This window comes from Sus scrofa, chromosome X, assembly GCF_000003025.6.
Source record: "Sus scrofa isolate TJ Tabasco breed Duroc chromosome X, Sscrofa11.1, whole genome shotgun sequence".
NCBI classification, from domain to species: domain Eukaryota; kingdom Metazoa; phylum Chordata; class Mammalia; order Artiodactyla; family Suidae; genus Sus; species Sus scrofa.
The window spans coordinates 52,964,650-53,036,738 of NC_010461.5; positions in this window are offsets into that span (position 1 = coordinate 52,964,650).

Consider the following 72,089-nt stretch of genomic DNA (forward strand, 5'->3'; position numbering starts at 1 on the left):
AAGTTTGCTTATTGTATTACAATAGGCAATCCTCCTCAATCTTTTCCACATCATGAATTCATAGAAAATAAGATATGTAGATGGAACATTGAGTTAAATAACTTGTTTAAGCTAGAGGCAATAAGCCCAGGAGGATTTTTTTTGCATAGAACTCTCTAGGCCTTCCCAAAGGCTAAATATCCTTAGCCATGCAGATTAATATCCTAATGTACCTGAAACTTATTTGTGACACACAGATTAGAAAGCTTTAGTGTAGGGATTAAGCTTTTGTGTTCCACAGTAGAGAAATACTTGGACTTGAAGCCTTTTGCCAAGTTACTTGAATTCCATAACATCCAGTTTTCTCACCTAAAATTGTGATAATTCTTAGTTCATAGTGTTTGAGACATTGTACACATTTATGAATTTATGCAAAATAATTACTAAAAGACAATCACTGAAATAGGCATTGGGAATAAAGTGGTAACAAGATAGACAGGGTCTATGGCTTAATAGAACCTACAGCTATTGGTAAAAGTTGATATTGAACAACTAATTACAAATGTACTGAACACTAAAAATAAGTGCAGAGTTAGTATGGGTTGGGGCTGGGTGGAAATATAGGAGACTTCCTGAAGAAATAATATGATTACTCATTCTCAGAATTCGAAAGCTCTTTTAGTTTTGGACAATTTTTTTTCTATAAACCCAGCTCATGGAGGCTCTTGTATATCATATTGAAAACCTTGTCACTTATCGGAAGAATAATAGGAAACAACTTTTGAAGTTTAACCAGGGGAGTGATAGAACCTAAACTGAATTTAGAAATAGAAAACCATCACATGAACACATGTGAAAGATGAACTAAAGTGTTCCAAACAAGGAGGCAGTTTCAGTCGTCATGGTGATAGATAGTGAGGTATGAGGGCTTTAAACAGGGAGAACAATGACATCTTGGAGTGAATAGGAAAAGAAATATTTGAGGAAGATGAACATTATAATAATGATGAACACAAGGAAGAATGTATTGTTTCTAAGTGTCATATTATCTGACAAATAATATTCTTAATTCAAAACAGTAGTTTTCTAACTTCACTTCCAATACACACCAGTTGGGGTAGGTTTACTCATCACTTTTTTGTAACATTTAATGTACTTGTAATTATGCCCTCAGTGATTCTCTTCCTTGATTTAGCAAAGCTATCAGGATGATATAATCCTTCTCTATGCTTGAGATAGATTTTCACAGATTTTCAATTAGTAGATGTTGGATGAGGTCAGGACATGTGAATTTTTAAAAATAATTTAAATTTAGGTGATTTTAATATGTTACTAGTCTGTCTATATAAATATATGTATATATTTCTTAAAACATTTATTCTGCAATTCAGAAAATAAATTGAGAAACATCTAATTATAACCTGAAATAGAGCTATAAGTAGCATTATTAAAATCACATGAATAGATACCAACTTGATAGAAACTTTCCAACATTATATTTCAATTCCAAGAGGCTAAATTCAGTGTTATTTTACATGAATTCTGTTATTTTTAATTAAAATGTATTTTATTTACAATGATTCTTCAATTTATATTGTACAGTAAAGTGACAAAAGCACACGGAGTTCACTGTGCTGCACAGTAGGGCCCAATTGCCCATCCTTTCCAAATATAGCAATTTGAATAAAAAAACCCTGAACTGCCCATCTATCCCACTCCCTCCCCTCTCCCCCTGGGAACCAAAAGTCAGCTCTCCTTGGCTGTGGTATTTTTCTGTTTTGTAGATAGGATCATCTATGCCATATTTTAGATTCCACAAATAAGTGATACCATACAGCATTTGTCTTTTTATTTCTGGGTTACATCACTTAGTATGAGACTCTCTGGTTCCATCCATGTTGCTGCAAATGGCATTAGTTTATCCTTTATATACTGAGTAGTATTCCATACTATATTTGTACCACATCTTCTTAATCCATTCATCTGTTTATGGACATTTAGATTGTTTTCATGTCTTGGATATTGTGAATAGCAGTGATGTAATGAGCATAGGCATTCATGTATTTTTTGAATTAATAGTTTTGTCTGGATATATGCTCAGGAGTGTGATTTCTGGATCATATGATAGTTCTATAATTAGTTTTCTGAGGTACTTCCATAATTTTTTACTTAATGGTTATACCAAATTACATTCCCACCAACAGTGAAGGAGGGTACCCTTTCTCCACACCCCCTCCAGCATTTGTTATTTGTTGACTTGTCAATGATGGCCATGCTAACAGGTGTGAGGTGGTACCTCCTGGTAGTTTTGATTTGCATTTATCTAATAATTAGTGATTTTGAGAATTTTTTCATGTGCCCATTGGCCATCCATATGTCTTCTTCAGAGAAATATCTATTTAGGAGTTCTGCCCATTTTTCAATTGGGTTGTTTGTTTTTTGTTGTAGTTGTTGTCATTGAGGTTGTATGAGTTGTATATTTTGGAGATTATGCCTTTGTTGCTTCATTTGCAAAGATTTCCTCCCAACAAAGGGAGTAACTACAGAATGGCGCCTGCCCCCACAGCCACGGAGAGCATTCCTGAGAGCCTCCCCAACAATGGGAGGGACTTTAGGAGCAGATGCTGATGTTGGCAACTACAGAAAATCATCTTGAGAGCTACCTGGGATCAGGAGGGGTTGCAGAAGCCAGTGCTGCTCTCCCCTACCACAAAAGCAATCCTGTGAAACATGAACCACTGTCAACTCTCTCACAGGCTCCATTCATCACAGCCACTTAGCTCCAGGAGAGGTTGAATAATCCCACTTCTTCCATCCAATGCTTTGGGTTCATGTGATATGCTACCACCCCTGAGAACACCATATGTGTATGTGCTGCTACATCTACATATCTGCTGTCAGGGAAACAATAAATAAAAAGGTAGACAATAGGAGATGACAAAGAAATAGCTATCAGGCAAAGATACAAGAAAAAAACACAAAAACAACTAAATTATGAGGAAATAAGCAAGCTACTTGAAAAATAATTCAGATTTATGATAATAAGGATGATCCAAGATGTTGGAAAAAGAACAGAGACACGGATCAAGGAGTTATAAGTAATGCTTAACAATGAGCTAGAATATTTAAAGGGAAAGCAACTAAGATGAATTCCAAAATATCATACACTAGAAAAATACACTAAAAGAAATCAATAGCAGGATAAAGGAGACAAAAGAACAAATATGTGAGGTGGAAGAAGAGAGTGGTGAAAATCACTGTCATGGGAAAAAAACAAGAATGAAAAGAACTGAGGAGAGTCTAAGAGATCTCTGGGCAAACGTTACACACACCAATATTCACATCATAATGTTCACAGACCAAGAAGAGAGGGAGAAAATGACAGAGAATATATTTGAAGAGATCATAGCTGTAAACATCCCTAATATGGGAAAGGAAATACTCACTCAAGTTGAGAAAGCACAGAGAATCCCATGCAAGATAAACCTTAAGAGAAACACAGTGAGAGGAAGCAGAGCAAGATGGCAGAGGTGTAAGATGTCTTGCTTACCTTCTCCTACAAACACATCAAAAAAACACATCTGCATGTAAAATGACTGACACAGAACATCAACCAAATGCTGGCAGAAGAACTTAAACCTCCAAAAATTGCAAGAAACTTTTGACATAACTGGGTAGAACAAAACAAATAGAGAGAGTGAAATGGAATCAGAATGAGACTAACATGCCCAAGAGGGAGCTGCAAAAGAGAAAAGGAACTCACATCCTGGGAAGCCACCTAACTGATGGAAAGATCAGCAGAGTTGGCAGGACATCAAAGTCGCTGAGAAAAGCATAGCAGCTGGACTGAAAACCATAAAGCAGAGTGAGAGCCGCACAGATCATCTGAACCACCAGCCCAGACACCAGAGCCTGAAACGCTCAGGCAGGGGCTAGGCACTGAGACTCAGGCTCTGGAGTTCAGTCCCAGGGAGAGGACTGGGGATGTCATGAGGAGCTAAGGAGCAGCACACCACAGGCTGAGGAGGAGAACACCATGGCAGGGGGAACCCAGGAGAAGGTCTGGACCCACAGGAAAGGCAAGGTGCCATTGTTTCAGAGGGGAGAGGAGGAGGGGTGGATGCCATAGGAAACTCCCTGCACTGCCAGAATGTGTTCTCTTCAGGCTCTCAGAAGGCAGGGTGGCTCTGGTGCAGGCTATGGGTGGTGAGAAGTCTCTTGCCCAATTAGGGGAAATAGGGCACTTCTTGTGCAGGCTATCAGTGGCCAGGCACCTCTTGTGTGGGCTAAGGACATCAGGGGGCTAAGTGCAACATGGTGCCTCTTGCACAATCTACAGGTGGCAGGGACAGACTGTGGCACTCATCTCAGAGGCCAGAGGGAGGCACAGCTTGCCATGACTGGGGGTCAGTGAGTGGGCTCTACCTGTGACCCCAGTCAATTCAGGGGTTGGCAAAAAAAGAAAAAATGAGGGCACTGCAACCAAGCACCATATACCGTTGCTCTCACTCCCCTAGGAACATACCTGCCCTGCAGCTGCAACTGCCAAATGTTCTGGGTGGCACCCAGATACTTGGTCATGGTCCCTTCCCAAGACCCTACCACTAGGAGAAGCTGGTGCAGCATCTCCAGCATGGCCTAAGTGGGACAGGGTGCTTCTTGCCTGCTCTACAGGAGGTGGGGGAAAACCACCACAGTTATCCCTGATTCCAGAGGTGGACATGGCCCACTGCCACTGGGGCCACCTGAACAAAAATCACTTTCAGCCCCATTCACTAAAAGGGCACCACAGAGGAGGCCATTGTGACCGAACATCACCTGTTGGTGATCTGGCACCCATGGGAACACACCTGCTCTGGTGCTGCCACTGCCAAACTTTCCAGGCAGTACCCACACACCTGACCTCTGTCACTTCCCAGGATCCTGCACTAGGAGCAGCCTGTATAGCACCTTCTATGTGGGCTAAGTGAGATGGGTTGCTTCATGCATGGTCTACAGGTGGTAGGGGAAAATCACCAGAGACATCACTGACTCTAGAAATGGTCATGGCTCACTCCCAATAGGAGTCCCTGAACAAGCACCACCTGCAGTTTCAACCACCTCAGAGGAGGGCATTGCAATGAAACACAAGCTGTGGTTGCTCTCGCTCCCCTGGGAACTCATGGACCCTGCTGCTGCTTCTGCCAAAAAGCCCTGGTAACCTTGAAAAAATGCCTAGAGATTATTACCACTTCCCAGGGCACTGCAACTAGGAGTAGCCTGTGCTGCCTTCCTGTAGGTCCTTGCTGCTATTGAGAGCCCAATGACCAGGCACTGACTGCTAACCCTACCTATGGCCTCCTTCTCCCTGAACACACTGAGCATCCTGGGGGGGAATAGCCTGATCACACCAAAGAAAGAGACAGCAAATATTCAAACACCCACACCAAAAATAAATTGTAAGCCTCCAAAAAATACAAAGGGTATTATTTCATAGAAGTAGCCTTATAAGACTGGAGTTTGTCAACCCCAAACTCACAGAAAAAGAAAAACACAGCAAGATGAAAAAGCTGAGAAACCATTCCCAGTTAAAGGAACAGGACAATTCACCTGAAGCAGTTAAAAATGAAACAGAGTTCTGCAGTCTGACAAACATTGGGTTCAAAAGGGGCATAGTGAAAATACTGACATAATTAAAAGAGGATATGAACAGTAATGCAGATACATTTAGAAAGGAAATAGAAAATATAAGAAGGAACCCATAAAAACTAGAAAATTCATTTTCAGAGATACAAACTGGGCTAAAGGCAATAAAGACCAGAATGAATAATGCAGAGGAATGAATTAGTGATGTGGGAGATAGAATAATGGAAATCACCCAATCAGGACAGCAGACAGAAAACCAAATGAAAAACATGAAAGCAATATAAGAGACCTATAGGATAATATAAAGCAGGCTAATCTATGCATAATAGGGATTCCAGAAGGAGAAGGAAAAGAAAAGGGGATTGAAAATATATTTGAAGAAATTATGTCTGAAAACTTTCCAAATCTAAAGGATACTGATATCAAGATACAGGAAGCACAGAGGGCCCCAAACAAGCAGAACCCAAACAGGCCCACCCTAAGACATATTATAATAAAAACTGGTAAAAGTTAAAGATAAAGAGATGATTCTAAAGGCAGCAAGAGAAAGCCAAAGTGTTAATTATAAGGGAACCCCCATAATGCTATCAGCTGATTTCTCTACAGAAACACTACAGGCCAGAAGGGAGTGGCAAGATATATTTAAAGTGCTGAAAGGAAAAAAGAAAAAAAAAGAAAAAAACGTGCAACCTAGAATACTCTATCCAGCAAGAATATCATTTAAAATGGAAGGGGAAATAAAGAAAATCTCCAATAAACAAAAGCTAAAAGAGTGCAGCAATACTAAACTCATTCTTAGGGAACTACTGAAAGGGCTTCACTAAATTAAACAAAAAAATAGAGAGAGAAAAAAGAAAAAAAAGAAGAAAAGAATGGAGGAAACCAGAATTGGAAAGAAGACACATAAATAAGCCAAAATAGAGATCTAAATAAGATGATGTTAAAAAAAAGACATCAAAATCATAGAATGTGGGGAAGTAAACTAAGAAAATATACATACTTTTTAAATTTTAATGATGTGTTTGAGCCTATATGACACTCAGGCAAAAGCAAGTAGATATATGAATGGGTTAACATACTTAAAAAACAGGGCAAAAAGAAATCGAAACCAAACCTTACATTCAAAAAAACTTCAAAGAAAAGTATTTGGGCATAAAATAAATGGAAACCATCCACCCAACAACCAAAGAAAAAGAAAGACAAAAATAAGAACAAAGAATAAGTGCAATAGATAGAAAAACAGTAGCAATTATTTTAGATGTTATTCCAGTTATATCAATAATTGCTTTAAGGAGTTCCCACTGTGGTGCAGTGAGTTAGATTCCAACTAGAGAGTCTCAGGTTGCTGTGGAGGCATGTGTTTCATCTCCCAACCCTGAGCAGTGGGTTAAAGGATCCATCCAACGTTTTGAAAAAGTTTAAGAAGGATAAGACCTTCTTTGTATGTTTGGAAGAATTTGCCTGGGAATTTTATTACATACTCAATTTCATTTCTAGTGATCATTGACATTTCTCCTTTTTCATCTCTTTTTTTCTTTGAGTTCTTATTTCCTCTTCTCATTGAATCTGGCCAGAGGTTTGTCAATTTTGTTTATGCTTTTAAAGAACCAAATCATGGTTTCATTGATTTTTTTTCTACTGTTTTATTTAATCTCTATGTATTCATCTCCTCTCTGATCATTATTATTTTATTCCTGCTGCTGACTTGAGGTTTTGGTCTTTATTTTGTAATTCTTTAGGTGGCAGGTTAAATTGTTGATTTGAAAATTTTTCATCTTCTTTTTAGAAAAGCCTGTATTGCTATGAGCCTCCTTCTAAACTCTGCTTTTGCAGCACCCCATAGATTTTGAAGGGTTATATTTTCATTATCATATGTCTTGAGGTATTTCCTTATTTCCATTTTGATTTCTTGTTGACCAATTATTTTGGTAGTAGCATGATGTTTAGACTCTACATAGTCCGTTTTTTCTCATTTTTTTTTCCTGTGGTTAATTTCTAGTTTCATACTATTAGGGACATAGAAGATACTTGAAATAATTTTTTTATTTTTTAATTGTTATTTCCCCTATAAAATCTTTTCTACTGTACAACGTGGTGACCCAGTTGCACATATATGTACACATTCTATATTCTCATGTTATCATGCTCCATTAAAGTGACTGGACTTAGTTCCCAGTGCTACACAGAAGGATCCCATTGCTAATCTATTCTAAAAGCAATAATTTGCATCTATTAACCCTAAACTCCCAACCCATCTCACTCGCTCCCCCTCCTGCTCTGCAAGCACAAGTCTATTCTCCAAGTCCATGATTTTCTTTTCTGTGGAAATGTTCATTTGTGCCATATATTAGATTCCAGATATAAGTAATATCATATGGAGTTTGTCTTTCTCTTTCTGACTTACTTCGCTCAGTAGAGAGTATCCAGTTCCATCCATGTTGCTGCAAATGGCAATATTTTGTTCTTCTTAATGGCTGAGTACTATTCCATTGCATATATATACCACATCTTCCTAATCCAATCGTCTACCAATGGACATTTTGGTTGTTTCCATGTCTTGGCTATTTTGAATAAAGCTGCTATGAACATTGGATTCATGTGTCTTTTTTAAGGAAACTTTTGTCCAGATATATGCCCAAGAATGGGGTTGCTGGGTCATATGGTAGTTTGACGTATAGTTTTCTAAAATACCTCCATACTGTCTCCATAGTTGTTATTCCAGCTTACATTCTTACCAAAAGTGCAGGAGGGTTCCCTTTCCTCCACACCTCCTCCAGCATTGGTTATTTGTGGACTTATTCATGATGGCCATTCTGACTGGTGTGAGGTGGTATCTCATTGTAGTTTTGATTTGCATTTCTCTAATAATCAAGTGTGTTGAGCATTTTTTCAAGTGATTGTTGGCCATCTGTATATCTTCCTTGGAGAAGTGTCTATTTAGGTCTTTTGCCTATTTATCAATTGAATTGTTGGTTGTTGGCTGTTGAGTTGTATAAGTTGCTTGGATATTTTAGAGATTAAGCCCTTGTCAGTTGTACCATTTGAAACTATTGGGTTGAGTCCTTAGGGTTTTCTATATGTAGTATCATGTCATCTGCATACAGTGACAGTTTTATCTCTTCTCTTCCTATTCAGATGCCTTTTATTTCTTTTGTTTGTTTGATTGCTGTGGCTTGGATTTCCAGTAATATGTTGAATAACAGTGGTGATAGTTGGCATCCTTGTCTTGTTCTAGATTTTAGTGGAAAGGCTTTCAGCTTTTCTCCATTGAGTATTATATTTGCTGTGGGTTTGTTGTAAATGGCTTTAATTATGTTAAGTTATATTCCCTCTATACCCACTTTGGTCAGAGTTTTTGTCATGAATGGATGTTAAACCTTGTCAAATGCTTTTTCTGCATAAATTGAGACAATCATGTGGTTTTTGACATTTCTTTTGTTAATGTGGTCTATGCTCTTGATTGATTTGCATATGTTAAACCATCCTTGTGCACCTGGGATAAGTCCCACCTGGCCATGTTGCATGATCATTTTTATATGTTTTTCTGTAAGGTTGGATAAAATTTTGTTGAGAATTTTTGTGTCTACATTCATCAAAGATATTGGCCTATATTTTTCCTTCTTGGTGGTATCTTTGGTTTTGGAATTTGGCTGATGGTGGCCTCATATAATGTCTTTGAGAGTGTTCCTCCTTCTTTTAACCTTTTGAAAATGTTTAATGAGGATGGGTATAAGTTTCTTTTTGTATGTTTGGTTGAATGCACCTAGGAAGCCATCTGGTCCGGGACTTTTATTTTTAGGGAGTGTTTTTATGACATATTCAATTTCATTTCTAGTGATTGGTCTGTACTCTTGGTCTATTTCCTCTTGATTCAGTTTTGGAAGACTGTAAGTCTCTAGAAAGTTGTCCATTCCTTCTAGGTTGTCAAATTCGTTGGCATACAATTTTTCATAGTATTCTCTCATTTTTTTTTTTTTTTGTATTTCTCTAGTATCCATTGACTTCTCCCTTTTCATTTCTTATTTTGTTTATTTGGGTTTTTTCTCTCCTTTTCTTGGTGAATCTAGCCAGATTCGTTGAGGTTAGTTTTGTACCTGAGTATATGGTTAAATCCTTGAGAATGTGCCATGTGCACTTGAAAAGAGTGGGTGTTTAAATTTTTTTGGATGTAATGTCCTGAAATGGCAACTATGTCTAAGTTTTGTGTTGTATTATTTAGGATCTCTGTTGCTTTATTGATTTTCTTTCTAGAGGATCTGTCCATTGATGTGCGTGTGGTGTTAAATTTTCCTACTTTTATTGTGTTACCTTCAATTTCATTTATTTCTGTATTTATTGTATGTATTTGGGTGCTGCAGTGTTAGTAGCATATATATTGACAAATGTAATATCCTCTTCTTCAATTGATCTTTTCATCATTAAATACTCCCCTTCTTTGTCTTTCTTTATGGTCTTTGTTTTATAGTATGTTATTTCCGATATGAATTTTTCAAATCTTAATTTCCTGTGTTTTCCATTCTCATGAAATATCTTTTTCCATGCTCTCATTTTTTTTCTTTTTAGAGCTGCACCCATGGCATATGGAAGTTCCCAGGCTAAGAGTCGAATCAGAGGTACAGTTGCCAGCCTACACTAGATCCACAGCAGTGTAGGTTCTGAGTTGTTTTGGTGACATGCACCACTGCTCAATGTAACACCCACTGAGATAGGCCAGAAATTGAACCTGCATCCTCATGGAAACTAGTTAGATTCATTTCTCTGCCCATAATGGGAACTCCTCCCCTCACTTTCTATTTATATATATATATTTATATATATCCATTGAATATGTTGAGTCTTTTGCAGGCCGAATATTGCAGGCTCATTAATTTATCTAGTCTGCCACTCAGTGTCTTTTGATTGGAGCATTCAGTCCATTGATATTTAAGGTAATTATTAATAAATATGTATTTATTTCCATTTTAAAACTTCTTTTTCATTAGAGTCTCTGTTTCTCCTTTGCTCCTGTCTTTTTTTGGGAGGGTTGGATGATTTCCTTTTATTTTATGCTTGTGTCCTCTTTTTATTTCTTGTGAATGTATTGGTTGGTTTTGATTTATGGTTGCACTGTTTTTCAAGTATGTTTGGTCCTTGTTATATCTGCTTACTTTAGCCTGATAGTCATATAATCTCAAACATATTCTATATGTATGGATTTTCTTACTTTCCTTCTCCATATTTTATTGTTTTGTCATTTTTTAAACAACTTCATATGTATCATTTTGCTGTTACTTTGAGTTTATTGTCACTTTTACAATAGTTTTTTTTCTTCCTTTTAGATCTGTGTATTGGCTTATTTAAGTGTTTACTTTCAAATTTTGATGTCCTCCATCCTATTTCTTCCTGCTTATTTTTAAATTGCTCTTTCAGTATTTCTTTTAGAATCGGTTTAATATGACTGTACTGTTTCAGTTTTTGTTGTATACATGCTTTATTCCTCCTATTTTAAATAATATTACTGCATGTTTGTGTATTTTAGGCTCCTATTTTTCTCTTTTACAACTTTGAATATATTTTGCAACTCTCTTCTGGCCTGCAGTGTTTCTGTAGAGAAATTAGCTGATAGCCTTATGTTAGTTCCCTTATAATTCTTTGTTTTTCTCTTTCTGCTTTTAGAATCTTCTCTTTAACCTTAACTTTTGCCATTTTTATAATGTCTTTTTGTGGCCCTGTTTGGGTTCAACTTGTTTGGGCCCTTCTGTGCTTACTGTATGTTGATATCTCTTTCCTGTAGATCTGGAAAAATTTCAGCCATAATTTCTTCAAATATATTTTCAATCCCCTTTTATTTTCTTCTCCTTCTGGAATCCCTAATGCACATAGATTGACCCACGTTATATTATCCCATAGATCTCTTATATTTCTTTCAGATTTTTTTAAATTTGGTTTTCTGTCTGCTGTCCTGATTACATGATTTCCATTATTCTATCTTCCAAGTCACTAATTAGTTCCTCTGTGTTATTATCCTACTTTTCAGTGCCTCTAACTCAGCTTACACCTCTTCAAATAAATTATTTAATTTTTCTTGGCTCTTCATTATATTTTCTAGTTTCTTACTAAAGTCATCTGCATTACTGTTCATATCTGCTCTTAATTCATTCATATTCATTGTTAATTCTCTTAGCATTTTCACTTTCTTATTTTTGAAACTCAGTGGCTCTTATACAGCAGAAATCTATCTAATTATTTTCTTCACGAGGGGAATTCTTCTGTTCTTTTAACTGGGAATGGATCCTGAGCTTCTTCATTTTGTTTATATGTTTTTTATTCTGTGAACTACTGTGGTCTTGGAGGGCTATTTTTATATGAGAATGCACCTGGGTATTATTTTTTTTGAGAGCTAAATATTTATTATTGCTGTGAGTGATGATTTTTATTTGGGCCCTTGCTGTCTCTTTCCTCAATGTGTACAGGCTGTTATCCCCTTCATACTGTGCCATGTATGCTTCCAGGGAGATGGAGGTAATAGGCAGGACTAGTAGCCAGTGCCTGGTTGCTGGGACCTCGACAGTGGCAAGGATCTGCTGGAATGTGGCACATGCTGATCCTAGTTGCATGGCCCTGGAAAGTGGCTGTGACACTCAGACATGTGCAGGTGGTGTCTGGAGCATTTGGCAGTGGCAGTGACAGGGCATGTGCCTTCCCAGGTGAGTGAGAGCAACAATCTTTGGTGCTCAATTTCCATGACCTCCTCTGTGCTGAACTCAGAACTGGCATCACAGGTGGTACCTGTTCAGAGACTCCTTATGGCAACAGGCCATGCCCACCTCTGCAGTCTGACATGACAGTGTGGGTTTGCCCCCACCACCTGTAAGCCACACAACAGGGGTCTTGCTGCCCATAGCCCAACATTCCATGACTCTGCATGTGCACAGAGAAAGATATTCCTATGGCAGTCTTCTCCTCCTCTTCTTGCCTTCTCTAACAATGGTGCTTTGCTTCTCTTGTGGGCACAGACCTCTAGGAGGAGGGCTCTGGTGCTCTGATCCCTAGCCCTTGGCACAGCCCTCCCTATCTCTTCAATCTGTTTCCACCCAGCCAACACTAGTCCTCTCCCCAGAACTGACCTCTGGAGGCTGAGTATCAGTGCCCAACACCATTCTGAGCATCTCAGGCTGTAGTGTCCCAGGAGGTGGTACCAATATTCTGCATGGCTCTGTCTCTCCTTTGCCCTCCCCAGTCCAGATGTTGTGATTTTCTCTAAGGCTTTGTTGCCTCTCAGTCTCAGTTGATCTCCCCATTTGTTAGGTGGCTTCCCAGGATGTGGGTTCTTTTCTTCTTTTACAATCCCCACTCAGAAGTGCTAGCCCTATCCTGACTCATTTCTCTTTCTCTCTCTCTCCTATCTCTTTTTCCTTTGTTTTTACCCAGTTATGCAGAGGTTTTCTTGCCCTTTTTGGAGGTTTAAATTTTTGTGCTACCTTTCAGTAGATGTTCTGTGCAAATCATTCTACACTTAGATTTTCTTTTTTTAAAAATATTTGTGGGAGAAGGTGAGCACAACTTCTTACTTTCCCCCATCTTTATTCTAATGCAAAAATCTTACAAATACATGAATTTCCTGGTATCAAAGGACACAATTTAATAATCTATTGTATTTGGCAAATACTGAATGAGACATAGAGTGTTATGAAACAAAGAGATGTGTTCAAGATCCAGGGTATATTGAGTCTTGTTGTTCACAATAAAAGCTGTTGGAGTATGAGATGGTATTCAAAGATTTAATTATTTGAAACATCACTAGCCAAAAACCTAGTATGTCTGGAAGTTAGAGGAGAAAGCCAAAGGTGATATGCTCATACTTTTATTTCTTTATGAAGAGCATAAATGCTCTGATAAGAAGAAACATTTTTTTTGCTTGGCCCAATGGTATGTCCAGGAAAGGTGTGATGGCATAGAGGCATCCTGAAAGGGCTGGTGGAATTGTTATGAAAAAAATATGACACTGGGTAGAATAAATTCCAAAAACTTTGATGTATGCATATTTTCAAACTACAATAAGTAAAATAAATAATCCTTAAAAGGCAGAGGAAAATAAATAACTTACCTACATAGAAACAAAAATGAGCATTACACCATATTGAATTATTATATTCTATGCACTAAAGTCATATAGTGTTATATATCAATAAAACTGGAAAAAATTACATCTGACTTCTTCTCAGAAGCCAGTCAAGTAGGAAGATAGCAGAAGGTATTCAGAGAAAATGCTACCAATATAAAATTCTGTATTCTGTAAAATTATCTTTCAAAAGTCAAGAAAAATTTTTAAATTTCAGACAAAAAATTGTGGGAATTTTCTGCCAATAAATCTTCATTGAAAAAAATTTAAAGGAGAAGTTCCTGCTGTGGTGCAGTGGGTTAATGATCCCATGTTGTCTCTGCAGTGGCTTGGATCACTGATGAGGTTCAGGCCCCATTCCTGGTCCAGCATAGTGGGTTAAGGATTCAGAATTGCCAATTACGTGTCATAGGTCACAGCTACAGCTTAGATTTGATCTCTGGCCTGTGAGCTTCCATATGCCATTGGTGTGGCCAAAAACAAACAAAACAAAACAAAAAACAAAATATGTTAAAAGAAGTTCTGGAAAGAAAGAAAATGATATAGATTTAAAAATAAATATACATAAAGAAAGGAAGGGCATCAAAGAAATAATAAGTAAAAGTAAAATATTTTTTTCTTATTAATTGATATAAAAGATAACACTTTGTTGAAAATAATAGCTACAATATGTTTGATAATATATGCTTATGTAATATACATTAGTATGTGCATATATATGTGTATGTGTATATGCATTTGTATGTGTTTTATATATCTCTATAATCTATCTATCTGTATGAATGACAATATGATGCAAGTGATGGGAAAGAAAATAATTACAGTTATTTTGCTATTATAAGGTACTCACAGTACACATGATGTGGCAGAGTGTTATTTGAAGGTGGCCTTGGATTAGTTTAAATATATATTGCTAAGTCTAGGGTAACCACTGAAAAATGTAAAAATCATATAGTAGAAATTGAGAGAAAATGGAATCATATAAAATGATTAATTAAAGCCACAAAAGTAGAAAAGAAAAAGAAAGACAAAAATAAGAACAAAGAATAAGTGCAATAGATAGAAAAACAGTAGCAATTATTTTAGATGTTATTCCAGTTATATCAATAATTGCTTTAAGGAGTTCCCACTGTGGTGCAGTGAGTTAGATTCCAACTAGAGAGTCTCAGGTTGCTGTGGAGGCATGTGTTTCATCTCCCAACCCTGAGCAGTGGGTTAAAGGATCCATCATGGCCACATCTGCAGCATAGGTCACAGCTGCAGCTTGGATTCAATCCCTAGCCAGGAACTTCCATATTTTGTGGGGGCAGCCGTTATAAAGAAATAATAATCACATTAAATATTATTAATGTAATTACATGAAATAAAAGACAGAGATTGCCAGAATAAATTTTAAAAAGTCTAAACTACATGTTGTGGTAGTTCCCATTGTGGCTGAGGGGTTAAAGAACCCAACTAGTTTCCATGAGGATGTGGTTAAGATCCCTGGCCTCGCTCAAAGGGTTAAGGACCCAGAGTTGCCCTGAGCTGTGGTGTAGGTCACAGATGGGGCTTGGGCCCAGCATTGCTGTGGCTGAGGTGTAAGCTGGAAGCTGTAGCTTCTATATGACCACTAGCCTGGGAACTTCCATATGCCACAGGTGTGGCCCTAAAAAGACAAAAAGAAAAAAAAAACCTACATGTACATAAGAAACTGACATTAAATATAAAGATATATGTAGATTTTAAAAATGTATGGAGAAAATATACTATGCTAATACTAATCAAAATGGAACAGCATGAATGGACCTGAAGGGTAATATGCTTAGTGAAATAAGTTATATAGAAAAAGAAAAATAATGTATGTATCACTAAAATGTGGAATCTAAAAAATAAAACAAATTAATGACTATAGCAAAATAGAATTAGACTCGCCTATGTAGAGAATAAACTATTGGTTACCAGTAGAAAAGGAGGTGGAGAGGGGCAAGACAGGAGTGAGGGATTAAAAGGCACAAACCTCTCTGTATAAAATAGATAAGATATAAGAATATATAGTACATCATAGGAAATATAGGCAATATTTTATAATAACTTTAAACTACTATGTACAGCATAGCAATTCCTATACTGTACACTTGAAAGTAATAAAACATTGTAAATTGACTGTACGGCAATTTAAAAAAAAAAAGGATACAGGAGAAACTTTATTAATTTCTGATAGAGTGGTTTTCAAAGCAATGGACGTTACCAGGGATAAACAAGGGTATTACATAATCATAAAAGGAATAAAGTGGTCAATTCTTTGAGAAGATGTTCTTAATGTTTAGTGACTAAAAAAAAACAGCAACTACATTAGGACAAAACTGATAGATTTACAAGAAAAAATAGATAAAGCCGCTCTCATTGTTGGAGAACTCTATATCCCTCTGTCAGAAATGGACAGATTCAGCAGCAAGGACATAGTTGAACTCTATGACACCAACAATCAACTGTATATAACTGACATCTCTAGGCTATTTCATCCAACAGCAGAATACACATGTTATAGTCGCCAAGGTAGACCACATTCTGGCCTTAAAACCCATCTACACACATATAAAATAATATAAAGCATACAATATCTACTCATTCTCACAGTGGAATTACACAAGAAATCAAAAACAGAAAGATAACTGAAATTTTTCAAAATATTTTAAACACGCAGTTATAAATAACATATAGATCAAAGAATAGATCTCAACAGAAATTTATGTATATTTTAAACTACATGAGAATGATTATACAACTCAACAAAATTTGTAGACTCCTACAAAAGCAGTGCTTATAGGGAAATTTACAGTATTAAATGCATATATTAGAAAGGAAGAAATACATACAATCAATAACCTAAGTTTCCACCTCAGTACACTAGGAAAAAAGAGCAAATTATTTGCAAAGTAAGCAGAAAAATATAACAAGAAATGAGAGCATAAATCAATCGAATTGAAAACAAGAACTCAATAAAAATTACTATTTGTACAGTAGAAATCAACACAACACTGTAAATCAACTATACTCTAATAAAAATTTTAATAAAATTGAAACATAATATTTTCAAAACATTGATAAAATCAATGTGTCTAGCCAGGCTAACCATGAGAAAAATAGAATGGACACAAATTCTTAATATCAGAAATTTTAAGAGAGCACATTACAACTCTGTGACCACCAATTAGGTAACCTAGCTGAAACCAATCAATTTCCTTGAAAGAAAATTTCTTGATATTTACAAAAGAATAAATAGAGAATCTGAGTAGGGCCTATATTTCTTAAAGAAATTGACAAAACTAATACAAGTAATCAAAAGATAAATAAATAAATGGATAGTTATTTCATGTTTGTGGCTAGAAAGACTGAATATTGTCAAGATGTCTTTACCAAATTGATCTATAGATTCAACCCAATTCCTATCAAAATCTAAGCAACTTATTTTTTGGGATATGAAAAAAATGATTCTAAAGTTTACATGGAGAGGGAAAAACTCAGAAGAGCCTACACTATGTCGAAGAAGAATAAAGTTGTATGACTGACACTACCCAACTTTGAGATTTATTTTAAAGTTACAGTAAATATATTGATGAAAGAATAGACATAGATAAGTGGAAAAAAGTAGAGAGACTAGAAATAGACTCATATAATTTTCATCAACTGAGTTTTGACAACTGGGCAAATGCAAGATAATGGAGTAAAGATAGTCTTTTCAACAAATGGCACTGGAACATATAATGGACCTTACATCTAAATGTAAAATGCAGAATTATGAAACTTCTAGAATATAACAAAAATTCTATGTAATCTTAGTTCTGTCAAAGACTTTTTAAGACATAACACTTAAAGGCAAAATCCATGAAAAAATAATTGATAAACCGGACTTCATCAAAACCAACTTTTATTATCTGCAAAAAAAATGACACTGTAAAGAGAATGAGAAGACAAGTCACAGACTTGTAGAAAGTTTTGCAAAAGATACATCTGATAAAGGACGATTATCCAAAATATGCCAAAAATACTTGAAACTCATCTAAAGAAAACAAATGACCCAATTGAAAAATGAGACAAGGGCTGGCAAGATGGTGGAAGAGTAAGAGGACATGCTCAGCCTCTCCCACAAACACATCAAAAAAACACATCTACATGTAAAATGATTCACACAGAACAGCAATTGAATGCTGGCAGAAGAACTCAAACCTCCAAAAAGGGCAAGAAACTCTTGATGGAACTGCACAGAACACAAGAAAAAATAGAAAAAGAGAGAAAAGGAATCAGGATGGGTCTAACACTACCATGAAGGCATTGTGAAGGAGAAAGGGAACCTACACCTGGGAAGCCACCTAACCAATGGAAAGATCAGCCAAGTCGGAGGGAACTCCAAGAAGCTGAGAAAAGTACAGCAGCAGGTCTGAGATCCAAAAAGCAGAGTGAGAGATTCAGAGACCATCTGAACCACTGGCACAGACACCACAGACTGAGATGCTCAGTAGGGGCTGGGTGCTGAGACTTTGGCTCTGGAGGTCAGTCCCAGGGAGTGGGCTGGGGTTGGCAGTGTGTAGACAGCCTAAGGGACTAGGAAGTGGTGCACTGCTGGTGGTGGGAGTGGTACACTAAGGGCTGGGGAGTGGAAAGCCAGGGAAGAGGGAACCCAGGAGAAGGTCCAGAACTGCAGGGGAGGCAAGGCACCAGTGTTGGGAAGGGGAGAGGTGGATGGACAGGCTGCCATAGAAAACTACTTGGGCCCAAGTGTGCACACTTGCACACTGGATCACAGAGAGCTGAGCCATCCTTCCCTGTGTCTGAGCCCCGCCTGTGTGGATCTGGCTCTGCTGGCACCCTCATGTTCTCCCAGTGTTCATGCCCAGCCCATGTGGATCTGGCCCAATGGCACCTTCATACACTCCCAGCACCCACACCACACCTTCATGAAGCTGGCCCCACCAGACCACCCTGAATTTTTCAAAACTACAGTTTGGCTTCCCCAAAATCACAGAAAAGGAATAACACAAGCACTATGAAGAAGCTCAGAAACCATTCCCAGTTAAAGCAACAGGAGAATTCACCTAAAGCTATAGACAATGAAACAGACCTCTGCAGTCTGACAGACTTTGAGTTCACAAGGGAGATGGTGAAAGTACTGAAGGAATTAAGAGAGGGTATGAACAGTAATGCAGATTCCCTCAGACAGGAGCTAGAAAATATAAGGAGGAGCCAAGATAAACTAGAAAATTCATTTGCAGAGATACAAACCCAGCAAAAGGCACTAAAGAGCAGAATGAATAATGCAGAGGAACGAATTAGTGATGTGGGAGATAGAATAATGGAAATCACCCAATCAGGACAGCAGACAGAAAACCAAATGAAAAACATGAAAGCAATATAAGAGACCTATAGGATAATATAAAGCAGGCTAATCTATGCATAATAGGGATTCCAGAAGGAGAAGGAAAAGAAAAGGGGATTGAAAATATATTTGAAGAAATTATGTCTGAAAACTTTCCAAATCTAAAGGATACTGATATCAAGATACAGGAAGCACAGAGGGCCCCAAACAAGCAGAACCCAAACAGGCCCACCCTAAGACATATTATAATAAAAACTGGTAAAAGTTAAAGATAAAGAGATGATTCTAAAGGCAGCAAGAGAAAGCCAAAGTGTTAATTATAAGGGAACCCCCATAATGCTATCAGCTGATTTCTCTACAGAAACACTACAGGCCAGAAGGGAGTGGCAAGATATATTTAAAGTGCTGGAAGGAAAAAGAAAAAAAAAGAAAAAAACGTGCAACCTAGAATACTCTATCCAGCAAGAATATCATTTAAAATGGAAGGGGAAATAAAGAAATTCTCCAATAAACAAAAGCTAAAAGAGTACAGCAAGATGAAACCCATTCTAAAAGAAACACTGAAAGGGTTCTCTAAATTAAAAAAAAAAAAAAGGAAGAACTAGGGTGGAGGAAACCACAATTGGAAAGCAGTCTCTTAAATTAGCCAGCATACAGATCCAAACATGAAGATGTTTATTTAAAAAAAGACATCAAAATCATGTAACGTGGGTAAGGGAAGTAAGAAAAAATAGATTATTTTATCTTAATGATGTGTTTGAGCCTATATGATTATCAGACTAAAGTAAGCAGATATAGGATGGTGTTAATATACAAACATCACTTAACAAAAACTGAAAAGAAAAATACTCAAGTATAAAATAAATGGAAACCATCCAACCCAAAAAAGAAAAGAAGAAAAGAGAAACATAGAGTCAACTGGAAAACAAGGCTTAAATGGCAATAAATAAATATCTATCAATAATCACCTTAAATGCCAAAGGACTAAATGCTCCAATCAAAAGACACAGAGTGGCACATTGGATAAAAAAGCAAAAACCTTCAATCCGCTGCCTACCAGAAACTCACCTCAGGGCAAAGGACACATAAATTGAAAGTGAGGGGATGGGAACAGATATTTCATGTCAATGGACAAGACAGGAAAGCAGGAGTTGCAATGCTCATATCAGACAAAATAGACTTTAAAACGAAGGCCATAAAGAAAGACAAAAGAAGAACACCTTTTAAAGATTAAAGGATCCATTCAAGAAGAAGACATTACAAACTTCAATATATATGCCCCAGATATAGGAGCACCCAGATAGCTCCAACAAATACTAGTAGACATAAAAGGAGAAAGTGACGGGAATACAATCACTCACATCAATGGACAGATCCTCTAGACAGAAAATCAATAAGGCAACAGAGATCCTAAAGGAAACAATAGAAAAGTTAGACTGAATTGACATTTTCTGGACATTACATGCAAAGAAATCAGCGCACACATTCTTCTCAAGTGCACATGGAACATTCTCAAGAATTGATGACATATTGGGTCACAAAGCTAACCTCAACCAATTTAAGAGTGTAGAAATTATTTCAAGTATCTTCTCTGACCACAATGGCATGAAGCAATCACAGGAGAAGAAATGAGAAAAAAGCTACTACATGGAGACTAAACAACATGCTACTAAATAACCAATGGGTCAATGAGGAAATCAAGAAGGAAATTTAAAAATACGTCTAGAAAAATGATAATGAAGGCACAACCACTAAAAATCTATGGGATGCCACAATTTCCCTCAGAGGGAAATTCATAGCAACACATCCTTCCTCAAAACAGAAGAAAAAAAATCTCAAATTGACAACTTAACCCAACGCCTAAATTATCCTCAAAGTCCAAAGTCCAACATTCACTCATGATCTCTATACCAAAGTGGGTATAGAGCGAATATGCCGTAGCATAGCTAAAGCCATTTATGACAAACCCACAGCAAATATAATACTCAACTGAGAAAAGCTGAAAGCCTTCCCACTAAAATATGGAACAAGGCAAGAATGCCCACTCTCACCAATGATATTCAACATAGTATTAGAAGTCCTAGCCACAGCAATCAGACACACAAAAGAAATAAAAGGCATCCAAATAGGAAGAGATGAAGTAAAACTGTCACTGTATGCAGATGACATGATACTATACATAGAGAAAACCCTAAGGACACAACCCAAAAACTACTTAAACTGAAGAACAAATTCAGCAAAGTAGCAGGATGTAAGATTAACATTCAGAATCAGGTCGTGTTTCTGTATACTAAAAATGAAATATTAGAAAAGGAATGCAAAAATACAATATCTTACACCCGACCAAGGAGTTAAAGGACTTATATGCCTAGAACTATAAAACATTAACCAAGGAAATTAAAGAAGATGTAAAGAAATGGAAAGATATCCCATGTTCCTGGGTTGGAAAAATTAATATTGTAAAAATGGCCATACTACCCAAAGCAATCTACAGATTCAATGCAATCCCTGTCAAATTACCCATGACATTTCTCACAGAGCTACACCAAAGAATCCAAGCATTTATAGGGAACTATGAAGGACCCAGAATTGCCAAAGCAATTCTGAGGCGCAAAAACCAAGCAGGAGGCATCACTCTCTCAGACTTCAGGCAGTATTACAAAGCCACAGTCATCATTACCCTAATTAAAAAGAAAAGAAAAATGAGACAAAGGTCTTAAGAGACACCTCACCAAAGAAGATATACTGACAGCAAGTAAGCTTATGAAAATATGCTCCACCCCATATGGAACAAGGGAAATGTAAATTAAAAGAATAACGACAATACTACACATTTATTACAATGCGTGAAATCCAGAACACTGAAAACAAATGTTGGCAAGGATGTGGAGCAACAGGAACACTCATTTATTCGTAATGGCAATGCAAATTAGTACAACTAATTTGGAAGACAGTTTATTTCTATAAATTTATGCTTACTCAAGAAAGATGGCAACATAGGTAATTTCTAACTTCATCTTCCCCACAGGAACAACTGAAAACTATTCATGAACAAGGCACTACTGAAAAATTTCAAGAACACAAAGCTGAGACTGAAGTACTCCCCTGTCCCACAGAGACCAATATATAACTTTAGAAGAGTAAGAGGAGTGATTATATGCTGACTGTACTGCCCATCTCCAAGGTCACTGTGGCACCACATTGAGAGGTCTCCCCTGAGCCTATAGTTTCTCCAGTGGGAAAAGGAAGCCCAGGATGAGATATCCAGCTCTCCCAGTATTGTGGATCATAGAAGTCTAGAATTCAGTCTCAGGCCATGGGAATTATGAAAGAATCTATAGAGCTCATCCTCTAGGTATCTGATTGTGAGAGAGAAGAGAAGTGCTTGCAAAAACCAGCCCTCAGATCTTAGCAGACTAAACTCTTACCTGCAATGTCCAAGTAAGAGTCCCAAAGAGCATCTTTGCTTATCTGCAGAGTCAAAACAGTGGCACAGCATGACCATGGAATTTGGTGTGGTATAGGTACTCAAGTCCTTAAACTAAGATATTTTCTGACCCTGAAGCCCAGTCTTCCATTGCAAGAATAAGGGAGCTGAGTTGTAGCCCTGTCCAAAGCTGAGTTCAGTCCCTGGCACTGTCTGGTCAGAAAGCCTGGACAGAACAGATAGAAGATGTGTAGCTCACAGAAACTCAAACAGAGAAAACAGCAGGTAGAGCTCATCATTTGCAGAGAAAATCCAGTGGCATCATTTGTCTAGGAAACTTGGGGAGTGAGTTAAAATTCATAGAGGGAAACATACACAGAATACTCTTTGATATAAATCATAGCAATATTATTTGAAGTGTTTCTAAAACAAAAGGGAAAAAAGCAAAAATAAAAAAATGGCATCTAATTAAACTTAAAATCTTTGCACAGTGAAAGCAACCGTCAGCAAAGTGAAAATACAACCTGCTGAATGGGAAAAAAATATTTGCAAATGATATGACTGTCAGAAGTTAATATCCAAAATATGTAAGTAACTTATACAACTCAATATAAAAAAAAACAATTAAAAATGGGTAGAAAACCAGAGTATTTTTCAAAAGAGGTCATGCAGATGGCCAAGAGGCACATATAAAAGATGCTTTATATCACTAAACATCAAGGAAATGCAAATCAAATCACATGAGAAATCACCTCACACATGTCAGAATGGCTACCTTCAAAAAGAATACAAACAGTAAATGTTGGTGAGGAGAAAAGGGAACATTCATACACTGTTAGGGGAATGTACATTGATGCAGGCACTGTGGAAAACAATATGGAGGTTTCTCAAGAACCTAAAAATATAACTACCATATGACCCAGGAATTCCACTCCTGGTTATTTATTTGACGAAAATGAAAACAGTAATTAAAAAAGAAACATGCACCCCAATTAATAGCAGAATTATTTAAAATAACCAAGATATGCAATCAACCTAGGTGTCCATCAAGAGATGAATGGCTATAGAAGATACACACACACACACACACACACACACACACACACACACACACACACACATACACACACTGGAATACTATTCGGGTATAAAAAAAGAACACAAAATTTTCATTTGCAACAAAAATGGGTGGATTTGGAGGGTTTTATGTTAAGTGAAAGTAAGTCAGACCGAGAAAGACAGATACTATACGATATCACTTATATGTGCATTCTCTGGAGAAACGTCTATTTAGGTCTTCTGCCCATTTTTCTAATGGGTTGTTTTATTGTTAAGTTGTGTAAGTTGTTTGTATATTTTGGATATTAGGGCCTTGTTGGTTGCATCTGTTTCAAAGAATTTTTCCCATTCTCTGTGTTGTCTTTTCATTTTTTGAACAGTTTCCTTTGTTGCGTAAATTTTTTGAGTTTATTATGTATCATTGATTTTTTAATTGTCATTATTCTAGGAAATGAATCAAACAAAATTATGCTGTGATTTATGTCACAGAGTGTTCTGCCTAGGTTTGTCTCTAGTAGTTTTATACTATCTACCCTTATGTTTAGGGCTTCACTCCATTTTGAGTTTACTTTTGTGTATGGTGTTAGAGAATGTGCTAATTCCATTCTTTTAGATGAAGCTTTCCAGTTCTCCCAGAACCACTTATTGAAGAGACTAACTTTCTTCCACTGTATGTTCTTGCTTCCTTGGTCATACACTAGTGGACCATAGGTACTTGGGTTTATTTCTGAGCTTTCTATCCAGTTCCATTGATCTATATTCCTGTTTTTGTGCCAGTACCATACTGTTTTGATGACTAGCTTTGTAGTATAGTCTGAAGTCATGGAGCCTGATTACTCCAGGAGCAATTTTCTTTTTCAACATTGCTTTGGCTACTCAGGGTCTTTTGTGTTTCCATACAAATTTTACAATATTTTGTTCTAGTTCTGTGAAGAATGTCATTAATAATTTCATAGGGATTGCATTGAATCTGTATTGAAAATATTGATTCTTCAAATTCAAAAGTACGGTATATCTTTCCATCTGTTTGTGTGCAATCTAAAAAATACAACAAATGAGAGTTCCCATTATGGCTTAGCAGTAATGATCCCAACTAGTATCCATTATGATGTGGGTTCAATCCCTGGACTCACTCAGTGGGTTAAAGGATCTGGCATTGCTGTGAGCTGTGGTGGTTGTAGGTTGCAGACATGGCTAGGATCCCACGTGGCTGTGGCTGTGGTGTAGACCAGCAGCTCTGGTTCCAATTGGACCCCTAGCCTAGGAACTTCCATATGACATGGTTGTGGCCCTAAAAAGATGATGAAAAAACATACAATAAGCTAGTGAATATAACAAAACAGAAACAGACTCACAGATATAGAGAAAAAAAAACTAGCAGTAACTGGTGTGGAGGGGAAGAGGTGGGGCAACATAAGGGTAGGGAATTAAGAGGTACCAACTATTATGTATAGGAGTTCCCATAGTGGCTCAGTGGTTAATGAACCTGACTATTATCCATGAGGACATGGGTTCAGTCCCTGGCCTTGCTCATTGAGTTCAGGATCTGGCGTTACTTTGAGCTGTGGTGTAGGTCACAGATGCAGCTTGGATCCTGCATTGGTATGGCTATGGTATAGGCTGGGAGATCCAGCTCAACTCCTAGCCTGGGAACCTCCATATGCCATGGGTGCAGCCCTAAAAGGACAAAAGACAAAAAAAAAACTATTATGTTTAAGTTACAAGGATATATTGTACAACACAGGAAATATAGACAATATTTTATAATACTACAAATGGAATATCACCTTTAAAACTTGTGAATCACTATATTGCACACCTCTAACATATAATATTTTACATCAACTATACTTCAATAAACACACACACACACACACACACACACATAAAAGCTTTGTATGTTTGGAGGCATTTCCCTTGTTCTTTCTACACAGGCAAGGGAGCTAATTCAAATCCCCACACATATCTGAGTATAGCTGCTGGTCCCACCCAATGAAAAAGAGTGGCCGGATCACCTGGAAAACTAGGTAACCCAGAAATGCTTGAGTAGATATTTCATAAGTCATTGGCTCCATTTGAACAAAGAACTTGGGACATGGGAAGGCTTGAGTCATGACTGCAAACAAAGAAATTTTTGTAATTTGATCTCATTTTCCTGTTCCATTCAGGCAAGGGAACAAATGTTTGGTTGCACTCATGGCTGATACAGCCCCTAGTCAACCCAAATATGTGACTTAGCCAGGGCACATGTGAGGCTGTCTAGCTCATCCAACAGTCCTTCTTATAGTGGGACTTCAAGAGAGAATCCAGCCTGTGGCTTTCTCCATCTGCAGAGCAAAATTGGATGTCCCATCTAGCCAGGGAATTCAATGCATAGTCAAGCCTAATTTAGGTCCTCAAACAAAAAATGTTATAGCTCTGAGCTTTGTTCTTCTGCTCCACAAGTAGAGAAAGCTAATTTATAAAATTCCTACTACTGAATGCAGTGTCCCATCCCATTTGTCTAAGATACAGCAGAGCTTCCAGCCAACTTGAGCCCATTTTTCAGCCCCACTCAGGCAGGGAACAAAGCTAGTAGTTTTATCCAAGTTTTTCTAGCTAGTAGCAACCTCCAAACCCAGATCTCAAGCAATGGCCTCTTGCAAAAATAGAACTTGATAGTAAGCTACAGCCTTCCAAAAATGTAAAGAGCTGAAACTTCCAGAATTCCAAACATAACTTGTGGAGAACTTTCTCTGCCAAAGTAGATACGCAAATTCTGGAAGAGGAAAATGTTTATTGAAATGTGGAGATACCAATATAAGAATTCAAGAAAACTGGGAGTTCGCATTGTGCAGCAGAAATGAATCCCACTAGGAACCATGAGGTTGTGGGCTCAATTCCTGGCCTTGCTTAGTGGCTTAAGGATCTGGTGTTGCCATGAGCTGTGGTGTAGGTTGCAGATGCAGCTCAGATCCTGCATTGCTGTGGCTGTGGTGTAGGCTGGCAGCTGCAGCTCTTATTTGACCCCTAGCCTGGGAACCTCCATATGCCACAGAAGTATTCCTTAAAAGCAAAAAAATAAAAATAAAAAAAATAAAAAGAATAATGTAAAAACAGGTAAACATGAAACCACCAAAGAATACTAATGTTTCAATAACTGACCCTAAAAAAGGGAGACCTATGAACTGTCAGACCAAAAGTACAGAACAATTCTCACAAAGAAGTTAAGAGATCTACAAGAAGATGCAGACAACTAAATGAAATCAGGAAAACGCATGGCTTCATCATGCAGAAGGAAAAAAAATGAATGATGTGGAAAACACGACATTTGACATTATCCAGAGGAGCAAAAAGACACTAAAAAGGAAATAGAAGGACAAAAGCCTGCAGGATTATTGTGACAAAATAAAAGAAGAAATATCCATATTATGTAAATTCCAGAAGGAAAACGTAAAGGACAGAAGATACATTTAAGGCAATAATGGTTGAAAACTACCCACATCTGGGATTAGAGATAGACATTCAGATCCATGAGGACCAAAGGACTACAATTATGTTGAATCCAAATAAGGCTGCACAAAACTCTATAATTAAATTGTCATCATGGAAGACAGTATGAGAAAAAGTCACTATGCTGTACAGCAGAAATTGGCACAGCAATGTAAATCAACTATACTTTTTTCTTTATTTTTTGTTATTATTAAAGCATAGTTGATTTACAATATTTTTTCAGGTTCCGTTGTAAAGTAAAGTGACCCAATCACCCCTATTTCCCTGTGATGTATGGTGGGCTCCATTGACCATTCATTCCAACTATGAAAGTTTACATCCCAAAAAAACCCAAAACGCCCAACCTTCCCACTCCCTCCCCTTTCCCCACTGGGAATGACAAGTCTGCTCTCCTTTTCCATGATCGGTTTCTGTTTTTGTTGTTGTTGTTGTTGTTGTTGTTGTTGTTGTTAGATAGGATCCATATTCTAGATTCCACAAATAAGTGATTTCTAGATTCCACAAATAAGTGATATAATATGATATTTGTCTTTTTCTTTCTGGATTACTTCACTTGGTATGAGAATCTCTAGTTCCATCTGTGTTGCTGCAAATGGCATTAGTTTGTCTTTTTTCATGGCCAGGTAATATTCCATTGTATATTTATACCACATCTTCTTAATCCATTCATCTGTTGAAGGATATTTAGATTTTTCCCATGTCTTGGCTGTTGTGAATAGTGCTGCAGTGAACATAGGCATGCATATATCTTTTTCAATGAAAGTTTTCCCAGATATATGTCTAGCAGTGGGATTGTTGGATCATATGGTAGTTCTATATTTAGTTTTCTGAGATATCTCTATACTGTTTTCCATAGTGGTTGTACTAATTTTCCTTCCCACCAACAGAGAAGGAGGGTACACCTTATTCTCTACACCCTCTCCATCATGTGTTATTTGTTGAGTTGTTAATGATGGCCATTCTGACTGGTTTGAGGTGGTACCTCATGGTAGTTTTGATTTGCATTTCTCTAATAATTAGTGATGTTGGACATTTTACACATACCCATTGGCCATCCATATGTCTTCTTTGGAGAAATGTCTATTTACGTCTTCCTGTTTATCAGTTGGGTTGCTTGTTTTTTTGTTGTTGAGTTGCATGGAATTTTTGTATATTTGGAGATTATATGCTTGTCTACTGCATCATTGGCAAATATTTTCTCCCATTCTGTGTGTTGTCTTTTCATTTTTGTAATGCTTTCCTTTGTTGTTCAAAAGCTTTTGAGTTTAATTACATCTGATTTATTTATTTTTGTCTTTATTGTCATATTCAAGAAGGTGGATCAAACAAGATATTGTTGTGATTTATGTCAAAGAGCATTCTGCCTATGTTTTCCTCTGGGAATTTCATAGTATCTGCCATTACATTTTGGTCTTGAATCCATTTTGATTTTATTTTTGTGTATGGTGTTAGATAGTATTCAACTTTTATTCTTTTACATGCAGCTTTCCAGTTTTCTCAGTACCATCTATGGAAGATACTATCTTTCTCCCACTGTATGTTATTGCCTATTTTGTCATAGATTAATTGACCATAGGTGCTTGGGTTTATTTCTGGGCTTTCTATCCTGTTCCATTGATCTATATTTCTGCTTTTGTGCCAGTACCATACTCTTTGATGACTGTAACTTTGCAGTATTGTCTAAATTCAGGAAGCTTGATTCCTCCATTTTTGCTTTTCAACTATAATTTAATAAAAAATAAATTGTCAAAACAAAGACATCATTTAGAAAGCAACAAGAGAAAAGTGAGAAGTTGCATACAAGGGGACATCTCTAAGACCATGGACAGATTTCTCAACAGAAATTTTTCAGGGCAGTAGAGAATTAGGTGATATATTCAAAATGCTGAAAGAAAAGAACTTATCCTCTAAGAGCTATAGGCAGAAACTGTCCATCAGAAATGAAGGGGAGATAAAAACTTTCCTAATAAACAAAGACTGAGGGAGTTTGTCATTATTAGACTTGTCCTGCAAGAAAAGGAAAGAAGCATAATACACAATCATAGTAGTAAATAGTCAAATTTATATTGTATATTGTGGTAATGGTGGTGTATGTTTCATTAAAATATCTAGTTTTAAATGTAAAAATGATTATAATAATCTGTTACTTATTACACAATGTAAGAATTATGTAAACTATAATATCAATAACTTAAATGTGAGGCAGAAGAGAAGTAAAAGTGTAAAGTTTAAGGAATCAATTGAAGTTAAGTACTTGACAGTGTAAAATAAGTTGTTACAATTGTAAGTTATTTTATGTAAACCTCAGGATTACCACAAAGGAAAAACCCATAGTAATTACACAAATAACATAATAAATAAAGTGTACTGATATGAGAAGACATCAAAACACAAAGTAAGAGCACAGGAGAAAAATGAGGGTTAGTGGATCTAAAAAACAGCCAGAAACAATTAACAAAATGGCAAGAATTATTTCTTAACTATAAATAATTATTTTAAATGTAAATGGATTATATTTACCAGTCAAGTGATATAGAAGGACTTAATGGATTCAAAAAAATCTAACAGCATGTTGCATAAAGAGATTCAGATTAACCATAAAAAAACATTAACTTGAGAGAGAAAATATGCAAAAGATATTTCAAATAAATGTTAAGCCCTTAGGGAAAAGTGTACCTTGAACTAAAAATGGTAGAAAGAGACAAAGAAGGTCACAATATAGTGATAAGGCTGTCATTCTATCAAAAAGATATCACAATTATAAATATGTGTGTGCCTGATATTGGAATCCCTGAATACGTTTATAAAGCAAAAGTGAATAGAGCTAAAAGGAGAAATATATGACAATTTAAGAATAGTTGCAGAATTTAATAACATACTCTCAATAATGAATATCTCATCCAAAGAAAGAATTAATAAGGGAACAATGGATTTGGACTATGCTATAGATCAAATGGACCTAGCAGAACATTCTATCCAACAACAGGTGAATTCACATTCTTCTCAATGATACATGGAACATTTTGTAGGGTGGACAATGTTTTAGGCCCCCAATTAAGTATCAGCGTGTTCAAGAAGACTGATATTATATCAAATATCATCTCTGACTACAATGAAATAAAACTAGATATTAATAAATGGAGAAAAATTGGAAAAATAACAAATGCATGGAAATTAAACAACTGTATTTAACAACTAATGAATCAAAGGAGACATTAAATGGGTGATGAAATAGTACATTGTAATGAGCAAAAATGGAAACACAGAACCAAAACTCATCAATGCAGCTAACGCAGTTCTAAGAGGAAAGTGCATAGCATAAAAACCTATATTAAGAAAAAAAAAATCTCAAATGACCTAATCTAAGCCTCAATGAGTGAGGAAAATAAGAGCAAAGTGATCCCAAATTTAATGGAATAAAGAAAATAATAAAGATTAAGCAGAAATAAATGAAACAGAGAAGAGGGAAGTAATAGAAAATACTAACAAAATTAACATTAGTTTAATTACAAAGATAAATAACATTGACAAATTTTTAGCTGTACTAACCAAAGGAAAAAGTAGAAAAACACACAAACAAATTATAAATGTAAAATATATACATTACATCTCACACCACAAGAATATATAGGATCATAAGTGGCTATTAATAATAACTGTGTGCCAAAAATTGGAAAACCTGGGTGAAATGGAAAAATTCTTAGAAACAGAGTAATACTGAATCAGAAAGAAATTTAAAAATCTGAACAAATTACCAGCAAGGAGACTGAATCAGTAATCAAAAATTACCCAGTGGAAAAAAGTCCATGACCAGATGGCTTTACTTGTAAATTTTCCAAACATTTAAGGAAATAACATCAATCCTTCCAAAACTCTTCCAAAAAAAAATCAAAGAGAAGCAAACACCCCCAAACTCATTTTATGAGGCCAGCATTACCCTGATACCAAAGCCAGAAATGGATATTACAAGAAAATAAATACATAAGTCAATATAATTGCAGTTCTTGCTGTGGCTCAGCAGCAATGAATCTGAATAGTATCCATGAGGATGCGGGTTTCATCCCTGGCCCTGCTCAGTGGGTTGAGGATACAGCATTGCTGTGAGCTGTGGTGTAAGTTGCAGATGTGGCTTGGATATGGTCTTGCTGTTCCTGTGGCAAAGGCCAACAGCTGTGGCTCTGATTTGATCCCTAGCCCGGGAACTTCCATATGCCATGGGTGGTCCCTACAAAGTGGAAAAAATAAGTCAACATCCTCGATGAATATGATAGAAAATTCTCCTTTAAGTTCTATAAAACCAAATTCAGCAACACATTAAAAAGATTTATCCATGAGATGCAATTATTCAACATATGCAAATAAATAAAGTGATACATCATATTGATAGAATGAAAGAAAAAATCAAATGATCATCTCAATAGACAAAGAGAAAACATCTGACAAATTCCTAAGCAGTTCATGATAAAGATTATTAACAAATTAGTTATAGAAGGAATTTACTCCAACATAATAAAGACATATGACAACTTCAACATGTCAATAGTGAAAGTTTGAAAGAGTTTCCTCTAAGATAAGGAACAAGACAAGGGTGCCCATTCTCACCATTCTTTTCAACATAGTACTTGAAGTACTGACCAGAAGAATCAGGCAAGGAATAGAAATAAAATAGATTGGAATTGTAAGGAACAAAACAAATTTGATTCTATTTGCAGGTGGAAGGATTTTATATATAGAACATACCAAATACTTCACCCAAAAAGCTGTTAGATCAACAAATTCAGTAAAGATGAAGTATAGAAAATTAACACAAAAATCGGTGGCATTTCTATAAATTGGCAGTGAATTCTCTGAAGCTGAAAAAATCTTTTATAATAGCATTAAAACAATACAATATTTAGGAATATTTTTTTTTGTCTTTTTAGGGCCACACCTGCAGCATATGGAGGTTCCCAGGCTAAGGGTCTAATTAGAGCTACAGCTGCTGGCCTATGCCAGAGCCACAGCAATGCCAGATCCAAGCCGTGTCTGTGACATACACCACAGCTCAGGGCAACATCAGAGCCTTAACCCACTGAGCGAGGCCAGGGATTGAACCTGCAACTTCATGGTTCCTAGTTGGATTCATTTCCACTGCACCATGACAGGAACTCCAATATTTAGGAATAATTTACCCAAGATGGTGAAATATCTGTACACTGAAAACCTGTGAGATATTGATGAAAGAAATTTAAAATACAAATAAATGGATAGATAACCCATGTTTGGGTACTGGAGGAATTAACATTCTCTGTGACGATTCCAATGGCATTTTTTTACATTAGTGGGAAAATATCCTAAAATTTATATGGAGCCATAAAAGACCCTAAATAGCAAAAGAAATCCTGAAAAAGAAGAGAGAAAAAAAGAGGGAAACATCATAGTTCTTGATTTTAAGCTACAGCAACCAAGACTATATGGCACTGGCATAAAAACAGACCAAAAAGGAGGAGCCGCCAGAGCCTCTTTGGCCGCACCAGAGGAGGGTGGGGAGAAGACCGTGTGAATGGGCTCTGGAACCTGAGCGCCATGCAGGACCAGTCCAGCAGCTGTATTAGAAGACATGTGGTGTATATAAAGTTTGCGATCGTTGGGGGACACTTTGATGGTGGAATAGAAGGACTGGAGCTCAACTTCTCTCCTAAAAACAACAAAATCCACAACTAAAGACTGAGCACTCTTCACCTAAATGGACTGGAAACCTCAAAAAAGATATCCCACTTTTTCCAGAAGAAAAAGAGGAGGACACATCAAGACATAGGAGGGGATATTTCAAAATATAAACAACCCCATACCTCCTGGGTGGGAAGCCCCACACACTGGAAACTAACTGGTTCACAGAGACTCACCTACAGGAGTGAGAGTTCTGAGCCACACATCAAACTCTCACATGTGGGGATCTGACACGGGGAGAAAGAGCCCTGGAGCATCTGGCATTGAAGGCCAGTGAGGCTTGTGCACAGGAACTCCATGGGACTGGGGGAAACGGAGACCCCATTCTTAAAAGGCGCACACAGACTTTCATGTGCACTGGGTCCCAGGGAAAGGAAAGTCTCCATGGGAATCTGGGTCAAACCTGACTGCAGTTCTTGGAGGACGTCCTGGGAAAACAGGGGTGAATGTGGCTGGTTGTGAGGGAAGGACATTGAAGGCAAAGCTCTCGGGAATATTCAGCAGCTGCCTTTCTCTGGAGGTGGCCAATTTGGGAAAATCTGGCCCCACCTATCAGTCAACTGCTGAGAAGCCCCAGGGCAAACAACAACACAGGTGGGATCATAGCCCCGCCCATCAGTAAACAGGCTGCCTAAAGACCCCCCCCAGGCACACAGCTACCCCTAATCCCATCCAGAGACTAAGACCCACCCACCAGAGGGATAAGAATCGGCTCCACCTACACGGGGGCAGGCATCAGCCCCTCCCATCAGGAAGCCTACAGCAAGCCCCCCATACCTACTTCAGCCACAGGGGGGCAGACATCAGAAGTAAGAGAGGCTACAACTCTAATATGTGTAAAAAGGTCACCACACCAAAAACCTATAAAAATGAAAAGACAGACAACTATAACTCAGAGGAGGGAGAAAGGAAAAACCCAAGAAAATCAGCTAAGCGAGGAGGAGATTCTTAGCCTCCAGGAAAAAGACTTTAGACTGTTGAGGCTGAAGATGATGCAAGACATTGGAAATAAACTGGAGGCAAAGATGGATAACTTATGGGAAACACTGACCAAAGAGATACAAGATATAAAACTTAAGCAAGAAGAGATGCAAAATACAATAACTGAAATAAAAAATTCGCTAGATGCAGCCAACAATAAAATACAGGAGGCAGAAGAACGAATAAGCGAGGTGGAGGACAGATTAGTGGAAATTATGGATGTGGAACAGAAAAGAGAAAAAAGATTGAAAAGAAATGAAGAGAGTCTCAGAGAACTCTGGGACAATGTTAAACGCACCAACATCCATATTACGGGGTGCCAGAAGGAGAAGAGAGAGAGAAGGAGACAGAAAAAATATTCCACGAGATAATAGCTGAAAACTTCCCTAACGTGGGGAAGGAATCACTCACTCAAATCCAGGAAGCACAACGAGTACCATACAAAATAAACCCAAGGAGGAACACCCCGAGACACATACTAATCAAACTGACCAAAATTAAAGACAAAGAGAGAGAATCTTGAAAGCAGCTAGGGAAAGGAAACAAATGACATACAAGGGAACCCCAATAAGGTTATCGGCAGATTTTTTCAACAGAAACTCCGCAGGACAGAAGGGCATGGCATGATATACTTAACACGATGAAAGGAAAAAAACTCCAACCAAGATTACTCAACCCAACAAAGCTCTCATTCTGATGTGAAGGAGAAATCAAAACCTTCACAGATAAGCAAAAGCTGAGAGAATTCAGCAACACTAAACCAGCCTTACAACAAATACTAAAGGAACTTCTCTAGGCAGAAAAGAACAAAAGAAGAAGGAATGAAAAAAGAGCAAGAAAAACAAATCCAAAGCAATTAATAAAATGGCAATAAGAACATACATATCAATGATTACCTTAAGTGTTAATGGACTAAACACCCCGACCAAAAGACGTAGACTGGCTGAATGGATACAAAAACAAGACCCATATATATGCTGTCTTCAAGAGACCCACTTCACTTCTAGGGACACATACAAACTAAAAGTGAGAGGATGGAAGAAAATATTTCATGCAAACGGGGATCAAAGGAAAGCTGGAGTAGCAATACTCATATCACACAGAATTGAATTTAAAGTGAAGAATATTTTAAGGGACAAATAAGGACATTACATAATGATCAAAGGATCAATCCAAGAAGATGGTATAACAATTTTAAATATCTACGCACCCAACACAGGTTCACCACAATATATAAGGCAAATGCTAACAACCTTAAAAGGACAAATCGACAATAACATGATAATAGTGGGGGACTTTAACGTCCCACTTACAGCAATGGACAGAGCAACCAGACAGCAAATCAATAAGGAAACACAGGCCCTGAATGATGCATTAAACCAGATGGACTTAAGAGATATTTATAGGACATTTCATCCAAAAGCAACAGAATACACATCCTTCTCAAGTGCACATGAAGCATTCTCTAAGATTAATCATATCCTGGGCTACAAATCCAACCTCGGTTACTTTAAGAAAATTGAAATCATATCAAGAAACTTTTCCGACCACAACGCTACATGACTGGAAATCAACAACAAGAAAAACACTGCAAAAAACACAAACACGTGGAGTCTAAACAACATGCTACTAAACAACCAATGGATCACTGAAGAAATCAAAGAGGAAATTAAAAAATACCTAGCAGCAAATGACAATGAAGATACAACACTCCAAGACCTATGGGATGCAGCAAAAGCCGTTCTAAGAGGAAAGTTTATAGCAAAACAAGACCACCCCAGGAAACAAGAAAAAGCTCAAATAAACAAGCAAACTTTACATCTAAAGCAGCTCGAGAGAGAAGAACAGACAAGACCCAAAGTTAGTAGAAGGAAAGAAATCATAAAGATCAGAGCAGAAATCGATGAACTAGAAACGAAGAAAACCATGGAAAAGAGCAATGAAACAAAAAGCTGGTTCTTTGAAAAGATCAACACAATTGATAAACCCATAGCCAGACTTATCAAGCAAAAAAGAGAGAGGACTCACGTCAATAAAATTAGAAATGAAAAAGGAGAAGTAACAACGGACATCCCAGAAATACAAAGGATCATAAGCGACTGCTACATGCAACTATACGCCAATAAAAGGGAAAACCTGGAAGAAATGGCCAAATTCTTAGAAAAGTACAATCTTCCACGACTAAACCAAGATGAAATAGAAAAGATGAATGGACCAAACACAAGAACTGAAATTGAAACTGTGATTTCAAAACCTCCAACAAACCAAAGTCCAGGACCAGATGGCTTCGCAGGCGAATTCTATCCAACATTTAGAGAAGAGCTAACACCTCTCCTTCTGAAACTACTTCAAAAAATCGCAGAGGAAGGGATACTCCCAAACTCATTCTATGTGGCCACCATCACACTGAAACCAAAACCAGACAAAGATTCCACAAAAAAAGAAAACTGCAGGCCACATTCACTGATGAACATTGATGCAAAAAATCCTCAACAAATTACTAGCAAACAACATCCAACAATACATTAAAAGGATTATACATCATGATCAAGTGGGATTTATCCCAGGGATGTGAGGGTTCTTCCATATCCACAAAACCATCACTGTGATACACCACATTAACAAACTGAAGAATTAAAACCATATGATCCTCTCAATAGACATGGAAAAAGCCTTTGACAAAATCCAACACCCATTTCTGATAAAAACCCTTCAGAAAGTAGGCATAATGGGAACCCACCTCGACATGCTAAAGACCATATATGACAAATCCACAGCTAACATCATTCTCAATCGTGAAAAGCTGAAAGAATTCCCACTTAGATCAGGAACAAGACAGGGATGTCCACTCTCGCCACTACTCTTCAACATAGTTCTGGAAGTCCTAGCCACAGCAATCAGAGAAGTAAAAGAGATAAAAGGAATCCAAATTGGAAAGGAAGGAGCAAAACTATCACTAGTTGCAGATGACATGATACTATACCTAGAGAACTGTTAGAGCTCATCCACGAATTTGGCAAAGTCGCAGGATACACAATTAATATGCAGATATCGACAGCATTTCTATACACTAACAATGAAAGATCAGAAAGAGAAATTAGGGAAGCAATCCCGTTTACCATCACATCCAAAAGAATAAAATACCTAGGAGTAAACCTACCTAAAGAGACAAAAGACCTGTACTCTGAAAACTCTAAGACACAGATGAAAGAAATCAAAGATGACACAAGTAGATGGAAAGACATACCATGCTCTTGGATTGGAAGAGTCAATATTATCAAAATGACTATACTACCCAAGGCAATCTACAGACTCAATGCAATCCCTATCAAATTACCAAGGACATTTTTCACAGAACTCGAACAAAATCTTTTAAAGTCTGTTTGGAAGCACAAAAGACCCAGAATAGCCAAAGACATCCTGAAAAAGAAAAATGGAGCTGGAGGCATCAGGCTCCCAGACTTCAGACTATGCTACAAAGCAACAGTCATCAAAACCATACGGTACTGACCTAAAGACAGAACTATAGATCACTGGAACAGGTTAGAAAGCCCAGAATCAAACCCACGCTCCTACAGCCAACTCATCTATGACAAAGGAGGCAAGAATATACAATGGAGAAAAGACAGCTTGTTCAATAAGTGGTGCTGGGAAAACGGACAGCCACATGGGAAAGAAGGAAATTAGAACACTCCCTAACACCATACACAAAAATAAACTCGAAGTGGATTAAAGACCGAGATATAAGACCAGACACTGTAAAACTCTTAAAGGAAAACATAGGCCAAACACTCTCTGACGTAAACGACAGCAATATCTTCTCAGATCCACCTCTCAGAGTAATGATGGTAAAAACACAAAAGTAAACAAATGGGACCTAATCAAATTTGAAAGTTTCTGCACAGCAAAGGAAACCTTAAACAGAATGAAAAGACAACCCACAGAATGGTAGAAAATCTTTGCAAATGAATCGACTGACAAGGGATTAATCTCCAAAATTTATAAACACCTTCTGTAGCTCCATACCAAACAAACAAACAAACAAACAAGCCTATCAAAAAATGGGCAGAAGATCTAAACAGACAGTACTCCAAAGAAGACATACAGATGGCCTAGAAAGACATGAAAGGATGTTCAACAGTACTCATGATTAGAGGAATGCCAATCAAAACCACGATGAGGTACCACCTTACACCAGCCAGAATGGCCATCATCCAAAAGTCTACAAACAAGAAGTGCTGGAGAGGGTGTGGAGAAAAAGGAACCCTATTACGCTGTTGGAGGGATTGTAAATTGGTGCAACCCCTGTGGAAAACAGTACGGAGATGCCTCAGAAAACTACAAATAGAACTACCATTTGACCCAGCAATCCCACTCCTGGGCATCTATCCAGAGAAAACCACGACTCACAAAGACACATGTACGCCAATGTTCATTGCAGCACTATTTACAATAGCCAAAACACGGAAAGAACCTAAATGTCCATCGACAGAGGAGTGGGTCAAGAACAGGTGGTACATATACACAATGGAATATTACTCAGCCACTAAAAGGCAAGAAATTTCCGCATTTTTAGCAACATGGATGGACCTAGAAACTATCATGCTAAGTGAAGTCAGCCATACAATGAGACACCAAGATGAAATGCTTTCACTGACATGTGGAATCTGAAAAAAGGACACAACGAACTTCCCCGCAGAACAGATACTGACTCACAGACATTGAAAAGCTTATGGTCCCCAGAGGAGACAGTTTGTTGGCTGGGGGATGCGCTGGGGTTGTGGGATGGAACTCCTATAAAATTGGATTGTGATGATTATTGTATAGCTATAAATGTAATTAAATTCATTGAGTAATAAAAAATAAAGATAGAAATACCATATGAGCCAGCATTTTCACTTCTGGGTTTATATACAAATTAAATTTTTAAATATATGATACCACTTATATCTGGATCCAATATATGCCACAAATTGGACTTTTGCACAGAAAAGAAAATCATGGACTTGGAGAATAGACTTGTGGTTTCCAAGGGAGAGGGTTTGTGTAGGGTGCTTGGAGTTAGTAGTTGTAGACTATTGCCTTTGGAATGGATTAGCAATGAGATCCTGCTGTTTAGCACTGGGAGCTATGTCTGGTCACTTATGATGGAACATGATAATGTGAGAAAAAAAGAATGTATACATGTATGTGTAACTGGACAATTGACAGAACACTGTAAACCAGCTATAATGGAGAAAAATAAATATCATTATATAAAATATCTGCACTCTCATGTTCATTGCAGCATTATTCACAATAGTCAAGATATAGAAACAACTTAAGTGTCAGTCAGATGAATGGATAAAGATATGGTATATAGGTACAATGGAATATTATTCAGCCATGAAAAAAGTAAATTCTGCCATTTGCAACCTTGCAGGAATTATATTAATTGAGATACCAAAAGACAAATACTGCATGGTATTACTTATCGTGTATTTTTTTAAAAAATGATAAATACATGATTTGATGTTAATTAGGTAGTGGGAATCCCTCCATAATATATACATATATCAAATCATGACAATGTACCCTTTAAATATATTACAACTTGCAAATTATTCCTCAAAAAAACCTGGAAAAATTACATATCTAACGAAATGATCCTAATTGCATCAGTTTGGCGAACCCTGTTTTGAATAGCTCTGTCAAAAAATTCTTTCTAATGGTGGCAGTAGTGATATTGCCCAGTGTCCCTGGTGTCCAGTCTGGTAGAGATATCCTAATCTATTCCTGTGGCATTACTTCGACTGTAGTTTTGTCAGCATAAACTCTCTTGGTCTTTATTCACTTTATATTTTAATGTAGTTTTTAACTCTCAGTAGTTATACATAAGTTAAAAAGTCAAAGAATCTATAAAACTGAAGCCACATTTCTTGCATTTCATAGGCAATCACTTAGTTCTCTTAGCTTTTCCTTTTGGCCTTTGCCTCCATAAATGTCCAAAAAAATGCTCATTTTACAAGTTTTTCATTTGATAGTTTCAGGAATATTGATTCCCACTAAGGTAGATGAACATTTTCTCTCTTTTACTTTCCTGGTCCACACCTCAAATGGGTACACTTCCTGTTTCCTCATCTTCTAAATATAGTTCTATCATAAATTTGTTTAGATCAATACTTAGTCTTTACATTTTTATGGCTATGTAAGTGTTATTCGGCTGAATTATATTGTTTGCAAAGACTACATTTTCTTTCTTGCCCAACTTTACCCCGCTGTGATAGTAATAATTTCAGTTTTCTGCCTTGTTTAGTTTTGTAAGTACTTAGTCCAAGATTATTTAAAATTTGTGTAAAGTTTATCTCAATACTTCAGGTATTCTTATCATTTCATTTTCCTAGAGTTATTATTACCTGGATTATCCTGATCATCTTTGACTCAGAATGGTTTCTTTCTGTACTGATGCACAACATCAATTTGAGGTCCCTTCACCATTTTCCTGGAGATTGTTTTAATTTCTCTTTTGTGTTAGACTTCCTGTTTTCTAGATATGTCTTTCTTCTTTTGGGGGATTATTTTTTTATTTTGCTGAAATACCTCAGGATATTTTCTAAAAAGACTTGAATGGCAAGTAAATTTCTTTAGAAGTTTTGATTGTTTAAAAATGTCCTTTTAGGTTCCCTGAACTTTTGCTATAGTTTGGTTCAATTGGAAATAATTTCATTAAGAATCTTGAAGTTATTTACCCATTATTTTTCAGAATTTAGTGGGGTTTTTATTGTTTTTTTTTTTTTTTTTTTTTGTGTGTGTGTGTGCCACACCAGCAGCATATGGAAGTTCCCAGGATAGGGGTCTAATTGGAGCTGCAGCTGCCAGCCTATGCCAGAGCCACAGCAACGCCTGATCCGAGCTGTGTCTGCGACCTACATCACAGCTCATGGCAGCGCCGGATCCTTAACCCACTGAGCGAGGCCAGGGATCGAACCTGCAACCTCATGGTTCCTACTCCGATTCGTTTCCACTGCACCATGGCAGGAACTCCCAGAATTTAGTGTCGTTTTTAAACTATTCTCATTTCCATCTTGCCTTTGTAACCAGTTTTCCTTCTGTACTAGCTGCTATTGTGTTGAGCAATAAATGGACACTGTTAATAAGGAATACCATGCCATTAAAATTATGAAGTTTTTTGAAGTATCTATTTGATACTCACTTCCCTCCCATGTTTTCTCTCATCTCTCTCTCTAGAACTATTAGTACTTGAATGCTGCATGTCCTGGTATATTTCTTTACTTTTATCTTTATATTGTTATTTTTCATCTCCAACTTTTTTCCTATGTTCTTGAAGGTTTCCTCAAATTGTCTTTTGACTTTTCACTAAAATGTTTAATTTCTGCTGAATTTTAAATTTCCGAGGTCATGTCTCACATTTTATTTAAACTCCATGTAAAGATTTTATTTTATGAGGGACAATCAAGTTACTTGTTTTTCTTATTTTAGTTTGCTTTAGCACTTGCCTTTTGTGTTAGAGGTTTACTCAAATGTGTAGTAAACTTGCTTGTCTGTTCATGTTTAAGAGTGGTTAACTGAGGCTGCTTAGAAGGTCTATGAGGAGTGCATGGAGCTTGTCAAGTCTAGGCTTCATAGGCTGACAGAGGTTTCACTGGGAAAGATTTGATGCTAGCAGTTTTGCTTATTTTCTCTTAACCAGTCACATTCCCAAGGTAAGTATCTTCCCTGCCTAAAAGTTTTAAGTTTAGTTGCTAATCTTCTTGGACCGCAGGTGGAGGTCCCAGCATTAAGTTTGTAAACTTTTAGTTAATAATTTTGTTTCTCATCATCAACTATATCTAATAGATCATTTGGTTATTTTTTGAAGTATATTTGATTTACAATATTATGTTATTTTCCAGTGTGCAACAGATTTATTCAATATTTTTACAGATTATACTCACAATTATTATAAAATAGTGGATATATTTTTCTGGTGATACAATATACCTATGTTGCTTGTCTATTTTATACATTGTAGTTTGTTTTTTTGTTTTGATTTGCTTTTTAAGGCCGCACCTGTGGCATATGGAAGTTCTCGGTTAGGGGTTGAATCAGAGCTACAGCTGCTGGCCACAGCCACAACAATGCCAGATCTGAGCTGTGTCTGCATCCTACTCTGCAGCTTGCAGCAATGCTGGATCCTGAACCCATTGCACAAGCCCAGGGATCAAACCCACATCCTTATGGGTTCTATTCAGATTCTCAACCCAGTGAGCCACAATGGGAATTCCCTACACATAGCAGTTTGTTTCTTTTAATCCAATATCCATATCTCATAGCACACCTTTCCCCACTTGAATCTCCCAACTGATAACTGCTAGTTTGTTTTCTATACTTGTGAATCTGTTTCATTTTTTAATATACATATATTTGTTTTATTTTTTAGATTCCAAATATAAATAATAACAGAGTATTCACCTGACATTTCACTAAGCATAACACTCTCTAGGTCCTTCCATGTAGTAGCAAATGGCAGAATTTCAATCTTTTTTTTTATGGCTGAGTTCCATTGTACAAATGTACTACATCTTTTTATCCATTTACCTCCTCATAGAAGGTGATGGGGGGAAAAAAAAAACCCCTGCAACCTAGTATACTCTATGCAGCAAGATTATCATTTAGAATTGAAGGAGAGATAAAGGACTTAGAAAAGCAAAAGGTAAGAGTTTATCATTGCTAAAATGACTCTAATATTCTTTTATGTTGTCCTTGAGGGTAAACAAACTTTGTGACTTTTGCTGATAGTAGAGAATTTACCTGGATCCATGAAGTGAGGGGAAATCTTAGGTTAGAATTCTTTCTTAACTCCATTTTCATCTTTACCCCCACTTCTTGAGGTTTTGGTTTCTTCAATTCTTTAGACATGGCAGCATTATTTATATTTACCAAGATATGGAAATTTTATAATGTGAACAATTCTGTTTACTTTTTTGTTATATTTTAAAATGTTTCATATAATTTAGTTGGAATTAAGTCAATTTATAAATATAAATATGCTTTTATCGATATAATTGATGTATAATATTATATGTTTCATGTACACAACATAGTGATTCACAATTTTTAAAAATTATATTCCATTGTAGTTATTATAAAAATATTGGCTACATTCTCTGTTGTGCAATATATATTTGTAGCTTATTTATTTTATTCACAGTAGTTGGTACCTCTTAATCCCCTACTCCTAACTTGCCCCTCCCTCTCCCCTTCTCCCCACTAGTAACCATTAGTTTGCTCTCTATATCTGTGAATTTGTTTAGCTTTTGTTATATTCATTTGTTTTATTTTTATATTCCATGAATAATTTACATTGTACAGTATTTGTCTTTCCAAATCTGATTTATTTCATTTAGAATTATATTCTCCAACTTCATCCATGGTGTTGCAAATGGCAGAATTGTATACTTTTTTATAGCTGAGTAATATTCCACTGTATATCTGCCACATCTTTATCCATTCATTTATTCATTGACACCTATGTTGCTTCCATATCTTGGCAGTCGTAAATAATACTGCCATGAACATAGGGATGCATGTATCTTTTTGAACTATACCTAGAGAACTGTTAGAGCTCATCCACGAATTTGGCAAAGTCGCAGGATACACAATTAATATGCAGATATCGACAGCATTTCTATACACTACAAATGAAAGATCAGAAAGGAAATTAGGGAAGCAATCCCGTTTACCATCACATCCAAAAGAATAAAATACCTAGGAGTAAACCTACCTAAAGAGACAAAAGACCTGTACTCTGAAAACTCTAAGACACAGATGAAAGAAATCAAAGATGACACAAGTAGATGGAAAGACATACCATGCTCTTGGATTGGAAGAGTCAATATTATCAAAATGACTATACTACCCAAGGCAATCTACAGACTCAATGCAATCCCTATCAAATTACCAAGGACATTTTTCACAGAACTCGACAAAAATCTTTTAAAGTCTGTTTGGAAGCACAAAAAGACCCAGAATAGCCAAAGACATCCTGAAAAAGAAAAATGGAGCTGGAGGCATCAGGCTCCCAGACTTCAGACTATGCTACAAAGCAACAGTCATCAAAACCATACGGTACTGACCTAAAGACAGAACTATAGATCACTGAAACAGGTTAGAAAGCCCAGAATCAAACCCACGCTCCTACAGCCAACTCATCTATGACAAAGGAGGCAAGAATATACAATGGAGAAAAGACAGCTTGTTCAATAAGTGGTGCTGGGAAAACGGACAGCCACATGGGAAAGAAGGAAATTAGAACACTCCCTAACACCATACACAAAAATAAACTCGAAGTGGATTAAAGACCGAGATATAAGACCAGACACTGTAAAACTCTTAAAGGAAAACATAGGCCAAACACTCTCTGACGTAAACGACAGCAATATCTTCTCAGATCCACCTCTCAGAGTAATGATGGTAAAACAACAAAAGTAAACAAATGGGACCTAATCAAATTTGAAAGTTTCTGCACAGCAAAGGAAACCTTAAACAGAATGAAAAGACAACCCACAGAATGGTAGAAAATCTTTGCAAATGAATCGACTGACAAGGGATTAATCTCCAAAATTTATAAACACCTTCTGTAGCTCCATACCAAACAAACAAACAAACAAACAAGCCTATCAAAAAATGGGCAGAGATCTAAACAGACAGTACTCCAAAGAAGACATACAGATGGCCTAGAAAGACATGAAAGGATGTTCAACAGTACTCATGATTAGAGGAATGCCAATCAAAACCACGATGAGGTACCACCTTACACCAGCCAGAATGGCCATCATCCAAAAGTCTACAAACAAGAAGTGCTGGAGAGGGTGTGAGAAAAAGGAACCCTATTACGCTGTTGGAGGGATTGTAATTGGTGCAACCCCTGTGGAAAACAGTACGGAGATGCTCAGAAAACTACAAATAGATAACCATTTGACCCAGCAATCCCACTCCTGGGCATCTATCCAGAGAAAACCACGACTCACAAAGACACATGTACGCCAATGTTCATTGCAGCACTATTTACAATAGCCAAAACACGGAAAGAACCTAAATGTCCATCGACAGAGGAGTGGGTCAAGAACAGGTGGTACATATACACAATGGAATATTACTCAGCCACTAAAAGGCAAGAAATTTCCGCATTTTTAGCAACATGGATGGACCTAGAAACTATCATGCTAAGTGAAGTCACCAAACAATGAGACACCAAGATGAAATCTTTCACTGACATGTGGAATCTGAAAAAAGGACACAACGAACTTCCCCAGAACAGATACTGACTCACAGACATTGAAAAGCTTATGGTCCCCAGAGGAGACAGTTTGTTGGCTGGGGGATGCGCTGGGGTTGTGGGATGGAACTCCTATAAAATTGGATTGTGATGATTATTGTATAGCTATAAATGTAATTAAATTCATTGAGTAATAAAAAATAAAGATAGAAATACCATATGAGCCAGCATTTTCACTTCTGGGTTTATATACAAATTAAATTTTTAAATATATGATACCACTTATATCTGGATCCAATATATGCCACAAATTGGACTTTTGCACAGAAAAGAAAATCATGGACTGGAGAATAGACTTGTGGTTTCCAAGGGAGAGGGTTTGTGTAGGGTGCTTGGAGTTAGTAGTGTAGACTATTGCCTTTGGAATGGATTAGCAATGAGATCCTGCTGTTTAGCACTGGGAGCTATGTCTGGTCACTTATGATGGAACATGATAATGTGAGAAAAAAAGAATGTATACATGTATGTGTAACTGGACAATTGACAGAACACTGTAAACCAGCTATAATGGGAGAAAATAAATATCATTATATAAAATATCGCACTCTCATGTTCATTGCAGCATTATTCACAATAGTCAAGATATAGAAACAACTTAAGTGTCAGTCAGATGAATGGATAAAGATATGGTATATAGGTACAATGGAATATTATTCAGCCATGAAAAAAGTAAATTCTGCCATTTGCAACCTTGCAGGAATTATATTAATTGAGATACCAAAAGACAAATACTGCATGGTATTACTTATCGTGTATTTTTTTAAAAAATGATAAATACATGATTTGATGTTAATTAGGTAGTGGGAATCCCTCCATAATATATACATATATCAAATCATGACAATGTACCCTTTAAATATATTACTTGCAAATTATTCCTCAAAAAAACCTGGAAAAATTACATATCTAACGAAATGATCCTAATTGCATCAGTTTGGCGAACCCTGTTTTGAATAGCTCTGTCAAAAAATTCTTTCTAATGGTGGCAGTAGTGATATTGCCCAGTGTCCCTGGTGTCCAGTCTGGTAGAGATATCCTAATCTATTCCTGTGGCATTACTTCGACTGTAGTTTTGTCAGCATAAACTCTCTTGGTCTTTATTCCACTTATATTTTAATGTAGTTTTTAACTCTCAGTAGTTATACATAAGTTAAAAAGTCAAAGAATCTATAAAACTGAAGCCACATTTCTTGCATTTCATAGGCAATCACTTAGTTCTCTTAGCTTTTCCTTTTGGCCTTTGCCTCCATAAATGTCCAAAAAAATGCTCATTTTACAAGTTTTTCATTTGATAGTTTCAGGAATATTGATTCCCACTAAGGTAGATGAACATTTTCTCTCTTTTACTTTCCTGGTCCACACCTCAAATGGGTACACTTCCTGTTTCCTCACTCTTAAATATAGTTCTATCATAAATTTGTTTAGATCAATACTTAGTCTTTACATTTTTATGGCTATGTAAGTGTTATTGCTGAATTATATTGTTTGCAAAGACTACATTTTCTTTCTGCCCAACTTTACCGCTGTGATAGTAATAATTTCAGTTTTCTGCCTTGTTTAGTTTTGTAAGTACTTAGTCCAAGATTATTTAAAATTGTGTAAAGTTTATCTCAATACTTCAGGTATTCTTATCATTTCATTTTCCTAGAGTTATTATTACCTGGATTATCCTGATCATCTTTGACTCAGAATGGTTTCTTTCTGTACTGATGCACAACATCAATTTGAGGTCCCTTCACCATTTTCCTGGAGATTGTTTTAATTTCTCTTTGTGTTGGACTTCCTGTTTTCTAGATATGTCTTTTCTCTTTTGGGGGATTATTTTTTTTATTTGCTGAAATACCTCAGGATATTTTCTAAAAAGACTTGAATGGCAAGTAAATTTCTTTAGAAGTTTTGATTTGTTAAAAAATGTCCTTTTAGGTTCCCTGAACTTTTGCTATAGTTTGGTTCAATTGGAAATAATTTCATTAAGAATCTTGAAGTTATTTACCCATTATTTTTCAGAATTTAGTGGGTTTTTTTATTGTTTTTTTTTTTTTTTTTTTGGTGTGTGTGGTGTCCACACCAGCAGCATATGGAAGTTCCCAGGATAGGGGTCTAATTGGAGCTGCAGCTGCCAGCCTATGCCAGAGCCACAGCAACGCCTGATCCGAGCTGTGTCTGCGACCTACATCACAGCTCATGGCAGCGCCGGATCCTTAACCCACTGAGCGAGGCCAGGGATCGAACCTGCAACTCATGGTTCCTACCCCGATTCGTTTCCACTGCACCATGGCAGGAACTCCCAGAATTTAGTGTCGTTTTTAAACTATTCTCATTTCCATCTTGCCTTTGTAACCAGTAACAAACCCACAGCAAATATAATACTCAATGGAGAAAAGCTGAAAGCCTTTCCACTAAAATCTAGAACAAGACAAGGATGCCAACTATCACCACTGTTATTCAACATATTACTGGAAATCCAAGCCACAGCAATCAAACAAACAAAAGAAATAAAAGGCATCTGAATAGGAAGAGAAGAGATAAAACTGTCACTGTATGCAGATGACATGATACTACATATAGAAAACCCTAAGGACTCAACCCAATAGTTTCAAATGGTACAACTGACAAGGGCTTAATCTCTAAAATATCCAAGAAACTTATACAACTCAACAGCCAACAACCAACAATTCAATTGATAAATAGGCAAAAGACCTAAATAGACACTTCTCCAAGGAAGATATACAGATGGCCAACAATCACTTGAAAAAATGCTCAACACACTTGATTATTAGAGAAATGCAAATCAAAACTACAATGAGATACCACCTCACACCAGTCAGAATGGCCATCATGAATAAGTCCACAAATAACCAATGCTGGAGGAGGTGTGGAGGAAAGGGAACCCTCCTGCACTTTTGGTAAGAATGTAAGCTGGAATAACAACTATGGAGACAGTATGGAGGTATTTTAGAAAACTATACGTCAAACTACCATATGACCCAGCAACCCCATTCTTGGGCATATATCTGGACAAAAGTTTCCTTAAAAAGACACATGAATCCAATGTTCATAGCAGCTTTATTCAAAATAGCCAAGACATGGAAACAACCAAAATGTCCATTGGTAGACGATTGGATTAGGAAGATGTGGTATATATATGCAATGGAATAGTACTCAGCCATTAAGAAGAACAAAATATTGCCATTTGCAGCAACATGGATGGAACTGGATACTCTCTACTGAGCGAAGTAAGTCAGAAAGAGAAAGACAAACTCCATATGATATTACTTATATCTGGAATCTAATATATGGCACAAATGAACATTTCCACAGAAAAGAAAATCATGGACTTGGAGAATAGACTTGTGCTTGCAGAGCAGGAGGGGGAGCGAGTGAGATGGGTTGGGAGTTTAGGGTTAATAGATGCAAATTATTGCTTTAGAATAGAATTAGCAATGGGATCCTTCTGTGTAGCACTGGGAACTAAGTCCAGTCACTTTAATGGAGCATGATAACATGAGAATATAGAATGTGTACATATATGTGCAACTGGGTCACCACGTTGTACAGTAGAAAAGATTTATAGGGGAAATAACAATTAAAAAATAAAAAAATTATTTCAAGTATCTTCTATGTCCCTAATAGTATGAAACTAGAAATTAACCACAGGAAAAAAAAATGAGAAAAAACGGACTATGTAGAGTCTAAACATCATGCTACTACCAAAATAATTGGTCAACAAGAAATCAAAATGGAAATAAGGAATACCTCAAGACATATGATAATGAAAATATAACCCTTCAAAATCTATGGGTGCTGCAAAAGCAGAGTTTAGAAGGAGGCTCATAGCAATACAGGCTTTTCTAAAAAGAAGATGAAAAATTTTCAAATCAACAATTAACCTGCCACCTAAAGAATTACAAAATAAAGACCAAAACCTCAAGTCAGCAGCAGGAATAAAATAATAATGATCAGAGAGGAGATGAATACATAGAGATTAAATAAAACAGTAGAAAAAAATCAATGAAACCATGATTTGGTTCTTTAAAAGCATAAACAAAATTGACAAACCTCTGGCCAGATTCAATGAGAAGAGGAAATAAGAACTCAAAGAAAAAAAGAGATGAAAAAGGAGAAATGTCAATGATCACTAGAAATGAAATTGAGTATGTAATAAAATTCCCAGGCAAATTCTTCCAAACATACAAAGAAGGTCTTATCCTTCTTAAACTTTTCAAAACGTTGAAGAAGGAACACTCCAAAGATATTCGTTGAAGCCAACATCACCTTAATAATAAAACCAGACAAAGGTACTACCATGAAAGAAAATTATCGGCCAATATCTTTGGTTAATATAGATGCAAACATTCCCAACAAAATTTTAGTTAACAGAATCCAACCACATATAAAAAAATCATACACCATGACCAAGTGGAATTCATACCAAGTTCACAAGGGTGGTTCAACTTTCACAAATTAATCAATTTCATACACCACAGTAACAAGAGAAATTTCAAAAACCACATGATCCTCTCAATGGATGCAGAAAAGGCAATTTGACAATATCTAACACCCACTCAGGATAAAACTCTTACCAAAGTGGGTATAGAGGGAACATACCATAGCATAATAAAAGCCATTTATGACAAATCCACAGCCAATATAATACTCAAAGGAGAAAAGCTGAAATCCTTCCCACTAAAATTGGAACAAGACAAGGATACCCACTCTCACCACTTTTATTCAACAAAGTATTGGAAGTTCTAGCAATAGCAATAAGACAAACAAAAGAAATTAAAGGTATTCAAAGTGGAGGAGAAAAGATAAAATTGTCACTCCATGAAGATATGATATTATAAATAGAAAAACCTAAGGACTCCATACAGAAACTACTCAAACTGATCAATAAATTCAGCAAAGTAGCAGGATAACATTCAGTTGCATTTATGTATACTAATAATGAAATATTAGAAAAGGAATATAAAAATTGAATACCTTTTAAAATTGCACCATGAAAAATTAAATACCTAGGAATAACCTGATCAAGGAGGGGAAAGATTTTTGTGCTGAGAATTATAAAACATTAATCAAGGAAATTAAAGAGGATTCAAAGAAATGGAAAGATATCCCATTCTCCTAGATTGGAAGAATGAATATTATTAAAATGGCCTTACTACCAAAAGCAATCTGCAGATTCAACCCAATCCCTATGTATTACCTTTTTCACAGGACAAGAATAAACCATACCAAATTTCATATGGAACCATAAAGATCCAGAATTGCCAAAACAATCCTGAGGGGGGAAAAAACAAGCAAGAGGCATAAATTTTCCAGACCTCAGACAATATTACAAAGCCACTTTTATCAATATAGTATAGTCCTGTTACAAAAACAGACATAGAGAACAATGGAACAGAATAGAGAACCTGAACCAAATGTTGATGCCCACGGTCAATTAATCTTTGACAAAGGAGGCAAGATTACAAAATGGGAATAGGACAGTCTCTTCAGCAAGTGGTGTGACAAAACTGGACAGCTACTCATAAATCAATGAAACTGGAATGCATGCTTATACCATGCACTAACTCAAAATCACTTAAAGACTTAAACAGAAAACAAGATACCATAAAACTGTTAGAAGAGAACATAGACAAAACACTCTCTGACATCAACTGTACAAATGTTTTCTTAAGTCAGCCTTCCAAAGCATTAGAAATCAAAACAAAAACAAACCAGAGGGACCTAATCAAACTTACAAGCTTTTGCACAGCTAAGGAAAACATAAAAAAAGACAACCTATGGAATGGGAGAAAATAGTTTCAAATGATAAAACTGACAAACATTTCACCTCCAAAATATACAACTCATACAACTCAACCACAAAAAAACTCAATTGAAAAATTTGTGGAAGACCTAAATAGACATTTCTCCAAAGAAGACATACAGATTGCCAACAGGCACATGAAAAAACGCTCAAAATCACTAATTATTAGCAAAATGTAAATCAAAACTGCAATGAGGTGCCACTTCACACTGGTCAGAATGGCCATCATTAGTAACAAATGCTAGAAAAGTTGTGGAGAAAAGGGAATCCTCCTATATTGTTGTGGGAATGTAAATTCATGCAGCCACTATGGAAAACAGTATGGAGGTACCTCAGAAAACTAAATGTAGAACTACAATATGATCCAGCAATCTCACTTCTGGCAGCTATCTGGACTTATTCATTGAAAAAGATACACTCATCCCTATGTTCACTGCATCACTGTTACATGGAAACAACCTAAATGTCCATTGGTAGATGAATAGATTAAAAAGATGTGTTACATATACACAATGGAAACTACTCAGCCATAAAAAAGAAAAAAGTAATGCCACTTGCAGCAACATGAGTGGAACTGGAGATTCTCATGCTAAGTATATCATAAAGAGAAAGACAAGTACCATATATCACTTATACCTGGAATCTAATATATGGAAAAAAATGAGCCTATCTATAGAAACGAGACAAACTAGTGTACATGGAGAACAGACTTGTGGTTGCGAAGGGGGAGGGAGTGGGGTGGATTGGGAGTTTGGGTTTAGTAGAAGCAAACTATTGAATTTGTAGTGGATACAAAATGATACCCTTCTGTATAGCACAGGGAACTATAACTAATCACTTTAGTGGAATATGACAGAGGATAATGTGAGAAAAAGCTATATATACAGCTGGGTCACTTACCTGTACAGCAGAAATTGTCATTATTAATCAACCATAACAAAAAAATTAAAAAGCCTTTTTCACTGTTACTTCTACTTTTACTGCTCTTATATTTCTACCAAAAGCATTATTTTTTCTGCATTTGTTTATTGTAAGTTTCCCCCACTAGGATATAACTATCCTAACTTTTTCCTTGATTATCTCCTGTGGTGCCTAGAACACAGTATGTGTTCAATAAATATACCTGGAATGAATATGACTTTGCTATATTCTTCAGGCAAAGATCAAGAGTGCAGAGGCTATATTAGTTCCATGTTCATAAGCTACTTTACTTCTAGGAAACAGCAATAGATTTATAGGGGTGGCCAACCTGTTCCAAGAGCCATGCTGTAAATTCAAGTTTCTCTTTTGTAGCCTTTGTTTTAATTCCTTTTCCACAAAGTAACCAAAGTAAATGTTTTAGAACATAATATTTTTTAATGTCAACCCCCTGATTAAATTATTCAATGATTTCCTGTTACCCTCAGGATAAATTCATTCATTATTTTTAAAAAAATTTATTCAGTGTTTTGTTTTCTATTACTATGCAATAAATTACTACAAATTAGAGACTTAAAACTACATCCATTTTTTAGCTCATAGTTCTTCAGCTTAAAAGTATGGGAACTCTGGAGCTGGATTCTCCGTTCAGAGTATTATAAGGCTGGAAGTGGTATCTGGGTTTAGTTCTCTTCTGGAGGATCTGGGGAAATTTTCCTTCCAAGTTCATTCTCATTTTTTGAAGAATTAATTTTCTTGTCATTGTAGAGCTGTTTGTAGAACTATTTTCTTCCATTAAATATATGGAATGCTTTAGTAGTATGACTATTTTAACATTAATTTTTCCAATCCAAGAACATGTGATATATTTCCATTTCTTGAATCATCTTCAATGTTCTCATCAGTGTTTTATAGTTTTCAGCATATATGATTTTTCCAACCATGGTTAAACTTATTCCAAGGTATTTTCACCTTTTTGAAGTTATTTTAAATGCATTGGTTTTAGCTTTCTCTTTCTGGAATTTCATTATTAACATAAAGAAATGTATGCACACTACAGTATAAAATAGATGAATAATTAGAACATACTGTATAGCACAGGATAGTCTATTCAATAGTTTATAATAACCTATATAGGAAAAAAGAATGTATATTTATATTTATTAACGATTCACTTTGCTATACACCTGAAATTAATACATCGTAAATCAACTATACTCCAATAAAATGAAATAAAAAAATAAAAACAGCAGGTTGCTTTAAATTAATCTTAAAGTCTATTTTTCTGAAGTCATTTATTAGTTCTAACAGTTTTTGTGTGAGCACCTCAGCATTCTCTACATAAAGGACCATGTCATCTGCAAATAGAGACAGTTTTACCACTTTCCTTCTGATTTGGATACTTTTTAATTTCTCTTTACTCATTTAATTGTTATGGCTAGAACTTCAATATTCCAATGATAAATAGAAATGGTAAGAGTGGGTATTTTTGTCTTATTCCACAATTTATCAGGAAAATTTTTAGCTTTTCATTGTTGAATATTATGTTGGCTTGGATTTTTCATAAATGGATTTTATTATGTTGAGATATGTTCCCCCTATACTCACTTTTGTGAGTTTTTGTTTTTGTCATGAATGGATGTTTCTCCCTTCCTTCCTCTTTTCTTTCTTCCTTTCTTCCTTCCTTCCTTCCTTCTTTCCTTCCTTCCTTCCTTCCTTCCTTCCTTCCTTCCTTCCTTCCTTCCTTTCTTTCTTGTGCCACACCTGAGGCATATGGAAGTTCCCAGGCGAGGGGTTGAATTGGAGCTGCAGCTGCTGGCCTGTGCCACTGGCACAGCTACAAAGGATCTGAACCATATCTGTAACCTACACCTCAGCTCATGGCAATGCTGGATTTTTAATCTACTGAGGCCAGTATCGTCATGGATACTCATGGATACTATTATGCTCATGGATACTAGTTGGGTTCTTCACTTGCTGAGCCATGATGAAACTCCATGAATGGATGTTGAATTTTGTCAAATGCTTTATCTGCATCTATTGAAAAGATCATGTGATGTTTGTCTTTCCTTTTGCTAATGTGATGTAACACAATGATTAATTTGCATATGTTGAACCATCCTTGCGACCCTGGAATGAATCCAACTTGATCATGGTGTATGATCCTTCTTATGAATTGTTGGATTTGGTTTGCTAATATCCCTGTTAAGAATTTTTGGATCTATATTCATCAAAAATATTTGTAATTTTCTTTTTAATGTAGTGTTTGGTCTTTTTTTTGTTGTTATTAGAGTTACGGTGGTTACATAGAATGACTTTGGGAATTCTTCATTTTTTTGAAATAGTTTGAGAAGGATAGGTATAAGTCCTCCTTTGTATATTTGGTGGAAATATCTGGTAAAGCTGTCCAGTCCTGGGCTTCAGATGCAGAGACTTTTTTCTTACAAATTCTATTTCACATCTAATGATTGATCTGTTCAAATGATATGTTTTGGGAGACTGTATGTTTTGAGAAATGTCCACTTCTTCTAAATTTTCCAATTTATGGTATATAACTGTTCATACTATTTATTATGCTCTTGCATTTCTGCAATATCAGTTATTTCTTCTTCATTTCTTGTTTTTTTTAAGGCTTCTCTCACTCCTTCATTCTTGGTGAGCCTCCCTAGAACTTTTTCTATTTTATTTAATGTTTCAAAAAAACCCTTGGTTTTTATGATTTTTTATTTGATTCATTATAGCTGATTTATAGTATTCTGTCAATTTTCTGCTGCCTAACAAGGTGACCCAGTTACACATGCATGTATACATTCTTTTTTCTCATATTATCATGCTCCATCACAAGTGACCAGAGTTCCTAGTGCTGTACAGCAGGATCCCATTGCTTATCCATTCCAAAGGCTATAGTTTGCATCTATTAATCACAAATTCCCAGTCCCTCCCACTCCCTCTTGGCAACCAAAGTCTGTTCCTCATGTCCATGATTTTATTTTCTGTGGAAAATTTCATTTGTGCCCTAATTAGATTCCAGATAAGAGTGAGAACATATGATATTTTTCTTTTTCTTTCTGACTTACTTCACTTAGCATGAGAGTCTCTAGTTCCATCCAAGTTGCTGCAAATGGCATTATTTTGTTCTTTTTTTTAGCTGAGTAGTATTCCATTGTGTATATATACCATATCTTCTTAACTCAATCATCTGTTCATGGACATTTTGATTGTTTCCACTTCTTGGGTATTGTGAATAGTGCTGCAATGAACATATGGGTGCATGCGTCTTTTTTAAGTAAAGTTTTGTTCAGATATATGCAGAGAGTGGGATTGCTGGGTCATATGGCAGTTTTATATATAGTTTACTAAGGTACCTTCATACTTTTTTCCATAGTGGTTGTACCAATTTACATTCCCACCAGGAGTGCAGGAGGGTTCTCTCTTCTCCACACCCTCTCCAGGATTTGTAATTTGTGGACTTATTCATGATGGCCATTCTGACTGATGGCCATTCTGACAGGATTTGTAATTTGTGGACTTATTCATGATGGCCATTCAAATCATTGTAGTTTTGATTTTCATTTCTCTAATAATCAGTGATGTTGAATATTTTTTCCTGTGTTGTTGACCCTTTGTATATTTTCTTTGGATAATTGTCCATTCAGGTCTTATGCCCACTTTTCCATTGGGTTGTTGGCTTTTTTGCTGTTGAGTTATGTGAGTTGTTTGTACATTTTAGAGATTAAGCCCTTGTCAGTTGCATCCTTTGAAACTATTTTCTCCCACTCTGTAAGTTGTCTTTTTTTATGGTACCCTTTGCTGTGCAAAAGTTTGTCAGTTTGATTAGGTCCCATTGGTTTATTTTTGCTTTTATTTTCGATGCTATGGAAGACTGACCTGAGAAAACATTTGCAAAGATTGATGTCAGAGAATATTTTGCCCATGCTCTCTGGCAATTTGGGTCTTTTGTGGTTCCTTATAATGTTTGGATTGTTTGTTCTAGCTCTGTGAAAATGTCATGGGTAATTTGATAGGGATTGCATTGAATCTGCAGATTGCTTTGGGTAGTATGGTCATTTTTAAAATATTAATTTTTCCAACACAGGAGTATGGAATAGCTTTCCATTTCTTTACATTTTCTTTAATTTCCTTGATTAAAGTTTTATAGTTCTCAGCATATAAGTCTTTCACCTCCTTGGTCAGGTGTATTCCCAGGTATTTGAGTTTTTGGGGTGCAATTTTAAAAGGTATTGTACTTTCACATTACTTTTGTAAAATTTCATTGTTAGTATACAGAAATGTGACTGATTTCTGAATGTTTGTCTTATATTCTGCTACTTTGCTGAATTTGTTGGTCAATTCAAGCAGTTTTTGGGTTGAGTCCTTAGGGTTTTCTATATATAGTATCAGGTCATTTGCATACAGTGACAGTTTTACCTCTTCTCTTCCTATTTGGATGCATTTAATTTCTTTCGTTTGTCTGATTGCTGTGGCTAGGACTTTTTTCTATTGATTTTTGAATCTCTATTTTATTAATTTACTCTTTGATCTTTATGATTTCCTTCCTCCTGCTGATTTTTATTTTTCTTTGTTCTTTTTATAATTCATTTTGGTCGTGGGTTGTATTGTTTATTTGAGATTTTTCTTCTTTGATGAGTACAGCCTGTATTGCTATAAATTTCCTTCTGAGCACTGCTTTTGTGGCATCCATAGAATTTTAGTGTTGTGTCTTCATTATCATTTGTCTCCAGGTATTTTTTAATTTCCTTCTTGATTTACCCATTGGTTTTTTCATAGCATGTTGTTTAGTCTCCATTTAGTAAGATTTTTCTCATTTCTTTTCCTGTGGTTGATTTCTAGTTCCATGCCATTGTGGTCAGAGAAGGTACTTGAAATTATCTCTATACTCTTAAATTGGTTAAGCTTAGCTTTGTTCCCTGGTATGTGATCAATCCTGGGAGTGTTTCATATATACATGAGAGGAATGTGTATTCTGATTTTTTTGAATGTAATGTCCTGAAAATGTCAATTCAGTCTAATTTTTATATGGTGTCACTTAGGATCTCTGTTGCCTTATTGATTATCTGTCTAGAGAATCTGTCCATCAATTTATCCTTTTATATCTATTAGTATTTGTTATAGGTATCTGGGTGCTCCTGTATTAGGGGCATATATATTGATGATTGTAATATCCTCTTCTTGAATGGATCCTTTAACCATTAATTATGTCTTTCTTTATGGCCTTCATTTTAAGGTTTATTTTGTCTGATATGACTAATGCAACTCCTGCTTTCCTGTCTTGTCCATTGGCATGAAATATCTTTTCCTATCCTGTCACTTTCAATCTATATGTGTACTTTGTCCTAAGGTGAGTCTCCGGTAGAATACAGATTGTAGGTTTCTGCTTTTTTATCCAATCTGCCACTCTGTGTCTTTTGATTGGATCCTTGAGTCCATTTACAATTAAGGTAATTTTTGATAGATACGTTTTTATCACCATTTAAAACATTGTTTTCCAGTTGATTGTATGTTTCTCCTTTTTCCTTTTTTTTTTTTTTTTGGTTGGATGATTTCCGTTTATTTTATGCTTGAGTACATTTGTTTTTAGTTTTTGTGAATGTAATATTTGGTTTTGATTTGCAGTTGCCATGTTTTTTTTAGTATGTTAAACCATTCCTGTATCTGTTTGCCTAGCCTGATAGTCATATAGGTTCAAACACATTATTAAAAGAAATCAATCTATGTTTTCTTGCTTTCCTCTCCACATGCTATGATTTTGCAGTCCTTTTTAAACATCTTCTTGTGTATTCTTTTGCTGTTCCTTGTGTTTATCATTGCTTCTACACTAGTTTTTTTTTCCATCTTTTAAATCTATATGCTGGCTTATTTATGTGATTACAATTCTGTTTTTCTCCATCCTATTTCTTCTTATTTATTTATTTATTATCTGGGCTTTTCTATGGCCACAACTGCAGTATATGGAGGTTCCCAGTCTAGGGGTCTATTTGGAGCTGTAGCCACCAGCCTACACCAGAGCCACAGCAACACAGGTTCCAGGCTGCATCTGTGACCTACACCACAGCGCACAGCAATGCTGGATCCTTAACCCACTGAGCAACACCAGGAAGTGAACCCACAACCTGATGGTTTATAGTCGGATTCGTTGACTGCTGAGCCATGATGGGAACTCCTTCTTCTTTTTTTTTTAAAGGAGCCCTTTCACTAATTGTTTTTAGAATAGGTTTAATATTGCTGTACTCTTTTAGCTTTTGTTTGTTGGAGAAAAATCTTTATTTCTCCTTCTATTTTAAATGATATTCTTAGTGGATAGTGTATTATAGGGTGCAATTTTTTTTCATTTCAGAACTTTAAATATATCTTGTCACTTCCTTCTGGCCTGTAGTGTTTATGTAGAGAAATCAGCTGATAGTCTTATGAGGGTTCCCTTATAATTAAAGCTTAATTTATCTCTTGCTGCCTTTAGAATCCTCTCTTTGTCTTTAACTTTTGCCATTTTTTAATAATATGTCTTGTTGCGGTCCTATTTGATTTCAAATTGTTTGGGGCCCTCTGTGCTTCCTGTATTGTCATATCAGTTTCCTTTAGATTTGGAAAGTTTTCAGCCATAATTTCTTCAAATATATTTTCAGTCCACTTTTCTTTTTCTTCTCCTGCTGGAATTCCTATTATGCATAGATTGGCCCACTTTATATTATCCCATAGATCTCTTTATTGCTGTCATGTTTTGTTCATTTGGTTTTCTGTATGATGTCCTGATTGGATGATTTCCAGTATTCTATCTTCCAAGTCACTAATTAATTCCTCTGTATTATTCATTATGCTCTTTAGTGCCTTCAGCTGAGTTTGTGTCTCTGCAGGTGAAAATTCTAATTTTTCCTTATTATATTTTCTAGTTCCTGTATGAAGGAATCTGCATTACTTTTTATCTCTGGTCTTCATTCATTCATATTCAGCCTAAATTCCTTCAGTATTTTCACTATCTCCCTTTTGAACTCAGTGTCTATCAGACTACAGAGGTCTTTCATTGTTTGCTACTTCAGTTGAATTCTCCTGTTCCTTTAACTGGGAATCATTTTTGAGCTTCTTCGTCTTGCTTGTATTTTTCTTTTTCTGTGAGTTTAGGCAAGCCAAACTGTAGTTTTATGGGGCTACTACTATGCAAGTGCACCACTTTGTATTATGCGGGGAGTTACTATTTATTTTTGGCATGGAATTTGAATATTTGCTTCTCTTTCTTTAGTGTGAGCAGGCTGTTATCCCCAGGGTGCTGAGTGTATTTCTGGGGAGAAGGAGGCAATGGGTAGAGCCAGTAGTCAATGCCTGGTTGCCTGGCTTTTAACAGCAGCAAGGACTGACAGGAAAGTGACAGTGGCTACTCCTAGTTGCAGGGCCCTGGGAAGTGGTAATGAGCCTTATGCAGATTGACGATGTGCCCAGAGCATTTGGCAGTGACAGCAGCAGGGTCTGTGATTTAGGGGGAATGAAAGCAACAACAGGTAGTGTTCATTTTCAATGCCCTCCTCTGAGGTGACTGGAGCCAGAAATGGTGCCCTTTCACACATTCCTAGAGGTAGCAGGCCACACCCACCTCTGGAGTCAGTGATAGCTGCAGTAGTTTGCCCCCACCACTTGCAGACCATGCAAGAAGCACCCTGTCTCTCAGCCCACACAGAAGGTGCTACACAGGCTTCTCCTAGTTGCAGTATTCTGGGAAGTGACAGAGACCAAGCATGTGGGTACTACCTGAAATGTTTGGCAGTGGCAGAAACTGGGCCTTTGTGCTTCCAGGGTTTCAAGAGCAACAACAAGTGGTGTTTGGTCAAAGTGCTCTCCTCTGTGGTGTCCTTGTTCAATGGTGGTACCTGTTCATGGACCCCTAGTGGTGGTGGGTCATGCCCACCTCTGGAGTCAGTGATAACTGTGGTGATTTGCCCCCCACCAGCTGCCAACCATGCAAGAAGCACCTCATCCCTCTTAGCCCCCACAGGAGGTGCTTCACCAATTGCTCCTAGTTGTAGATTCCCAGGAAGGGACAGTGATCAAGTGTTTGGACACTGCCCACAGCATTTGGCAGTGACAGTAGCTGAGTAGCTGTGCTCCCAGGGGAGCAAGAGCAAAAACAGGTCGTGTTTTGTCTCAATGTCCTCCTCTGTGGTGCCCTCTGAAGTGTTTTGGGTGGCAAATGATACTTCTTCAGGGATCCCCAGTTGTGGTGGGCCATGCTTACCTCTGGAGTCAGTGATAACTGCAATGGTTTTCCCCCACCACCTTCAGGCCATGCAGGAAGCACCCTGTCCTACTGAATCCACTCAGGAGGTGCTATACCATCTGTTCCTAGTAGTAGTGTCTTGGGAAGGGACAGTGATCAAGCATCTGGGAGCCACCTGGAGCATTTGGCAGTGGCAACTTCAGGGCAGATGTGTTCCCAGGGGTGTAAGAGAAACAACGTGTGGTGCTTGGTTGCAGTGCCCTCTTTTTCCTTTTTTTCCAACACCTGAGGTTACTGGAGCTATAGGTGGATCCCACTCACAGACCCCCATTGGTGGCAAGCCACACCTACCTCCAGTTTCTGAGAAGACTGCTGCATTCTGTCCCTGCCACCTGTAGATCTCGCTAGAGGCACCATGTCACACTTGGGCCTGCACTGTCCCCAGCCCACACTAAGAGGTGACTAGCCACCCACAGCCTGGACAAGAAGCGCCCATTCTCCCATAGCCTGAGCAAGTGGTTTCTTGGCACCCATAGCCTGCACCAGAGCCACCTCGCCATCTGAGAGCCCAAGCACAACTGAGCAGGGAGATTCCTATGGTGGTCTGCCCCTCCTCCTCTCACCCTTCCTAACAATGTACCCTTCCTTCTCCTGTGGGCCCAGACCTCCTCCCAGGTTCCCTCCACCATGGTGCTCCACATCCCAACCCAGAGCACACCACTCCCCTGCCCATGGCACACCACTCCTTAGGCCCTCAGACTGTCCCCACACAGCCAACCCCAGTTCTCTCCCCAGAACTGACCTCTGGAGCCTGAGTCTCAGGGCCCAGCCCCCACATGAGTGTCTCAGGCTGTGGTGTCTGGGCTGGTGTTTCAGATTATCTGTGCAGCTCTCACTCAACTTTGCCCTCCTCAGACCAGCTGCTGAGCTTTTCTTGGCAATTTTGATGTCGCTCTGTCTTGGCTGATCTCCAGGTCCATTTCCCAGGATATGGGTTCCTTTTCTCCTTCACAGCTCCTTCTCAGGAATGCTAGCCCCTTCCTGATTCCTTCTCTCTTTCTCTTTTTTCTTTTGTTCTACCCAGTTATGTCAAGAGTTTCTTGCCCTTTTTGGAGGTTTAAGTTCTTTGGACAGCATTCAGTAGGTATTCTGTGTGAGCCATTTTAGATGTAGATGTTTTTCTTTGATGTGTTTGTGGAAGAAGGTGAGCAATACGTCTTACTCGTCCACCATCTTTGTCGGCCTCCTCAATAACCAACTCTTGGTTTTATTGGTATTTTCTATTTTTTAAATATTTATTTCATCTATTTCTTTTCTGACCTTTTTCTCTCCAGGATTTGTTAATTCTTCTTCTAATTCTTTTAGTTTTGAGCTTAGGTTGTTTATTTTAGGCTTTTCTTTTTCTTTTTCTTTCTTCCTTTTAGAACTTCTTTAGCTGCATCAGTTAGATTTTGTAATGTCATGTTTTTGTTTTTATTTGTGGCAGATATTTTCAGATTTTTTCTTTGATTTCATTTCTAACCCGTTGATTTTTTAGTATCATGTTGTTTAAACTGCAGTTGTTTGTTCTTTCTCCATTTTTCTTGCAGTGATTGAATTCTAGTTTCATACAATTGTAGTGAAAAAAGATGATTGAAATAATTTCAATAGTCTTAAATTTGTTGATACTTTCTTTGCGACTTAGTATGTGGTCTTTCCTAGAGAACATTACATGCCTGCTTGAAAATTCAGAATGTTTATTCTGTGTTTTTTCTTTTATGTAGTGTCCTATAGATGTCAAATACATCCAAATAGACTACTGTGTCTTTTAGGAGCTCTGTTGACTTACTGATTTTCTATCTGGATTATCTGTCCATTGATGTCAGTGAGGTATTTATTCTCTACAATTATGTATCATTGTTAGTGCCTATCTTTTTGTCTGATAGTATTTTTATATAAAATGAAGTGTTCCTATATTCTGTGCATGTATGTTAAAGAGTGTAATATCCTCTTCCTTATTGATCACTTTGTTTTTATATAGTGCCATTTTTGTCATCTTTATGGTTTTTGTTTTAAAGACTATTCTCTCTGATATGATTCCTTGTAATTTCCATTTGCATCAAATATTTTTTACCTTCCCTCAATTTCAGTCTATGTGTATCTTTCATACTGAAATATATCTTTTGTGGGCGATATATTGTTGGTACATTTTTTCTTATCCAATATGAAACTCTATGTCTTTTGTTAGAGTACTTAGTCCATCGACATTTAAATTAATTATTGATTGGTATGTATTGTCATTTTAATGCTTGAAAAATTAATGAAAATTTTTAATGAAAAATTGTTTTTATAGTTTTTCTCTTTTCAATTCTAGTTATTTTCTTTTTCATATGGTGATTTCTTTTGTAGTATGCTTGAGTTCCTTTCTGTTTTTTGTCAATCTATTGAACATTTTTTACTGAATATTTTTTATTCTTCATTTTTTAAAGTCTTATTGATGATAGTTGAATTACAAGGTTGTAATAAATTCTACTGTATAACAAAGTGGATTGGTTATATTTAAATATTATTATATTTTTAAAAAATGTTTTAATTATATACACATGCATTCTTTTTCCAATTATTTTCATATACATTATCACAGACTGTTGAATAGAGTTCCCTGTGCTATAGTACAAAGTCCTTCTTGGCCTGTCATTCCATACACCCCCAGTCCAGTCCTCCCCTCACCACCTGACACCTTTGATAACCATATTTTTGTTTTCAAAGCCTGAGTCTGTTTTATTTCTGCAACTAAGTTCATTTGTATCCTTTTTTAAAATTATACATATAGGTGATATCTTATGATGTTTGTTTTTAATTATCTGACTAACTTCTCTTAGTATGATAATCTCTAGGTCCAAACATGTTGCTGCAAATGGTATCATTTAATTCTTTTTATGGCTGGGTAATATTCCTTTGTATATATGTATAAAAGCTTCTTTATCCATTCCTCTATTGATGGACATTGAGGTTGCTTCCATGTCTTGGATATTGTAAATAGTGCTGCAATAAACATTGGGTGCATGTATCTTTTTAATTGTTTGGTTTTTTCCATCTAGATGCTGAGGAGTGGAAATCCTGGATCACATGGTATTTATATTTTTAGTTTTTTGAGGAATATACATACAGTTTTCCATAGAGGCTATACCAATTTACATGCCAATCAGCAGTTTAAGCGGATTGGCTTTTCTCCCCCATCATTTTGAGGATTTATTTATATATGTATATTTTTGTATTTTTAGGGCTGTACCTGTGGCAAATGGAGTTTCCCAGGCTAGGGGTCAAATCAAAACTGTAGCCTCTGGCCTATGCCACAGCAATAGCAACACCAGATATGAGCTTCATCTGCAACCTACACAACAGCTCACAGCAATGACAGATCCTTAACCCACTGAGTGAGGCCAGGGATCGAAACTGCATCCTCATGGATACTAGTCAGATTTGTTTCCACTAAGCCACAATGGGAACTCCAATTTACAGCATTTATTTTGGAGATATTTTTATGCTGACCACTCTGGCTGGTGTAAGGTATCGCTTCATAGGAGTTTTGATTTTCATTTTTCTAATAATTATCAATGATGAACATCTTTTCATGTGTTTTTGGTCATCTGTACATTTTCTTGGGGAAAAATGTCAATTTAAGCCTTCCGCCCAATTTTTTTTGATTGGGTAGTTTATTTATTATTATTATTTTTTTGATAATGAGCTTCATGAGTTGTCTGTATATTTGGATTTTAATCCCTTTGTCATTTGCTCCATTTGCAAAGATTTTCTCCCATTCTGTGGATTGTCTTTTCTTTTTGTTAATAGTTTCCTTTGGTGTGAAAAAGCTTTGAAGTTTATTTAAGTGCCATTAGTTATTTTCATTTTTATTTTCATTGCTCTAGGATGTGGATCTGAGAAGATATTGTCGTGGTTTGTATCTGAGAGTGTTCAGCTTATGTCTATTCTAAAATTTTTATAGTATCTCACTTTATATTTAGGTCTTTAATTCATTTTAAGTTTATTTTTATGTATGATGTTAGAGAACATCATACTTTCATACTTTCACATGTAGCCATTTTTTATAGCACTATTTATTAAAGAGGTATTCTTTTCTCCATGGTATAGTCTTGCTTCCTTTGTTGTAGATTAGTTGACCATAGCTGGGTGGGTTAATTTCGTGGCTTTCCATTCTGTTCCATTGATCCCTATAGAAACGTGACAGTACCATACTTATTTGATGACTGCTGTTTGTAGAATCACCTATAGTCAGGAAGCCTGATTCTTCTAGCTTCATTTTTCTTTATTGAGATTATTTTGGCTATTCAGGGTCTTCTCTGTTTCCAAATAAATTAAAAATTTTTTTGTTCTAGTTCTGTGAAAAATGCCGTTGGTAATTAGATATTATTTTGTTGAAATTTTAGGTTGACATGGGTTGTAGAGTCATTTTAATAATTTTGATTCTTCCAATCCAAGAGAATGGTACATCTTTCCATCAGCTTCTGTCATCTTTGATTTCTTTAATCAGCATCTTATCGTTTTCAGGGAATAGTTCTTTTGTCTCTTTTGGTAGGCTTAGTCCTGGGTATCTTATTCTTTTCGATGCAGTGGTAAATGGGATTGTTTCCCTTTCTGATCTTTCATTATCAGTATATAGAAATGCTATCATTTCTGTACATTAATTTTGTAACTTGCAACTTTAATGAAATCATTGATGAGCTCTAAAAGTTTTCTGGTGGCATCTTTAGGATTTTCCATGTATATTATCCCATCTATAAACAGTGATAGATTTACTTCTTCCTTTTCAATTTGGATTCATTTTATTTCTTTATCTTCTCTGATTGCTGTAGTTAGGACTTCCAAAACTATGTTGAAAAAAAGTGCTAAGAGTGGTCATGCTCATTTTATTCCTGATCTTAGTGGGAATTTTTTCAGATTTTCATTTGTGATAATGATGTTAGGCATGGTGTTGTCATTGATGTCCTTTATTATTTAGAGATATGTTCCCTCTCTGCTCATTTTCTGGAGGGTTTTTAATCATAAATTGATGTCGGATTTTGTCTAAAGCTTTTCTTGCCTGTATTAACATAATAATATGGTTTTTATTCTTCAATTCATTAATGCATTATTTCACACAGATAGATTTGCAGATATTGAAAACTTCTTGTATCCCTGGGATAAATCCCACGTGATCAAGTTGTATGATCTTTTAATATATTTTTGGATTTGCTTTGCTAGTATTTTGTTGAGGATTTCCGAATCTAAGTTCATAAGTGATATTGGCCTGCAGTTACCTTTTTCTTATGTTATCTTTTTCCGGTTTTAGTATCAGAGTGATAGTGGCCTCATAGAATGAGTTCGAGAGTGTCCTTTCCTCTGCAATTTTTTGGAATATTTACAAAAGGGCATTTGTTTAACTTTCCTATAAATGTTTGATAGAATTTTCCTGTGGAGCCATCTGGCCCTGAATTTTTGTTTGTGAGAATTTTTAAATCATAGTTTCAGTTTCAGTACTTGTGATTGGTCTGTTCAGTGTTTCTATTTCTTCCTGGATTAGTCTTGGAAGATTGTACCCTTATAAAAATTTGTCCATTCCTTCTATGTTCTCCATTTTATTGGCATATAGTTGCCTCTAGTAGTCTTTTATGGTCCTTTGTATTTCTTTTTTTTAGTAATTATTTATTATTTTTAAAGATTTTTATTTTTTCCATTAGAGTTGGTTTACGGTGTACTCTCAGTTTTCTACTGTACAGCAAAGTGACCCAGTCACACACACACTCACACACACACACTCACACACACACACACACACACACACACATACATTCTTTTTCTCACATTATCCTCCATCATGCTCCATCACAAGAGACTAGATTTAGTTCCCTGTGCTATACAGCGGGATCTCATTGTTTATCCACTATAAATGCAATAGTTTGCATATATTAACCCCAGACTCCCAGTCCATCCCACTCCCTCCCCTTTCCCTTTGGCAACCAAAAGTCTGTTCTCCAAGTCCATGAGTTTCTTTTCTGTGAAAAGTTTCATTTGTCCCATATATAAGGTTTCAGATATAAGTAATATCATACGGTATTTGTCTTTCTCTTTCTGACTTCCTTCACTTACTAGGAGAGTCTCTAGCTTTATTCATGTTGCTGTAAATAGCATTATTTTGTTATTTTTATGGCTGAGCAGTATTCCATTTTGTACATATACTACTTCTTCTTCATCCATTCATCCGTTAATGGACATTTATGTTGTTTCCATGTCTTAGCTATTGTGAATAGTCCTGCAATATTTTGTTATAAGAGTGTAGAAAAACAATTGATTTCAATATATCATTTTTTTGTATCTGAAACTTTACAGAATTCACTTATTATTCTAATAGCTACTTTTTGTCATATTTAGGGTTTCCTATACATAGTATCTTGTCATCCTCAAACAGTGATAATTTTAGTTCTTACTTTTCAATTTGGATTGCCTTTAATCCTTTTTCTTTTCCAAATGCTGAGTCTCATATTTCCAAAGTGGCAAGGGTGGCATCCTTGCCTTGTTCCTGATATTAGAGGAAATGCTTTCATCTTTTCTTAATTGGGAATGATTTTGGTTTTGTCTATGATTTATACATCCTTTATTTTATTGAATTAAACTCCCTCCATACTCAGTTTGTTGGGAGTTTTATTAGTAAATAAATGCCAAAGGATTTTTCGATCTATTTAAAATATCACACGAGTTTTATTCTTCAATTTATTCGTGTATTATATCACATTGATTCGTGAATATTGACTATTCTTGCATATCCAAGGATTTTTCCACTTGGCCATGGTTCATGATTCTATTAATATATTGAATTTAATTATAAGTTTTTGTTCAGGAATTTTGCTTCTATATTCATCAGTAATATTGACCTACAATGTTTTTTTATCCTTTAAAAAAAATTTGGCCATGGAGGCATGTGGAAGTTCCCAAGTCAGAGATTAAAGCCATGCCACAGCAGCAACCCAAGTCACTGCAGTGATAGCACTAGATCCTTAACTCAGTGCAGAGGGGTGGGATTCTGCAAGTCCCCTTTGGGGTGGGTGCAGAACCATGATCTCCCTACCTGGGTGGAGAAATTCACTTTGGAAACAGGGAAATCACCAAACGAAAACACCTATAATATTTTTGTGTGATCTGTTTTTGATATCAGCATGATGTTGATTCAAAGAAGTGCACTCAGAAGAGTGCATTTCTTTTCAAATTTTTGTGTAGTTTCAGAAGAACTGGTAATAATACCTTAAATTTTTTGTACATATCATGTGTGAAGTCATCTGATACTGGATTTTGTTGGGTCTTTTTAAAATTAATGATTCAGTTTCATTTCTGGTAATCAGTCTTAATATTTACTATTTCTTCCTGATTCAGTTTTGTAAGTTTGTTAATTTCTTTCCAATTTTCCAATTTGCTGGTTTGTAATTGCTCATAGTATTTTCTTATGTTCCTTTGTATTTGTGTGATGTCTGTTGTAATCTATCTTCTTTCATTTCTTATTTTATTTTGGTCCTTTTTCTTTCCTTGGTTACTCTGATTAAACATATATCCATTTTTCTTATCTTTTCAAAGAACTATGCTTATTTTCATTGATCTCTTATATGTTGTTTCTTTGGTCTTAATTTTATTTATTTCCACTCTGATCTTTATTATGTCCCTCCTTCTACTAAATTTCGTTTTTATCTTTCTTATTTTTCTAGTTTAAGTGTGAGTTTTGAATGCTGATTTGATATTTTTCTTATTTACTGATGTAGGCCTGAATCACTAGAAACTTCCCTCTTATTGCTGATTGTGCTGCATTCTACATAATTTGGATCATTGTGTTTTTATTTACATTTGTCCCCAGGTATCTTTTTATTTTATTTTTTTTATTTCGTCAGTGAGCCACTTGTTGTTTAGTAGCATATTGTTGAGACTTCACATCTTTAGAGGATTTTTTAATTTTCAGTAGTTGTCTTTTTGTCTCATACTGTTGTGATTGGAAAGTTTGCTTGATATATTTTAATCTTCCTAATTTATTGAGCCTTCTTTTGTGGCCTAGCATGTTATCTCTCCTGGAGAATGTTTCATGCACACTTGAAAAGGAAGTGTTGTAGTAAGGAGGGTCCTGAATTTGGCAGGAAGTCTTGTATCTACCAAAGACCTCCAGATTCCCTAGATGGCAGAGAAAGTTACTTCTGAAACAGTGAAGAGGGGTGGGATTCTGCAAGCCCCCTTTGGGGTGAGCACAGAACCATTATCTCCCTACCTGGGTGGAAAAGGTCACTTTGGAAACAGGGAAATTTCCTGGGAGTGTACAAGTGCCTTGCTGGTGGGTGCAGGCCTGCAACTGACCGAGCACACAGATAGAAATTTTGGAAATAATGCAGAGGGACCAGAATTTGGCAGGAAGTCTCCTGACATGCCAGAAACCTCCAGATTCCCTAGGAGTTAGAGAAAGTTATTTCTGAAGCAGCTTAGGGGGGCAGGATCCTGAAAGTATCCCCTGGGGAGGGTATAGAGCTGCAACCTCCCTACTGGGGTGGAGAAATTAACTTGGAAACAAGTTAAAGGGAAAGCTTTTGGAAGTTTACTAGGGGCCCCCCAGGTGGGTACAGACCCACAATTGGCCTAGCACACAGAACATTATTCTGGAAACAGTGTTGGTGGCCCAGAAGTCAGTAGGAGATCTCCTGAGCTGCTGGAGACCTCCAAATTCCCTAGGGAGAGGAGAAAGCTAATTCAGAAACATCATAGAGTGGCAAAATCCTGCAAGTGCCCTCTGGGAGGATATAGAGCCGTGATATCCCTACTGGGGTGGAGATAGTTACCTAGAAAAGAGGGAAAGCTCCTGGGAGTTGAAAAGGGGCCTTGTAAGTGAGTGTATACCTGTAATTGGCCTAGGAGACAAAAGGGGTTGTTGAAAACAGTGCAGACTATCCAGAATTCTGCAGCTGGCCTCCTGAGCTGATGGAAAACCAGATACATTCCTAGGGAGTGATTAAAGTTATTTCTGAACAGCACAGAGGGATGCGACTCTGAAAAGGGCCTTTGGGTGGGCACAGAGCCACAATCTGCCTAAGGGACAGAGGGTTATTTTGGACATGATACAGACTATCTGGGTTCCTCAAGAGAACTCCTCATGATTTACCTAGAGAGCAGTGGAAAAAATCCTGGAAGAAGTGCAAAGAATCCTGGAAATCTGCAAGAGTCTTCCTAGGTTGGTTGAGAGCTGTGAAAAGCTCATTGAACTGGTAAAGCTGGTTCAGAATAACGCAAAATTCCTGGCAATCACAAAAGGCCTAGCAGGCAGGAAAAGAACCACAATCTACACAGGAGATGGAGAAAGAGGACCTCGAAACAGCACACAGGATCCTGGGAGTCACAAGACCCCGGGTGGACAGGTGGAAAACTCCAAAAGGCTTAGTGAAGGGAAAAAGTGAACCTGGTAACAACACATATAGCCCAGGAGACACAAAGAGCCTAGCGGATTAGCAGAGTGATCTCAGGAAAAGCACCAGCTCTAGAATCTTGACCAACATTCAACCAAGGGAACACAAAAGCAGAGTATGTTGTGCAACTAGCCAAAGGAGCTGAAAGGGCCCACTGGTGAATGTTTCTATAGCTCAACAGCTGCAGGGAGCAGTCTATCACCAGCCTGGTAGGAAAAGGGACTGTGAGAAAGGTGCAGGCCTTTCATGTACAGAGAAAGCCTTTTATCAACAGTCAAGGAGTAGCCCCTGCCCCTGGAGATACAGAGAATGCCCCTGGACAGGACAAACAAAAGGAGGGACTACAAAGATGCACCTACCCTCCCAGCTACAGAGTGCAATACGTTTAAACTCCCTGTCAAAGGGACAGACTGTGGGATCAACTGCTGACATTGCCAATTACAGGAAACTGTCCTGAGAGCTCCCTGGAAGCAAGAGGATTCACAATAAGTAGCCCTGACCTCCCCCCCACCACCAAGAAAGCAATCCTGTGATCCATGAACTGCTACCAAGTTTCACACACACTCCATCCATAACAGTCACCTGGCTTCAGGGGAGTTAATATAATACCACCACTCCCATTACATGCTCTAACTACACATGAGCCACTAACACCTCTGTTAACTTCAAGACAAGGCAACAACTGCAGCATCAACATTCCTACCCTCAAGGGGACAATAAATATAGGAAGTTAAACATTATGAGACGACAAAGAAATAACCTTCAGACAAAGGAATGAGACAAAAAATACAAGAACAACTAAATGAAGAGGAGAGATAATCTACCTGGAAAATAATTCAGAGTGATGATATCAAAGATGATCCAAGACCTTGGAAAAACGATGGAGACACAGATAGAGAAGTTATAAGAAATGTTTAACAAAGAGCTAGAGGAACTAAAGAACAAGCAAATGAAGATGGATAGCACAATATATGAAATGAAGAAAACACTAGAAGGAATCAACAGCAGGATAACTGAGGCAGAAGAACAAATAAGTGACATAGAAGACCGAGTGGTGGAGATCATTGCCACAGGAAAAAAAATAAAAATAAAGAGAAAATCATGAAAAGAACTTAGGATGGCCTAAGTGATTTCTGGGACAACATTAAAAGTACACTCATTAATTCATTAAACATGAAAAGTAATATTTGCATCTTAGGGGTTCCAGAATGGGAAGAAAGAGAAAAAGGGTGAGATAAAATATTTGAAGATATAGTTGAAAATTTCCCTAATATGGGAAAGGAAACAGGTCGAGGAAGCACAGTGGATCATATACAGGATGAACCCAAAGAAAAACACAGTGAGACACATACTAATCAAACTGACAAAAATTAAATACATAGAAAAAATATTAAAAACAACAAGGGAAATCAACAAATAACATACAAAGGAACCCCCATAAGGATAACGGCCAATGACTCAGCAGAGACTCTGCAAGCTAGAAGGTAGTGGAGAGATATATTTAAGGTGATGAAGGGGAAGATCCTAGATCCAAGAATACTGTATCCATTCAGGCTCTCATTCACATTTAAAGAAGAGATCAAAATCTTTTCAGACAAATGAAAGCTAAGAGAATTCAGCAGTTCCAAAACAGCTCTACAGCAACCACTAAGTGAAATTCTCTAAGCAGAAAGGAAAAAGCCACAAGAAACAAGAAAATTTCAAAAGATAAAAATCCGTGGTAAAGACAAAGGTAATATAAAGGTATAAAATCACCCATTGATGAAAAATGACATCAAAAGTAGCAGTCATGAGAAGAGGAGCAGTAAAATCCAGAACATCAAAAATGAATGTGAAAATAAGAGAACTTCAAACAAAACTAATAAGTGCAATAGAAATACACATGAAAACAAGCAATCCAAACATGACACTAAAAATAGTTAGCAAATCACAAGAGAAGAAATCCAAAAATGCGAAGTAAAAGAAAAGAAAGAAAGAAAGACCCAAAGTAAACAATTAAAAGCAATTTACAAAATGGCATTAAATACATACTTATCCATAATTACACTGAATGTAAATGGATTAAATGTGCAAACCAAAAGGCACAGACTGGCTGAATGGATACAAAAACCAGACCCACATATATGCTGTTTAAAAGAGACTCACTTCAGACCCAAGGACAGATACAGACTGAAAATGAGAGGATGAAAAAAGATGTTACATGCAAGTGGAAATCAAAGGAAAACAGGTGTAGCAATACTCATATCAGACAAAAGAGACTTTAAAATAAAGAAAATCACAAGAAACAAAGGAGGACACTACCTAATACTTAGGAAGTAACAATTGTAAATATATAAGCACCTAACATAGGAGCAACTCAATATATAAGGCAACTGCTGACAGCCATATAGGGAGAAATCAACAGAAATGCAATAAAGATGGGGGTTTTAACACTCCACTTACCTCAAGATAGATCATCCAAACAGAGATTCAAGAAGGACACACAGGCCTTAAATGTTACTCTAGATCAGATTAATTTAACTGATTAATACAGAACATTCCATCCAAAGCATCAGAATATACATTCTTCTCAAGTGTATATGCAAGATTCTCTAGGACAGATCACATGATGGGCCACAGATCAAGGCTAGG